Source organism: Triticum urartu, chromosome 5 (genome assembly GCF_003073215.2).
Source record: "Triticum urartu cultivar G1812 chromosome 5, Tu2.1, whole genome shotgun sequence".
NCBI lineage: Eukaryota > Viridiplantae > Streptophyta > Magnoliopsida > Poales > Poaceae > Triticum > Triticum urartu.
In genome coordinates, this window is record NC_053026.1 from 149,589,076 (window position 1) to 149,661,164 (window position 72,089).

Here is a 72,089-nt window from a genome sequence, read left to right on the forward strand (position 1 = left end):
TGCACTAAAATGTTGGTATGAGTAGGTTACATGCATTATACAGCAAGCGAAAAAATTTAATCAGACATAGCATGGATTCATACTCCTTCCTTCCATCTATATAGGGCGTAATGAGATTTTTAAGACCGCCTTTGACTATTGACAAGATTAATAGTACATGACATGCACAATGTGAAAATTATATCATTGAAAGAACCTTTCACAGACGAATTTAACGGTGTGCTTTGTGTAAGTCGCATGTCATATATCATTGCTCTAATATTTTGTCAAAGTTAGCATCAAAAAACGCATTAGGCCCTATATAGATGGAAGGAGGGAGTAGCTTTGAATAGCATTTGTATAGTAAAACGAGGCAAGACTCTCTCTTTGTGTGGTGTGAATAGTTTTATTTTTTTCATTTTCTTTTTGGTTGAGGGAAGTGCGAATTAATTTGGTACGTACAAGTACAATATTAATACACATTAGGCTTGTCCCTAAAATTCAACCCGCGTCTTGTTATATCCCGAAAATTCAGATATCGTGCTCCCAAAACTGGTGCCTTCACAACCCGCGCCTTGCTATCCCGAAATTACAACGCGCGCGAAAACTCCCTCAAGCTGCCAAATCCCGACACGCGAAATCCCCCTTCTAACCCTGAGCCGAAAGGGCCGCTAGTTCAAATCGGTGGGGGGGTACTTTTGTATCACACCCTACATTTTGGACAAGCGCGTTCCTAAGTCATGCTTCACCCCCTCCCATCGCCCCCTTTTCGCCATTCGAAATCCCAGGCCGCCATAACCTCTCCGCTCCAGCCACGAAACCCCACCCTCCTCCGTCCTCCACGTCACCGCTGCCCAGCCGGAGCCTCTTCCCCGACGATGTCGTCCAGTGCAACAGCTCGACGTCCCTCGTCCACCTCCCCTGATGAGGATCCATCGTCCATCTCGCCGTCCCGCGGTTCAGCCGCCCCGTCCTCCACCTCCAAGGTGCTGCTCCGATGATCGCCTCGTCTATTGCGGCTGCTCCATCCCCACAGTGCCGCCTTAACCTGCTCCACCGGAACCGCAGCATCCTCACCGACTCCTCGGACGAAGCCGAGGCCTACTCGGCGCCACCAAAGAGGTTGTACACTCATCGCATCGCACCTTCTCCTTAACTCGACCTCTCGGCGCCAACGGTGCTCCATCCTGCATCCCCATGGAGTAGCTACCTTGAAGCCAGCGCCGCGGGCGACATCTCCACGGCAGCTCTCCCCCAGTGCGAGGCCCCTTCAGCAGCGGCGTCCATACCAGCCGGATCTGCTACTGCTGCTCTGGCTCTCGCTCGATCGCTCGCTCGCCCAGCTGCTGCTGCTGCTCCCCCCCCTCGCTCGTGCTGCTGCTCTGCTCCGATGAAGCCACCCTTCAGTTGACTGAATCGACTTTTAGGTCAGTTGACTTTCACGGGTTGGGGGGGCTCGCCGGAGTTAAGGAAGAACAACCCGCAGCTGGGATGGGGGCTCACCGGCGAGGTACCCCACTATCTATCTTAGGGTTCAGGGTGGGGGCGGGGGGGCTAGAGGGCTGGCCGGTTCGGTGGTGGCGAGTTGTTTCGGGGCGGAGAGGCGGCGCTGGGGCCGGAAGTTTGGCCGGTGGTGGCTGGCGGCTCAGGGGGGTGCATGTTGAAGATGAACTGCAAGCCCTCCCTAAAGTACATGTCAAGTGCCTCTCTGCTACCATTGCGTTCAGTTTCGAGAGTAGCATTCAGATTCCACAGTAAATTTCAGTTTCGACAGTTAAGTTCAGAGTCAACAGTTTTTACCTCATCTGTTGTAGTCAGGTGGTTTTTGGTGATGTTAATTTTACATCCATTTTACATCATCTATTGGAGATGCTATTAGAATCCCATCTGAGATTGACGATGTCTGTCTTGTGCTGCTTCAGCCTTGACGTCTTACGGCTCACCGGAGCTGCTCCAATGACAGAACGATCCGTCACAACAGAGTAGTGCCCTGGACGCCGTCTACAGATTCCTCAGATCTTCCTCCACACCTCCGACAGCCACCTCTGCCTCAACTGCTTCAGCGACCAACCCAATGATGCTGAGGTCGACATGGCTACGGAAAAGAGGTTGTACACTTGTTGCATCACTTATTACTATACATTCACGTCGATCCATTAGGGTTATTTTGGTTCAACGGAAAAACATCGATCCACTGGTTGTTACCATCACTCTAAATTTCTGCATGCTCTCCTTACATAATCTCACCATATTTTTTCGTATGCATGTCAGATATTGTACACAGTCATGCTGAACATGTAGAGAAAAAGAGAAGAGTTTTGCGCGGCAATACAATGTCATGCAGACATCGCTCCATGGTGGGTTCAATGGCAAACCCTCCCCACCCCTCTCCAGATTGTAATCCAGAGGAAGATATCTGTTCTGAGGCAGATCCGGACGCCGCTGACCACTCCTATTTACCCCCTAAGGTGTTTGCTCTACCTTGGCATGATGATGTTAGTCATATCATGCATATGTTGCCTTGCAGTGCCTACTTTTGACATCATATATGTCATCTGCTTAGTTTAGACATGTTCTGTAATGCCACCTGTTTAGTTTCTATATCATATATGGGAATTATGCAGTCTCATGTCTTTTAGCCAGCCATAATGTATGTGAAATGTGCAATGCCATCCTGTTTAACCAGGCATCATATATTTGAATGATATCTTGCCCATCCTTTTCTTCATTACATTTCCATTTGTCGACAATGTTTGTCCATTAAACTACTCTTCCTGTGAATCAGCCATTTGGGTGGGAGATGGAAAAATCTGGAGTGAAAACAAGGCCTTCAGAGCAGACAGTGCTACCTGTCGAAGCAGATCTCTTGTTGGGTCCCGATAGCCCCTCAGAGATGGATTCAGAGACAGATGACCAGTCCTATTCCCACACTGAGGTGTATGCTCTAACTTGGCACGGTTATACTGGTCATATCATGCATACGGTGTCTTGCATTGCATAGTTTAGACATCATATACACAATATTCAACACCATGTTATTAGTTCAGACATCATATCGAATGCCCTTTGTTTAGCATATAAATCACATATGTGAATTAAATGATGTGATCCTGATTACTTAGATAACATGTAGGTGAATTATGTCATGCGATCCTATTTAGTTATTCATCATATCTTTGAATTATGTTATACTATGCTATCCAGTTTAGATAGACATCATATATGTGAAATTATGTCATGCTATCCATTTTAGTTAAACAATATACATGTCAACAATTTCATGCCCTCTTTTTTCCACACTATCTATTGCATCTGTCTCTCATACAATGTCTGTACATTCAACTATGTTTCCTGTTTATCAGCCATTTGAATTGGAGCGAGTGATGCCAGTATCTAGCGGACTAAAAACACGGTCTTCAAATAAAACAGTGCTACCTGTTGGTGGAGATAGCACCCCGGTTGTACATGCACAAGAACCAGCCGTACCACACATAACCCAAACTCTCGTAGATTGTACCCCTACTACGATGGACAGAGAACCAGCTTCACCCAATCTAACCCCAACCCTAGCCGATAGTAACCCAGTTCCTATTGACACAGCACCATCTCCACCACAGAGCTCCCAAACAAGAGCAGTTAGTAAGGCTGCTCCAGTGCCCAAAGGGCCAGTACTATCACGGCGAACCCCAACTCCACCAGTTAGTACGCTTATTCCTGTGGAGGAAGCACAACCAGCTAGTCATAGTTTAGCATCTATCGCATTTGATGTTGTTAAATCGTATGTGCGTATCTTTCCATGTTGGAAATATTATACTGAAGATGAAGGAAAATGCCAGTTGCAGGTGTTTGTCCAGGAGTTATGTGTAAGTAATGTTATTCATGGCAATACTTTGCTTCGTCCCATACATCCTACCTCCATGATGGTTATAATACGACAAATTTTCCCATTTTTCTCTATAGGGAAGGACCGATTTGGAAACTCAAGATGAGGTAACCTGTGCTAATACCTCTGCTATCTTCAAGAATGCTTCGTGGCAGTATCGGAATTACCTGAAGAAAACGTACTTCACCGGCAAAGAAACTCATCAAATTCCCTTACGTTCTCCTGAGACACATTTACTGGACGATGACTAGGAATGCCTTGTTCTGTACTGGTCCCGAACCAAGAATGTAATAAGGTCTATGAGCTCATTTTCTATTTTTAAGTATTATATTCTTGCGTCTTACTATACTCTGTTCATGTAGAACAAGTGACTAAACCTGAAGAACAACTGTTCTAATTTAAGATTCCATTGCTACCATAGGACGTAGATATATGTTTGTTTGATGCTTTTATTATGTACTAGTACTTGGCAATAGAAGACTTGGTAGTTTAATCCTGTCCACCTTACTAATGAACTGGTTCACCGAAATGAGCTTCATATACTAGTACATGCTAAACTTGTTATGTGTCTGCTTGTTTCTTCTTTTAGAATGCTGACAGAATATTGGGGAAGAGTGCCTTATTAAGCAACGGTAAAGGAAGTAATGCAGATAAGGTTCAAAATAGTGACACATCCTGTCTTGGTTTAGTGTTGGAGTTACTGGCCACTACCGCTTGCATAAGCTATTCAAATTCACTGTCTGAATCAGTTCGGTTTCTTGAGTCTCAACTACAAGCTGAAAGACATCGATCAGCTGTGCCGCGACAAGAAGCGGAAGGACTGCGGAAGTCCCTGGACCATTCAGATGCATACTTTCTGGTGCAATAGCAAGCGTTGGAGGATTTTAGCGCCAAATAGGACAAAGCTAATCAGCTTGCTAAGCTTATTGCCAGCATGGTGGATACCCAGGATAACGTTTCTTGATCTCTTCTGAAGTTGTTTCAGTTATGCTCTTGTTTTGCTGCCGCATTTATTTGCACTGGTTGCCAATTTTGACGGCCAGTGTATATGATATGCTGCTTTGTTCCCTATATTTGCACTGGTGGCAAACTTTGATGCCCAGTGGATGTAATATGTATAATAGCCATGATAGCCTAGTGTTAGTTGCTTGCTTATTTATTTCCTTGTTGTCTTGTTTATTTGTTTGCTTGTAGTCATTGCAGTTCTTTTTCCGCGGTTAACTAGTGGCTGCAATAACCTATTTTTTAAAACTAGGCCACAATAACCATGGGCTAATATTTACTGTAGTGACACTAGGCCTCCTACGGGCCGTAGAAACAGTGGGCCTTCTATGGGCCGTAGAAACAGTAGGCCTTCTACGGGCCGTAGAAACAATGGGCCTTCTACGGTCCGTATCATCAATGGGCCTTATACGGGCCGTATGATCGATTGGCGAAACATGGGCCAATAACATGCCCCATTATGCCCGTAAACAGGCTAGTGTTGGAATCGTCCGTTCATGGGCCGACCATAATGGGCCATCGTTAATAGGCCGTATGAGATGACGCTATGAAAATGGACCAACGTATTAACGGACCACAAACGGGCCGACTGTAACCACGGGCTGAATTTGGCCCACAAGCAGAAAAAGGACAGTAACGGGCCATAAGTAAACGAATGCTGGAAATGAGCCCAAGAATAAATGGGCTCTGAGAAGGCCGAAAGATAACATGGGTTGGAAACGGCCCAACGGAATAACGTGCCGTTAATGGATATAAAGTGATACACTATTCATTACGGGCCAGTTTCACCACGGGCCGTTAATGGGTGTAAAGTGATACACTGTTCATTACGGGCCAGTTTCACCATGGGCCGTTAATAGGCCAAGAGTTACATAGGGCCTCATATGGGCCGAAAGACGTCATGGGCCATACATGGGCCAGAAGTGAAAACGGGCTGGAATCATATTGGATGGCCTAGATGACGCTACTGGGCCTAATTCGAATAGGGCGTAACGGGCCTTGGGTTAGCGGGCTGTAAATGGGCTATATGCGAACAGGCCATTAACAGGCTTTCCATGGGCCGGCCCGCCACCTTTTGACCAAGTCAAACAGGCCGACCTTTTCACAGGAATGGGCCTCCGTTGGGCCGTGCCACGTGTCGACATATCATAGGTGCCTATCTGACCCACTAACGAGTTGACACGTGTTTCGTCCGGCCAATAAGAATTTTACACGTGAAAATTTCCCATTGGTCGGGGCTGTTAACGGGTTATCGGATCCAAAACCCGACCCGATAGCTTAATGGCGTTCCGTTACGGTGTATGCCACGTGTCAGTCACCCTTGACGAAAGCACTTCTGTGACGCGCGATTTATCATCATGGAAGTCGACACTTCCGTGATGATAATTTTGGTAATGTCATGGAACACTTCTACGACAGCACAGGTATGACTATCTTGATTCTGTCATAAATTTGTCATGGATGTACATGCATGACAAAAAAAGCGACCTACTATGACAAACACGTATCATCACGGAAGTGTATTTTTCTGTAGTGCTGGAGACCGAGGATGCCATACCAGTGAGAAACTCCTGGAACATCGAGCATCTTCGCAAGTTTTACCCATAAGGCACGGCTTGCCGGGCCTACCGGCGAGCCACCTTTTGTACGAGCTTCGCCAACAAGGCATGTGACCCTCCGTACAAAGCCAGGCGCAGACCCTGAGCTTAAATAAATGAAGCGCTTGCGCCCTAAGTTATAGCATGCATGCTAGGTTGAGTCTCGTCCTTGGTTAGGGTTGATAGTGCTTAGCGGCGGCTAACCCCTAGCTTAGAGGTCGAGTGCGCGTCTCTCTGTTCTTCTCTATCTTCTTTGGTTTGCGGGACACATGAGTATCCTTGTCGAGCTGCTTTGGAAGGAAGGGGACGGACCGGCGTCCGGACCCCGGCAAGCCAGTATTGCGGGGGGCTACAAGAGCAAAGATCCACCCGCGGCAAGCCAAGGTTGCCGGGGGCTGCAGATTCAGATAAGTTGTCTATCCCTTATCATGCGTTTCTTTATGGACTGAGGTATGTGAAACCTCGTTTTATCCTTAGGCTACCGTGCTCCCCTCATTCCGGACCCTAGGAATCGTTTCCTGGGACCATGTTTGGTCGTAGTCGCGGCAACAAGGAAATGAAACGAGGAGCCTAAGCCCACCTCATCCCTGCCTCCGCCAAGGGCGTGAGAAAGGTCGAGCGAAGTGGGGGGACGGCAAGGCATGTTGCCGGGCGAGCAAATGTTTATCTTAAAGGTAACAAGGATTTACTCCTTGTCGTGGGTTTTACGTGCAAACGAAAAACCCGGCAAACATTCCTTTTTTATTAAAAAACATCCCGTACAGGTACAGTTCATACGAAATGAAAAACATGAACAAGGGGATTACAAGTTCAAAAGTTAACAAAGGCCCGAAGGCTTACAAGACTACAAAGAGATAAGATGCCCGTAATACCTTTCTTGTCCCTCTCCTCAAGAAATGGAACAAGAAAATAGAAGGGAAAAAGGGGCGCCTAGGCGAGCTACGAGTGGCAGAAGACACCAAGAGAACATCTTGGTGGCCGTCCAAGGGCTGGATGGTGATGGCGGCGCCGGAGGCAGAGCTCGAAGACGAGGCGGCAGGACGTCGGTACGCGACGAAGGCGTCAGTGCCCGCGTACTCCGACTTGGCGGCCTTGCCGCCCGCCCTCTTCCTCTTCCGCAGGCTCCCAACGCCAGCCGCCCAAGGAGACGACCCCAAGAAGTTCAAGGAGCCGGCGACACGAATGATGGGGTCGCCAGTGCCGCTCGGAGCGGCACCCGACGCCTAATCGGACCCGTCATCCTGCCGCCCGCTAGCCTCGTCATCGCTGCCGTTGTCCTCCTCGCCACTCTCGCTCGAGGAGGAATCTTCGTCCTTAGAAGAGCTCTCCACGCAGCACCTTACGCGAGTCCCGAAGTGCCTAAAGATCTTAACAGAGAGGAGGCCACCCTCCATTAGTTTGAAATGGAGAGTGATCCCATCCGTCAAGCTGTGGAGGCGTGCGAAGGTCTTCCACCCTCGGTGGAGATACATGATGTGAGGGGCGGGGAACTCGACGCCGGCCCATGTGCCACTGTTCCCGTAGCCCCTCATATGCAACTGCATCACCTGCAGCGGATCCAGCTCCATCTCCCGCGCGAATGGAGTTGGGAGGCGAAGGCAACGACGCAGTGGCTGGCGCAGCCTGACAAAGAATTCGCAGGGGTTGTCCCCGACATGGCCCTCCATCAGAGGAGGAGCTGCTGGCGGAGGAGAGGCTGATCTGCCACCCTGTCCTCCTCTTCCCCGAGCACTGCGACCTCTGCCCCAGCCTCGCCAACGGCCTCGCCCCCTCTCCCTTCCCCTCGCGGCCGGCTCTGCCAACACGGGCTCGGGGGGAGGAGGGACGCATTGTCAAGCGGTGACCCTCGCCGCCACCGTCGAAGGACCGGGATTCCCTTTCTCCATGGTGAATGAAAGGAAGGAGGGGAAGCGGAGGGAGGAACAATATGGAGGAATGCGGGATGCCATCCCCACTTCCCCCTCTTTATAAAGGAACGGGGTTGGGGCTCGGCCGCCCCGCTCGGCCAATCAAGACAAGGGAGGCGCATAGAACCAAGATTGACCCGCTGCCCCAACCAGCGACGGCCCGGTTTCCCGCCTCCACTGTTTGCCACCCCGAGCGCATGAAAGACGCGTGGCATATGTGCAGAACCGAAGGGACGGGTGACGCAGCCACTTCACACCCCGTGATTGAGGGAGTGGACGCCTTGAAGACTCATTCAGTAAATGAGCCGCACCTCTACGCCTCCCTCCCTTTACGGGGAAGGCGTGAGCCGCCTCTTTACTGCGATGTGACGCATGCGTGTGAAAACCTCCCCACGCAAGCCGCCCACATCATGCACGCCCCTCCACCGGTCGTGGGAAGCATAGCGCGCGAAAAATCTTACCACAGTAAAAACTGCCCCGCCTGCCTGCGCACCGTCTTGGGCCTGACCCAACAACGTGTCACACTTATGTGTGGCCCAGGCCCGGGGGCTCCTGTCGGTGTACAAAACTAGGGGCACATTTTTGTACCCCTCTACCCGTGCACGGGCAGTCAGAGCCGCGCCTGTGACCACACCAAGCAGAGCAAGGGAGGTAAGCCAAGGCAAGACCAAAGCCCGAGATGAAGCAAAGCAACGAGAAGGACCAAGGCCACAAAGATCAGATGGGCAAAGCAGGTTTCCCTGGTAGGGACCCTTGCCAGGACAGCCTCAGCGGCCCCGGCAAGACTCTTGCCGGGGCATCTCGCCCACGCCAGCCAAGCGAGCCACCCTCGGGCCCACCAACACTCGACAAATGCATTGGACAGGGCTTGGGGGGCACCTCTGGGGTGGCATGCAGATCTTCGTGAAGACAAAGAATAGTCAAGATCAAATGAGGATAGGAAGGCAGCCATCCTCACCGAAGAAACCCACAAGACCCCCGGCAAGATCCTTGCCGGGGACGCCTGCGCGCCACGGCAAGACCCTTGTCGGGCCGCCCGACAAGGCCCTCGCCAAGCGCATCAGCAGGGCCACCGTCAGGCCCACACCAGCCTAGTCTGCGCCGCCGTTCGCATGCAGCTGCCGACCCAACCAGCTGGGCACGCACCTGCGTGGTGACATGCAGCCCTTCGTGGAGGCTCCACCACCGTGCCACCTCAACTGCCTGCCTACCTACATGGCACCGCATGCATCGCTGGCCAGGGCGTGTGTCGAAGCTTGGAGGAGCGGCGACGGACGGGACGGGCCTTGCCCCCGTCCCCGATAAAGTGGACGCACACCTAAGCCTCACATTTAATGCACTTTGTCCTGTAATACCAGGATAACCTAGCAACACGGTTGCCTTTCCACCGACTGTGTGCCACTGTGGCAACCCCTTTTTCTATAAAAGGAGGCCCAAGGCGACGAGGAGAGGGATTTGACTTTTTGGAGCTTGTTGCACCCCGTAGCTAGTTCAAGAACTCAGAATACATCCATGAAAGCAGGACTAGGGTTTTAAGCATCCTTGCGGCCTGAACCTGGGTAAACGAACCGCGTGCTCTCTATTAGACCTGCTCATCTCTCAACCCCGTGCCCCGCAACCGCAGTAGGGATTCTTGTGATCCCATAGGTGTCATTTCCCACCGACATCAATCATCTTGAAAGCTTCGATTTCTGTTGGGGTAAGAAGATTGTGATCCAGTTGAAGGGTGTCTTCTGTGGCCGGAACTTGGTCCTCCATGGCCTTCTTGATCCCTTCATCCTTGTTGATCTCCATAGGTTCTTCTCTCTTCAACTCTATCTTCATTAGCCAAGCATCGTTGCCCTCATGGTTGGAGGAGGAGGGAGACGACATAGTGCCTGGCCTTGACAACCCTGACAGAAAACAGCTCGAAACAAAGACAGGAGATTTTTGCGTGTTACGGAGTCAAAACCCCCAGGAGATTATATAATGAATTTTTACCGACCAAAATACGTGTCGTGTACGAAAACGGAGTCCGGAGAGCACACGAGGTTCACACAAGGTAGGGGGCACGCCCTCAACCCTCGTGGAGCCCTCGTGTCCTTCCCTGACTGCTGCTTATTTTTCTATTTTTCTAAATATTCCAAAATGGAGAAATATTGCCTTAAAAACTATTTTGGAGTCGGTTTACTTACGTAACACATACCTATTCCTTTTCGGAGTCTGAAACGTTACAGAAAGTGTTCTTTATGTATTCCTCCGGGGTTACGGTTTCGATAACATTGGTTTCAACATTTATGGGATTACATGAGATATTGTGTTTGATTCTTTGACCGTTCACCACCTTCGGATTTGTGCCTTCGAAGTTGTTGATTTTTATGGAACCGGAACGGTAGACCTCCTCGATAACGTAAGGGCCTTCCCATGTAGAGAGAAGTTTTCCTGCAAAAAATCTTAAACGAGAGTTGTATAGCAATACATAATCACCTACATTAAACTCACGCTTTTGTATCCTTTTGTCATGCCATCTTTTAACTTTTTCTTTAAACAACTTGGCATTCTCGTAGGCTTGGGTTCTCCATTCATCAAGTGAGCTAATATCAAATAGCCTCTTCTCACCGACAAGTTTAAAATTATAATTAAGTTCTTTAATATCCCAATAAGCCTTGTGTTCTAGTTCGAGAGGCAAGTGACATGCTTTTCCATAGACCATTTTATACGGAGACATACCCATAGGATTTTTATATGCAGTTCTATAGGCCCATAATGCATCATCAAGTTTCTTGGACCAATTCTTTCTAGACCTATTAACAGTCTTTTGCAAAATTAATTTGAGCTCTCTATTACACAATTCTATTTGATCACTAGACTTAGGGTGATAAGGAGATGCAATTCTATGATTAACATCATATTTAGCAAGCATTTTACGGAAGGCACCATGAATAAAATGTGAACCACCATCAGTCATTAAATATATAGGGACTCCAAGTCTTGGAAAAATAACTTCTTTAAGCATTTTAATAGAAATGTTATGATCAGCACTACTAGTTGGAATAGCTTCTACCCACTTAGTAACGTAATCAACAGCAACTAAAATATGTGTATAACCATTAGAGGAAGGAAAAGGTCCCATATAGTCAAAGCCCCAAACATCAAATGGTTCAATAACAAGTGAATAATTCATAGGCATTTCATGACGTCTACTAATATTACCAATTCTTTGACATTCATCACAAGACAAGACAAACTTACGGGCATCCTTGAAGAGAGTAGGCGAATAAAAACTAGATTGCAGTACCTTATGTGTAGTCCTATCTCTAGCATCGTGTCCTCCGTAAGCTTCGGAGTGACACTTGCGTAGGATCTGTTCATGTTCAAGCTTAGGTACACAACGTCTAATAACACCATCTACTCCTTCTTTATAAAGATGTGGGTCATCCCAAAAGTAATGCCTCAAATCATAGAAGAACTTTTTCTTTTGCTGGTATGTGAAACTAGGTGGTATAAACTTAGCAACAATGTAATTAGCATAATCAGCACACCATGGAGCAGTATGAGAAGCATTTATGACATTTAATTGCTCAGCAGGAAAGCTATCATCAATAGGTAGTGGATCATCAAGCACATTTTCTAACCTAGACAAGTTGTCTGCAACGGGGTTCTCATCTCCTTCTCTATCAACAATATGCAAATCAAATTCTTGTAGTAAGAGAACCCATCTAATAAGTCTAGGTTTAGCATCTTTCTTTTCCATACGATATTTAATAGCAGCATGATCGGTGTGGATAGTTACTTTAGAATCAACAATATAAGGTCTAAACTTATCACATGCAAATACAAATGCTAAGAATTCTTTTTCAGTAGTAGCATAGTTTCTTTGAGCATTGTCTAGAGTTTTACCAGCATATTGAATAACATTTAGTTTCTTATCAACTCTTTGTCCTAGAACAGCACCTACAGCATAATCACTAGCATCACACATAATCTCAAAGGGTAAACTCCAATCAGGTGGCTGAACAATAGATGCAGAGATCAATGCTTTCTTAAGTATTTCAATTGCTTCTACACAATCATCATCAAGGAAAAATGGTATATATATTTTTAATAAATTAGTTAAAGGATGGGAGATCTTTGAGAAGTCCTTAATGAACCTCCTATAAAAACCGGCATGACCAAGGAAACTTCTTATACCTTTGATGTCCTTGGGACATGGCATCTTTTCAATAGCATCAACCTTGGCTTTATCAACTTCAATACCTCCTTCAGAAACTTTATGCCCCAAGACAATACCTTCATTAACCATAAAGTGGCACTTTTCCCAATTCAAGACAAGATTAGTTTCTTCACATCTCTGCAAAATTCGATCAAGGTTGCTCAAGCAATCATCAAAAGAAGATCCATATACGGAAAAGTCGTCCATGAAAACCGAACAAAACTTTTCACAAAAGTCAGACAATATAGCCATCATGCATCTTTGAAAGGTAGCAGGTGCATTACATAAACCAAAAGGCATACGTCTATAAGCAAAAGTACCAAAAGGGCATGTAAAAGTAGTCTTTGATTGATCTTTAGCTGACACAGGTATTTGAGAGAAACCATAATAACCATCTAGAAAGCAAAAATGTGTATGTTTGGATAATCTTTCTAGAATTTGATCGATAAAAGGTAAGGGGTAATGATCTTTTTAGCAGCCTTATTTAATTTGCGGAAATCAATTACCATCCTATAACCTATAATAATTCTTTGAGGAATCAATTCATCTTTATCATTAGGAACAACAGTAATACCTCCCTTCTTAGGGACACAATGGACAGGGCTTACCCATTGACTATCAGCAACGGGGTAAATTATATCCGCCTCAAGGAGCTTTAGTATCTCCTTTCTTACTACTTCTTTCATTTTAGGATTCAGCCGGAGTTGATGATCACGAACTGGTTTAGCATCTTCTTCCAAATTAATTTTATGTTGACATAGAGTGGGACTAATGCCCTTAATATCATCAAGAGTATACCCAATAGCAGCGCGGTGCTTCTTCAGAGTTTTCAATAATCTCTCTTCTTCATGTTTTGAAAGGTTAGCACTAATAATAATAGGATATATCTTTTTCTCATCAATATAAGCATATTTAAGAGTATCAGGTAATGGTTTAAGATCAAACACTGGATCACCCTTGGGTGGAGGAGGATCCCCTAGGATTTCAACAGGTAAATTGTTTTTCAGCATAGGTTCCTGTTTAAAGAATACTTCATCTAATTCCCTTCTTTCATTCATAAGCATGTCGTTTTCATGGTCTAGCAAATATTGTTCTAAAGGATCACTAGGAGGTGCGGCAATAGAAGCAATACCAATAATTTCATCCTTACTAGGTAATTCTTCTTCGCGGTGTTGTCTACTAAATTTAGAAAAATTAAATTCATGAGTCATATCATCTAAACCGATAGTAACAACATCTCTTTTGCAATCTATGGTAGCATTAACAGTATTTAAGAAGGGTCTACCAAATATAATGGGACAAAAGCTATCTTGTGGGGAACCAAGAACAAGAAAATCAGAAGGATATTTAGTTTTCCCACACAAGACTTCAACATCTCTAACAATTCCCATTGGTGAAATAATATCTCTATTGGAAAGTTTAATTGTGACATCAATATCTTCCATCTTAGCAGGTGCAATATCATGCATAACTTCTTTGTATAAGGAATAAGGTATTGCACTAACACTGGCACCCATATCACATAAGCCATGATAACAATGATCTCCTATTTTAACAGAAATAATAGGCATGCCTACCATAGGTCTAGGTTTATCTTTATCATGGGGTTTAGCAATTCTAGCAGTTTCATTACAGAAATAAATAACATGCCCATCTATATTGTCAGACAAGAGATCTTTAACAATAGCAATATTAGGTTCAACTTTAACTTTCTCAGGAGGGGTATATGTTTTAATATTGCTTTTACGAACTGCAGTTGAAGCTTTAGCATGATCCTTTATCCTAACAGGGAAAGGTGGTTTCTCAACATAAGAAGTAGGAACAATAGGATCATTATAAGTGATAGTCTTTTCTTCAACTTTAATAGGTGCAGCTACTTTTACTTCTATGGGAGGATGATATTTAAACCACTTCTCCTTGGGGAGATCAACATAAGTAGCAAAAGATTCACAGAAAGAAGCTACTATCTCAGAGTCAAGTCCATATTTAGTGCTAAATTTACAAAAAATATCGGTATCCATAAAAGATTTAACACAATCAAAGCTAGGTGTCGTACCTGACTCCTTACCATTGTCGAGGTCCCAATCTTCAGAGTAGCGTTTAATTCTTTCTAATAAATCCTATTTGAATTCAATAGTCTTCATCATAAAAGAGCCAGCACAAGAAGTATCAAGCATGGTGCGATTGTTACCAGAAAGCCGAGCATAAATTTTTTGAATAATCATTTCTCTTGAGAGCTCATGATTGGGGCATGAATATAACATTGATTTAAGCCTCCCCCAAGCTTGAGAGATGCTCTCTCCTTCGCGAGGCAAAAAATTATATATATATATATATATATATATATATAATTGCGATCACGATGAACAAGATGCATAGGATAAAACTTCTGATGAAATTCCAATTTCAATCGTTTGTAATTCCAAGACCTCATATCATCACATAGCCTATACCATGTCAATGCATCTCCACTCAAAGATAAGGGGAAGACCTTCTTCTTAACAACATCTCCGGGTACACCTACAAGCTTAAATAATCCACAAACTTGATCCACATATATCAGATGTTCATCAGGATTTTTTGTTCCATCTCCTAGAAAAGGATTAGCTAGCAGTTTTTCTATCATACCCGAAGGAACTTAAAAGAAAGCATTTTCATTTTCATTATCATTTTCAGTAGGTTCAGTAGGTTGAGGAGCAACTCTTTGCTCTACTGGTCGGGGTGAAGATACGCCGAACAAGCCCCTCAAAGGATTACCTTCCATGGTAACAAGTGACAGTAAATTTCAGCACACTATATAAATTTTTCCTTACCAAATTCCACCTACCAAAGGCGCTTCACTCCCCGGCAATGGTGCCAGAAAAGAGTCTTGATGACCCACAAGTATAGGGGATCTATCGTAGTCCTTTCGATAAGTAAGATTGTCAAACCCAACGAGGAGCAGAAGGAAATGATAAGCGGTTTCCAGCAAGGTATTCTCTGCAAGTACTGAAATAAGTGGTAACAGATAGTTCTGTGATAAGATAATTTGTAACGAGAAACAAGTAACAAAAGTAAATAAGGTGCAGCAAGGTGGCCCAATCCTTTTTGTATCAAAGGACAAGCCTGGACAAACTCTTATAAGATGTAAAGCGCTCCCGAGGATACATGGGAATATCGTCAAGCTAGTTTTCATCACGTTCATATGATTCGCGTTCGGTGCTTTGGTAATTTGGTATGTGGGTGGACCGGTGCTTGGGTGCTGCCCTTACTTGGACAAGCATCCCACTTATGATTAACCTCTATTGCAAGCATCCGCAAATACAACAAAAGTATTAAGGTAAACCTAACCATAGCATGAAACATATGGATCAAAATCAGCCACTTACGAAGCAACACATAAACTAGGGTTTAAGCTTCCTTCACTCTAGCAACCCATCATCTACTTATTACTTCCCAATGCCTTCACCTAGGCCCAAATCATGGTGAAGTGTCATGTAGTCGACGTTCACACAACACCACTAGAGCAGAGACAACATACATCTCATCAAAATATCGAACGAATAGCAAATTCACATGACTACTAATAGCAAGACTTCTCCCATGTCCTCAGGAACAAAAGTAAATACTCACAAAGCATAAACATGTTCATAATCATAGGGGTATTAATATGCATATAGGATCTAAACATATGATCTTCCACCAATTAAACCAACTACCATCAACTATAAGGAGTAATTAACACTACTAGCAACCTACTAGCTCCAATCCCGGACTTGGAGACAAGAATTGGATACAAGAGATGTACTAGGGTTTTGAGGTGAGATGGTGCTGATGAAGATGTTGATGGAGATTGCCCTCTCCTGATGAGAGGAGCGTTGGTGATGACGATGGTGATGATTTCCCCCTCCGGGAGGGAAGTTTCCCCGGCAGAACAGCTCCGCCAGAGCCCTAGATTGGTTCCGCCAAGGTTCCGCCTTGTGGCGGCGGAGTTTTGTCCGAGAAGATGGCTTATGATTTTTTTCCCATCAAAAGACTCCATATAGCAAAATATGGCCACCGGAGGGCCACCAGGGGGCCCACGAGGTAGGGGGCGCGCCCAGGGGGTAGGGCGCGCCCCCACCCTCGTGGGCAGGGTGTGGCCCCCTGGTGAAGTTCTTGCGCTCAGTATTTTTTATATATTTGGAAAACATCATCCGTGAAGTTTCAAGACTTTTGGAGTTGTGCAGAATAGGTCTCTAATACTTGCTCCTTTTCCAGCCCAGAACGCCAGCTACCGGCATTCTCCCTCTTTATGTAAACCTAGTAAAATAAGAGAGAATAGGCATAAGTATTGTGACATAATGTGTAATAACAGCCCATGATGCAATAAATATTGATATAAAAGCATGATGCAAAATGGACGTATCATGCACCCTATGGATTACGGCATGTTAAATGGCCGGATACTTCTCGCACCATCTGTACAAGATACGCCTTGACGTATCTGTCGGCGTTCTGGGAACGGGGGTCCCCAGACTTGCCTGCCTGCGGCCTGCGGCGTGGCTCAAAGGGGGGCCCAGCACGGCCCATCTTCATCAACACAGACCCAAGACCCTCGCGAGGGGCCAAGCCTCGCGGGGCGGACGACACGGAGCTTCCTCAGTCACGGCCTCATCAGGCTGGCTCACGAGGAGGCGGAGAGATCAAGGTGGGATACCTCACGAGGTGCCCGTGACGCAAGCCATGACGACCAAGGGTGCCAGGCGGGCGCCAGCCCGCGCAGTGTCCTCCTTTCCTCTTTGGTGCAAAGGGAGCAAGCGCAGGCGAGAGCATCAAGCAAAGGCACCCGTTTCGGTGCAACGAGACCAAGACCAGTCCAACGGAAGGGAGGAAGTCATTGTGGAGCCCAAGCCAGCGTCACCACCAGAGCCTTTGGCAGGCGAGGACCAACTTTAGTCAGGATAAGTGTACCAGATGTTCCCCTTCAAAATGGCCAATTGTTGGCGCCCTTCCCGCTCAATATTTGGGAAGAGGCCCAGGGCCTTTGCCTATAAGTAGGACTAGCCACCCCCAGGGTAGAGGGACCGAAAGGAAAAGGGGGAAATCGGAGAGAGAATCGAGAAGAGAGAGAGAGAGAGAGAGAAGGGTGACTGAACTCCTCCTAGCAGTTCATCCCCCCAGCCAAGAGCAGACCCTCGCGAGGCTGTTCTTCCTTGTATTGCTCATCATCATCAGCCCAAGAGGCAATCCACCACACCACACACTGGAGTAGGGTATTACACCACAACAGTGGCCCGAACCAGTATAAACCCTGTGTCTCTTGTGCTATTCTTTCCATAGCTTAGATCTTAGAGAGGCGGAGGGGTGCACGTAGGTAGAAGGCGAAATCTCCGCGCGCACCCCAGTGTTCAAACCTCAAGGGTCTGCCGGAACCCGAAATCCGACATTTGGCGTGCCAGGTAGGGGTGCGCCGGAATTCTTCTTCCACCACCCCGTTCTCCTCCGACCATCGTGTCCATGTCTGACGCTCGTCAGGCCCGCGCCAAGCGCTGGGCCGCTCTCGCTTCCCGCATCGCCCAGACGGCTCCTGTCGGCGGGCGTCCTCGCCGTTCCCCATCACCTGCCGTCAATGTCGCCACCGGCCCGGCGGGCGACGAGCAGCAAGCGTCATCTCAGCATCCGTCTATGCGGCAAGACGTTCGCACTGCTACTCCCTCGCTCACCCCAGCTGGTTCTTCATCCCGCGCCCTCCGCGCACCCATGGAGGCTCGAGCTGCGCTCATCGCGGCAAACGAGCACCTGCGCTACTGTCCCATCCACGACGTCTACGAAGAATGGCTCGACCGCGTCGCCGAGCTCGTCCGCGCCGCAGGGGGCTCTCCTGCGCCGTTCGTTCCACTGCACCGCACCCCGCCCCGCGCGGGCGACAAAGCTCCGGCGGCGCCCAAGCCGCCTCCTCCTCAAGAAGGCGCCATGGCTCCAAGGTGCGTGGCCCCTGGGCGGAACCCGCTCCGTTAGGTGCTAGCGCGGCAAGAGCAGAGCTGCCAAGAAGTCCCTCGCCCGCAAGAAGCTGCCCGGGCACTCCCTGCTCCAGCACGTCGCGACCATGCTCCTGCTCCCGCACGTCAAGACCCCGCACTGCTCCCAGCTGCAGCGCGTGGGGACATACAAGACCAAGCTCTCCGTCACCCAAGGCCTCCCGTGGCCACAGCAGGCTGTCGTGCCTTCACCACCGAGCTACGCACCATCGCGTGGCCCGGAAAGTTCAAGCCAGACCTGCCTCCTTGTTACGAGGGCACGGCCGACCCTGCGGAGTTCCTCCAGCTCTATGAGCTGGGCATCGAAGCTGCCAACGGAGACGAGAAGGTCATGTCAAACTGGTTTCCCATGGTGCTCAAGGACGGGGCCCGCTGTAACACCCTCGATGCGACTATAGCTCCCACGTGTCGAGGCACGACTTAGAGACATAATCGCATTGAAGGCATATGTCGCAAGTTAGGCAATCTTCACAACATCCCATGTAATATGATAATAAAAGGGGAGATAACATAGTTGGCTTACACTCGCCAGGTCAATCAAGAACATAAATAACATTACATCATCCAAACACTCATGGCCCGACTATGGCGCCAAAATAAAAGAGAACCCAACATGCGACACGGTCCCAATCACCCCCAACTGGGCACCACTACTGATCATCGGGAAAGGAAACATAGTATCGTTGAGAGTCTTCGTCGAACTCCCACTTGAGCTCATACGCGTCTCCTGGAGAGGAATCATCAGGCCCTGCATCTGGTGTAATAATAATCTGTGAGCCACAGGGACTCAGCAATCTCGCACCCTCGCGATCAAGACTATTTAAGCTTATAGGTATGGTAAGGTAAAATATGAGTGGAGCTGCAGCAAGCGACTAGCAAGTATGGTGGCTAACTTATTCGCAAAGGAGAGCGAGAAGAGGAGGCAAAGCGCGAGCGAGAAGCTATAGAACAACCTGCGCAAACATTACTCCAACACCGTGTCCACTTCCCGGACTCCGCCGAGAAGAGGCCATGACGGTAACACACTCAGTTGATTCATTTTAATTAAATTAAGGTTCAAGTCGTCTACAACTGGACATTAACAAATTCCCATCTGCCCATAACCGCGGGCACGGCTTTCAAAAGTTCAATCCCTGCAGGGGAGTCCCAACTTAGCCCATGAGAAGCTCTCATGGTCAACGAAGGAATAGACCTCCTCCCAAGACGTTCCGATCAGACTCGGTATCTCGGTAATTCAAGACACTTCAACAGGTTAAAACAAGACCATCAACACCGCTCGAATATGTCGACAAATCCCGATAGGAGCTGCACATATCTCTTTCTCAGGGCACACTCAGATTGTCTTAGGTACGGGTAGGCCAGCCCAGAGTTGCCCCTGGTGGCCACCGGCAGCTGACAGGTGGACCAACACTCAGAGGAGCACTGGCCCGGGGGGGTTAAAATAAGATGACCCTTGAGTCTGCAGAACCCAAGGGAAAGAAAAGGCTAGGTGGCAAATGGTAAAACCAAGGTTGGACATTGCTGGAAAAGCTTTAATCAAGGCGAACTATCAAGGGGTTCCCATTATAACCCAACCGCGTAAGGAACGCAAAATCCGGGAACATAACACTCATATGACGGAAACTAGGGCGGCAAGAGTGGAACAAAACACTAGGCGAGAGGCCGAGCCTTCCACCCTTTACCAAGTATATAGATGCATTAAGATAACATGGCAATATAATGATATCCCAACAAGTAAATAAATGTTCCAACAAGGAACGGCCTCCAATCTTCACCTGCAACTAGCAACGCTATAAGAGGGGCTGAGCAAAGCGGTAACATAGCCAATCAACGGTTTGCTAGGACAATGGTGGGTTAGAGGTTTGACATGGCAATTTGGGAGGCTGGCAAGCAAGTGGTAGGCATCGTAGCAATGGCATAGCAAAAGAGCGAGCAAACTAGCATAGCAAAGATAGTAGTGATTTCGAGGGTATGATCATCTTGCCTGCACAGTTGTCAGAGTTGACTGGATCCTCAAAAGCAAACTCAACGGGCTCCTCGTTAGCGAACTCGTCTCTCGGCTCTAACCAAACAAGACAAACAAGCAACAAGGATACAATCAACCACGTGCAAGAATCAAACAAGACGATGCAACGATGATATGCTATGCGGGACGCGATGCGGGATGCAAAATGCAAGATATGAGAGGAAATGCATGAGCCTGGACTCAACATGGAATTCCAAGGTTGCCACTGGAAAGATGAGATGAAATCGCTTGAAAACGATATAAAGAACGCCAGAATCGGAGTTACGGTGTGGAAATGGCAAGCGATTCAAAAATGACACCGGTCTGCGATTTATAGCAAGTAGGCATCTAAATGCAATGAGATGAACATGCTACAGCACCCAAACATGAAAAAACAATACATGGCAGGGATGCATACAAGATTCTTAACAAAAGTCTAGCACTGAGCTACGGCCAATTCATCCATTAACAGGTTCGAACAAGCATGGCAAAAACGCAAATGGCAAACAGATCTCAGACTTAGTGAAATTAACACTTGTCTGAAATTTCAGATCATATAGCCCTCTTCGGAGCAACAAAACAACATGGTACAGGACCTGAACATGACAAAGAAATACATGGCATGGAGCTACTCAACAAGATTAACAAAAGTCCCTTAGTGACCTTGAGCCAAAAGGGATCACAAAATATATACTAACAAGCACACGAACATAGCAAAAAAACATAATCAGTTTTCTCACGAAGGCATGTTTACGAGCTCGATGCACTCACTACGGTGCAAGTAATGGCAAGACAAGCATACATCCCTTAAGAAGGCACAAAATAAAAGCTAGACATGGCAAGAACAATGGCATAGCATGCACTGATCAACTACAATAACATCGGCAAAATCGCAAACAAGTTGACGATCTGCCCAGATTCACAACGAAGCAAAAGTAGAGCTCGATTGACTCAAGCTAGGGTGCTCCATAATTGCAAACAAAGACATGGATGGATAGAGAACTACAATATTAAAAAAACTCCCTTACTGATCATCCTCAAAAGGGGTACGGATCACTAGGAAACAACAAGAACATATGGCATCGTGAACTAAACAATCCCAGGACAGAATTACCGGGTGCCTCACTTTGCAAGCTTGCACAAGTCACCACACACATCACAAAAATGCATGGGTTGCACCTCTGGAAAGATAACAAAATCCTTAACAAAACATCTATAGGACTCATGGGCATATCATGCACACAATAATCATGGCAAAAATGACAAAAGTCTAAGATGAACTAGCAGATCTGACAAATAACTCACGAAGCCTCCTTCTAACAGCATTTCGGGCATCAAGATGAACTCAAATGAAAATGATGCAATGGAATGAAATGATGTACTCTCTGAGATGAACATTTTGATATGCTATATGCATCAATCGGAGCTACGAATGCAAAGTTACGGGGCCTCGAACAGGAGCATATGAAGTAAACATTCTGAGGACAGAGAAAAAAACAACAACCAGATCTAGGGTTTTGGGGCACGCGGCCCGAGGCGTGGCCGGGCACTGTAGCTGTTCGTCGGGGAAGAAGAAACGCAGCGTCCGGCGGGAGGAGGTGGTGGCCGGCGGCCGGATCTGGCCGGGCCGGGGTCGCCGGACGGCGAGGCGGCCGCGGGCGGCTGGCGGCTCCCCGGGGCGGCTCGGGCGTGCAGCGGTGGGGGCGCGCCGGTGGGGCGGAGCAGGCGGCAGTGCGGGGTGGAGCAGGCGGCGGCGCGGGGCGGCGCAGGCGGCGAGGCGGCTCCGGGCCGGGGAGGGCCGGCAGCGGGCTTGCGGGCCGGCGGCGGGGAGATGCGGCCGGGCCAGTCGGAGGCGGACACGTGGCGGCGGCGCGGACGGCCGGACAATGTCTGTCGGTGCAAATTTTTGTCCGGCGGGCGCGGATCTGGGATTTTAGGGTTAGGGGGGAGAGGATCCGCGAATTTGGAATGGGGTGTATATATAGGCATAGAGGGAGCTGGGAGAGTCCAAATGAGGTGCGGTTTTCGGCCACGCGATCGTGATCGAACGCTCTAGGACATGAAGCAGAGTTTGGTGGGTTTTGGGCCAAATTGGAGGGGTGTTGGGCTGCAACACACAGAGGCCTTTTCGGTCCCTCGGTTAACCGTTGGAGTATCAAACAAAGTCCAAATGATACGAAACTTGACAGGCGGTCTACCGGTAGTAAACCAAGGCCGCTTGGCAAGTCTCGGTCCAATCCGGAAATGTTTAATCCCCACACACGAAAGAAAGATAGAAATGACCACCGGATGAGAACGAAGCGCCGGAATGCAAAACGGACAACGGGGAAAATGCTCGAATGGATGAGACAAACACGTATGCAAATGCAACGCACATGATGACATGATATGAGATCCATGACAACGACCACAACACATGGAGACAAAGACCCGAACCCGAGAAAATAAATATAACTTAATGCCGGAAACGGCAAGAGTTGGAGTACAAAAAGGGAAAGTTACATCCGGGGTGTTACAACACTCCACCACTACGAAAGGATCTCGTCCCGAGATCTAGGACTGAAAGAACACCGGGTAATCAGAAGGAGGTGATCCTCACGTTCCCAGGTAGCTTCACGGTCGGAATGGTGTGACCACTTGACTTTGAGAAATTTGATTGACTTGTTGCGAGTCTTGCGTTCAGTCTCTTCAAGAATAGCAACTGGGTGCTCACGATAAGAGAGATCCTCTTGGAGCTCAATGTCCTCGAAGTTGATGGTGCAGTCAGGAGTCTTGAAGCACTTTCGAAGCTGAGAGACATGGAACACGTCATGAACATTTGCAAAGTTTGAAGGAAGCTTGAGTTGATAGGCGAGGTCGCCTCTCTTGCTGACAACCTTGAAAGGTCCCACGTATCTGGGGGAAAGCTTCCCTTTGATACCGAAGCGACGAGTACATTTCATAGGAGAGACACGGAGGTAAACATGATCTCCGATCTCGAAAGCCAAATCACGGTGCTTACTATCATAGTAGCTCTTCTGACGGGATTGGGCTGCTTTGAGGTTATCACGAATGACTTTGCACATTTCTTCTGCTTCTGTGATTAAGTCATTACCCAAAAGCTGACGTTCACCGGTTTCGGACCAGTTGAGAGGGGTACGGCACTTCCTGCCATACAGAATTTCAAAAGGGACCTTGCCCGAACTTGCTTGAAAACTGTTGTTGTAGGAGAATTCAGCATAAGGAACACAATCCTCCCACTTCATGCCGAAGGAGATCACACAAGCCCTGAGCATATCTTCAAGAATCTAGTTGACACGCTCGACTTGACCGCTTGTTTGAGGATGGAAAGCTGTGCTGAAGCGGACGTTCGTGCCCATGGTCTTCTGAAAAGAATCCCAAAACTTCAAGGTAAAGATGCTGCCACGGTCTGAAGAGATCACTTGAGGAATACCGTGCAGAGAGACAATACGAGAGGTATAGAGTTCCGCCAATTGAGCTGCAGTGATCGAATCTTTGATAGGCAGAAAGTGAGCCACTTTGGTGAGTTTGTCGATGACAACGAATATAGCATCATTGCCACGCTTGGACTTTGGAAACCCAGTCACGAAGTCCATTTCAATGTGGTCAAACTTCCATTCTGGAATGGCAAGAGGTTGGAGGAGACCTGCTGGCCTTTGGTGTTCTGCCTTCACTCTTCTGCAGACATCACATTCATTCACGAATTGAGCGATCTCGCGCTTCATTCGAGTCCACCAATAAGCTTGCTTAAGGTCCTGATACATCTTCGTGCTCCCAGGGTGGATGGAGAGGAGAGAATTGTGAGCCTCGTTCATGATCACTTTACGGAGGTCACCTTTGGGTACAACAATACGATCCTCGAAGAAGAGAGTGTCCTTGTCATCAAGGCGGTAGCACTTGTACTTGGACTGACTCTTGGCAATCCCAATCTTCACCTTTTTCACCATAACATCAAGAAGCTGGGCTTGGCGAATTTGGTCTTCTAAGGTAGGAGAGACTTGAAGGTTGGCGAGGAAACCTTGAGGAACAACTTGCAGATTAAGTTTGCGGAAAGCTTCACAAAGCTCGGGTTGATAAGGCTTGAGAATAAGACTGTTGCAGTAAGCTTTTCTGCTCAATGCGTCAGCAATCACATTGGCCTTGCCTGGAGTATACTCAATACTCGGATTATACTCTTGAATCATTTCGACCCATCGAGTTTGCCTGAGGTTGAGATTAGGCTGAGTGAAGATGTACTTGAGACTCTTGTGATCAGTGAAAATGTCCACTTTTCTTCCCAATAGAAGATGTCTCCAAGTCAAAAGAGCATGCACAACTGCCGCCAACTCGAGATCATGAGTGGGGTAGTTCTTCTCATTAGGCTTCAACTGGCGAGACGTATAAGCAACAACTTTCTTCTCTTACATCAATACCGCGCCAAGACCTTGGAAAGAGGCATCACAAAAGACCTCGTACGGCTTGGATTCATCAGGCGGAGTTAGAACTGGAGCAGTGATCAACTTCTCTTTCAAAGTGTTGAAAGCAATATCACACTCTAGGGACCAAACGTACTTGACGTGCTTCTGAAGAAGATTAGAGAGAGGCTTCGCGATCTTAGAAAAGTTTTCAACGAATCTTCGGCAATAGCTTGCGAGACCGAGAAAACTGCGGAGTTGCTTCATGTTCTGAGGAGGTTCCCAATTCACAATTGCAGACACCTTCTCAGGATTCACAGCAGTGCCCTTGGCAGAGATGATATGACCAAGATAAAGAACCTCATCAAGCCAAAATTCACACTTGGAGAACTTGGCGTAGAACTGATGTTCTCTGAGCTTATCAAGAACCAAACGCAAGTGCTTGGCATGATCTTCCTTGTTCTTCGAGAAAACCAGAATGTCGTCGAGATAGACCAAAACGAAGTCATTGGTGTAGGCATTGAAGATGAAGTTCATCATGCGAGAGAACGTCGGACGAGCGTTGGCGAGGCCAAAAGACATGACAGTGTATTCATAAGAACCAAAGCTTGTTCTGAATGCTGTCTTGGGAATATCTTCTTCACGAATGCGAATCTGGTGATAACCCATACGGAGATCAAGCTTGGAGAATACTTGGGCACCTTTGAGTTGTTCGAACAGCTCATTGATGTTGGGAAGTGGGTATTTGTTCTTGATGGTCTTCTTGTTCACTGGACGGTAATCAACACAAAGTCAGTCCGTTCCATCCTTCTTCTTCACAAAAAGAACACCACAACCCCACGGAGAAGAACTAGGCCGGATGAGACCCATTTTCTCTTGCATGTCGAGTTGCTTCTTCAGCTCTTTCAACTCTTCAGGTCCGAGCTTGTAAGGACGTTTGCACACAGGTTCCGTGACAGGCTCAAGTTCAATAACGAATTCAACTGGCCGGTGCGGAGGCTTTCCTGGGAGCTCTTCTGGAAAGACGTCTTGATATTCACAAACGACTGGAATTTGAGAGATGGCATCCAATTCACCCTTCTCATTGAGAGAAAACAGACGGATAGTATCATCACGAGCGGCAATGACAATTACATCCTCAGACGAATGAGTCAATTGAATCTGCCTGGCTGCACAATCAAGCTGAGCCTTGTGCTTAGAAAGTCAATCCATCCCGAGAATAAGATCAATATCCGAGTCACCGAGAACTGTTGGAGAAGATAGAAACTTGTAGTCACCCAAAGTGATAGAAACATATGGAACAATGGAGTTAGCATGCATGCGCTTACCGGGAGAGACAACTGCTAAAGGACTAGGAAAAATTTGCAAAGGCAAACCATGCTTAGATGAAAACGGTCTCGAGATGAAACAATGCGATGCACCCGTGTCAAAAAGAACTTTTGCAGGAATATCATTAACAGGAAGGTTACCCATGATCACATCTGACGAGTCCTCTGCCTGAGCTGCATTCATCAAATTGACCTTGGCATGCTTGGGATTATGCTTGACCACAGCTGTACTTGCCGATCTGACAGGAGGAGGAGGAGGAAGACGCCTCTGGTTGAGACACTTGTTGGCATAGTGACCCTTCTGTTGGCACCTGTTGCACGTGACCTCTGAAAGCGGACGGTGATACGGAGCACTCGATCTTGGAGCTTGAGACGAAGTCTTGTTCTGAAAGCCAGGGTTGGGTGGGTGGGAAGAACCACTGCCACCTTTGCTCTTCTGCTGATACGGCTGACGGAACGGAGGAGGAGGAAGCCAAAAATTCTGCTGCTTGGCCACTTGAGTAGAGGAAGAAGGAGTAACATCTCTATCTCGCTTCTTGGAAGCATCACACCTCAACTGAGCAGCCTCTGGCTTCAGTGCCATGTTGTAGAACTCATCGTATCTCAAGGGCTCGAAGAGGACAAGAGCTAGCTGAATTTCTTCTCTGAGACCACCCCTGAACTGATATATCATGCTCTTCTCATCAGGCACGTCCTACTTGGCAAAGCGGGCGAGCTTCTGGAACAACTTGTTGTAGTCATAGACAGACAAAGAGCCTTGCTTCAGATTGCAGAATTCCTCACGCTTGCTTTCAACCATGCTCTGCGGAATATGATGAGCTCGGAAATCTCGACGGAAATCATCCCAAGTGATAACACGTCCACCTCTGGAATCCTTGTACTGCTGGAACCATTCTGCAGCTTGATCTTTGAGTTGGAAGGAAGCGAACTTAACAAAGTCCTCAGGCCTGACGTTACTGCACTCGAAATGCTTACACAGATCCACAAGCCAATCGTCAGCATCGGTTGCCTCAACACAATTGCTGAAAGTCTTTGTCCCATTTGCAAGGAACTGGTTGAGTGTAGCAAAGTAACTCTGATTGTTGCCTTGATTCCCTTGACTGCCTTGATTGCGCTCTTGAAGAATTTGCATGATCAGCTGTGTATTTGCATTGGTTGCGTCCATCACAGCTTGCCATGCCTCTGGACGAGGTGGAGGTGGTGGCAGATCAGGATTCGGAGTTGTGCGCGTTGGAGGAGCCATCCTGAAGAGGTTGACCACCATTAGCACATTGACAGATAAATATTGAAGCTGAATCCAAGGGAATGAAATTTGCAACATATAGTCTTGACATCCGAACAAAATGAACGAATGCATTCCTCTTGAAATGGTCACATATCCATAAATTGAGAAGCCACGTAGAATTAAGGTAGAGAAATAAATCAACAAGGTACGGATCAAGAACGAATAATCGGTAAGAAATCGCAATCTCAAACCAATATCCGTGGAAGAAAAACTAGAGCTACTAGAATTCCCACCTATGAAACTTCTGAACCTTTCCGGTTATGCAATCAGGTGTTGGGGATATAGGGGAAGCATAATATCTCACCCAAACTAGCAAATCCTACATCCAGCTGTATCCATCCTTCAACACATAACCAAGAAACCTTCGGAAACCATCTACCTCAACCTTCGAAAAGCATTCGTTATACAAGTTATGGCGATACTCCCGAACTCCCGCCCCAGTACTGGGTGGCGTCGAGGTTATCTCACCAACGAACTGCATAAAAGAGATTTTCGATGTCGGCGTACTAAACTCAGGTATTCCAGAATTGCAACGATAAAATTATGATGACAACACCTCAGAGCTCAACTCCCCGGGACACTTCCACTAAACCCCTGACAGGAGGCACCAAGACAATGTTCTCATCATAAAACCATCGGAACAATTCCAAGATACCCGCATGATCCTAAATTTTTTTTGTGAAATTTGAGAAGAGAAGAGTCAAAACTCTACGTCAGGATGCCTTCCCGAGCGATGAGGAGACTGGGAAGTAAAAGAATTCCTAATCTCTCCGATATATAATTCCTAAATACTCAAAACATTTTTCTAGACACAACTCGGCCGCTAAGAACGATCAAGCAATGGGGCTCCTGAAACCGGTGAACGTTGTCGCATGTTGGGTTTTCTTTTATTTTGGCGCCATAGTCGGGCCATGAGTGTTTGGATGATGTAATGTTATTTATGCACTTGATTGACGTGGCGAGTGTAAGCCAACTATGTTATCTCCCCCTTTTATTATCATATTACATGGGATGTTGTGAAGATTGCCTAACTTGCGACATATGCCTTCAATGCGATTATGTCTCTAAGTCGTGCCTCGACACGTGGGAGCTATAGTCGCATTGAGGGTGTTACACCCGCACCTGGCTCCTGAACCTGGCTCCAGGAATGATCTCCTCCTGGGACGAGATGCGCACCCACTTCATCGCCAACTTCCAAGGTACTCGCGACCGGCCACCCGCCGTGAGCGACATGCGCCGCATCAAGCAACAACCCGGAGAGACCCTGCAGAAGTACATCCAGCGCTTCAACAATGCACGCCTCAAGATTCCGAAGGTGACCGAGGAGGCCATCATCTCAGCCTTCTCGGACGGTGCGCGCGATGTCAAGATGAAGGAGGAGCTGGCGATGCATGAAGACCTATGCACTTCCTTGGAGGTCTTCAACTTGGCAATCAAGTGCGCTAGGGCCGAGGAAGGGCGTCTCTCCCTCCTCAAGCTGCCTGCCGCAGACCCAGAAGAGAAGAAGCCCAAGGCCAAGGATGTGAAGCGCAAGGGGGCTGCCATGCTCGCGGCAGAACCGGACACCAAGCAGGGCAAAGATCAGCCCGAATCTTCCAAGGGCAGTCGGTACTGTGTGTACCACGACCTCCACACCCACAACACCAATGAATGTCAAGAGCTCCAAGCCGTGCGAGAAGGAAGGATCGGCCGTCGCCCCGACCGCGGTGACCGGGGCTACGGTCGAGGAGGAGGAAGGAACGTAGGGCGCTGGGAAGACCGCTGCCCGCGCCAGGGGTGGCGCGATCGACCTCGCGAGGATCGCTGACAAGACCCGCCTCGCGGGGGAGACTGGAGGGATCAGCCTCGCGAGGATCGCCCGCAAGGCAACGCAGGCCTCCCTCCGCTGCCGCTGCAGCCAAGGAGAAACGAGGACCGCCATCAGGACGAGGGGGCTGGGGGCTTCCAGGAGCCGCGCGCGATCGCCTGCATCCTGGGCGGGGCTCAAGCCCCAGCCTCTCAACGCATCTTCAAGCAGTTCGCCCGTGAAGTGAATGCAGTCCTCCCCAAGCTCGAAGCCACACGCCCTCTCAGGTGGTCGGCGTGCGCCATCACGTTCAGCTCAGCAGATCAGCTCAATTGTGCGGCCACAGCCGGAGTCCTCCCGATGCTTTGTTCCCCAATCATCAGCAACGTGGTGGTCACCAGGACCCTCATCGATGGCGGGGCAGGGCTCAACGTCCTGTCCGTGGAAACATTCAACAATCCCCAAGTGCCCTACAGCCAGCTTCAGCCAACCAAGCCTTTCTCCGGAGTCACCGACGGCTCCACGGTCCCGATTGGGCAGGTCCGCCTCCCTGTCACCTTCGGGGCACGCGACAACTACCGCACCGAGCTCATCGACTTCGACGTCGCTCACATTCACCTGCCGTACAACGCCATCCTTGGGTACCCAGCGCTGGCCAAGTTCATGGCCGTAACTCACCACGGCTACAATGTCCTCAAGATGCCAGGAAGTGGCGGAGTCATCACGGTGACCTATGAAGAGAAGGACGCGGTGTGTTCCCTGGAATGAGCCTTTCAGGCTGCATCACTGGAAGACCCGGATCGCGGAAGCAGGAGGCTTCCCGAGACCACCCCCAAGAAGAAGAAGACATCGTCCGACCCGTCCCCTCAGGAGGCAGGCCCCTCAGGGCCCGCGCCTGCCCAGGGGGAACCTCCTTCCATCACATAGGAAAGCACACCCGGCGCCCTCCTCAGGCAGGGCTCGGGGGCTCTCCCTGGAGGGCCACCAACCTGGCTAAGGTCACGAGGGAGGCGCTTGGGCACCACATGGAGGCGTGTTTCGAAGCACGTTTCCCTCAAGAAGGAGTAAGGCAAGGAGAGCTAGACCCTCAAGAGTTCGTCAGCAAGGCCATTCAGGAGCTACAGGAGTCAAGAGTCATGAAAGGCGGCTGCCGCCTACCAGCTGTGGCTCCCCATCCAGGCGAGGATGGTGGGCTGCGCGTCTACATCGACATACCAGGGCTCAGTCGAGTCGCCTCTCTGGAGCGCCTCTGGCCCTCGCGAGTGGGGCGCTGCGAAGGTCCGCCCCACAGCTACGTTCGCATATCTTACGGCTTGCCGAACGCGGTTTCCACGTACCAGCGCCTCATGAGGGGTATCATGGAGGCTCAAGAGGCCAGGCGTTCCGCAGCCTTGGCGGAGATGGAGATGGTCCGCGAGGAGCCACCAGCGCCTCCGGAGCCTCCCGAGGCCCCTGGGCCTGGGGGCTCGTGAGGATCGGCTTCCGCAGCCCACCGAGTCTCCTACACCAACAATCCTTCGTCCTCAACATCATCAGGTGACATCTTTCAAGTTTCAATTCCAGCTGGGAGCGCCCCCAGGGCTGCATTATTCCCAGGCCGCGTGGGTCCATCCCTACGGCATGTATCCCTTTTATTTCATGTTGTTAGCTTACTTTGTTGGGGGCGCCCCTCGGGCTGCATCATCCCCAAGTCGCTCGGGCCAGACCCAGTGGCATGTATCCCTTTTGCGTTTATTTCCGGCTATGCGTTCGACCCACCATGCTTGATTATTTGATGCCAGTCCACGGCACCTCTTCTTCTCCATGCCGACCACTTGCACGTTAAAGGGGGGATACCTGAGCATCGTGACTCAGGGCTCTTACTGGCTCTCCAGCCCTCACCCTCTGGCCTTGTCCACGGCATCGCGACCTGGCATACCAGCGACGGCTGAGACCAGCTCGAGGGCTGGGACCCGAGGATGTCGAGTGCCGGCATCTAACCAAATTTTCAGGTACACATCACAAGATAAGGCCCAGTGCCAGGCGCAACCCGCCTAGAGGTAGGGCTCCGTGAGTCCCGCGCTGGCTCATGGGTGCCAGATACACCTCGCCAGGCCCTATCGTGCTAGCCACGTGTCAGGGCGGTGCTATACACGCCCCGGGGGCTCCTCCAGGAGGGGAGCCCCCTCCCACGTACCAGTGGAAGAACCATGCTCCGCGCTGGCTGACGACACTGCCGAGGAGCGGCTATGCCCGTACACATACGGAAGCGCTATGCTCCGCGCTATAAACAACTGAGGGTGGCCCCCGGGCCGCATCAACCTCAGGGAGCCCAGAGCTTGGTGTCTAGCCTCATCGCAACGCCTCCCCTCGGGAGTGCCGCGCGAGGGGGCTGGGCACGGGGGCTGCGCCTGGGTGACGCCCAGACGCACGCCACCCAGCCAGGCCCCTCGGGCCTGGTTCGTCGCGCGTCTCTCCCTGAGCAGAGCCAAAGTACGAAGGCCGTTTGAGCGTCAAGGGGGACTCCTGAGCATCGCCACTAAGGAGCCTAACTGGTCACGTAGCCCCTCACTCCTTAGTTCCGAAAGGCTAACGCTGGGTGAGGTATGCGCGTGGACGGGCTCTACAGACGTAGAACGGTAGAGCCACCCACATCTCACCTCCCTACTTGTTGTTCGTGCGCCAAGGGGGACTCCTGAGCATCGCGACTCAGGAGCCTAACTTGTCACGTAGCCCCTCACTCCTTGGTCCCGTCCTAGTTTCCGGTTGGGGCTAACGCTGGGTGAGGTGTGCGCGGGGCCGGGCTCTGCCGGCGTAGAACATAAGCAAGTAGGAAGGAAAAGCGTAAATTTCAAGGAATTCAAAAGCAAATATTACAGTCCACACTGTTATCTCAATGCCAAACGCAAGTTTAAACGCCTCCCCGAGGCATGATACATGTGCAGGAATTAAAGGCAGGACAGGAGCCACAACGGAGTCACTTGTCGGCGGTGGAGCAGCGCGGAGTGGGTTCGCCTCATGGAGCAGCGGGGTCGGCAGCGCCTTGCTTCGGCTTGGTGCTGAAGGCCCGGAACTTCCCCAGCAGAGCCTCCGCGCGACCCTTCACGGCCTCGGCAGCGGCAGCAGCACGCTCGCCGCTTACTGGCTCCAGCAGGCTGTCGAGGTCGACGTCGGGATCGCGAAGGTAGATATGGGTGAGGACCCGCGTCAGCGCTGTAGAAGATAGGACACGCGCCTCGGCCTCGGCCGTGGGGCCAAGGCCAAGGGCGACATCTTCAAGAGCGCGAACCAGGAAGGGAAACAGCTTGGCGGGGCCGTCCTCGGCACCAGCCAGCGGGCTCTCCAGGCCACTGTCGTAAAGCGTCCTCAGCGAGGAGCGAGCCTTCGCCTCCATCTCTGCGAAGGCCATGCGGTCCTCGGCAAGAACCTGGGCCTTGTCGTCCAACTCGACCTTCCTCGCCCCCAACTCCTGCTCCAGCACGCCTAGGCGGTCACGGCGCCTCCTGAGCTTGACCTCCTCTCCTTGACGGTCGCCTCGCGAGCCTTCACGCCTTCTTCCTGCTCTTGGCGAAGGCGGGCCTCTTTCGCGAGCTGGTCCCGCAGGCCTTGCAGCTCGTCCTCCAGCGCCTTGCAGCGACCACGGACGTCGACCACCTCCCCCAGGGCTGCGTCACGAGCGGCCTTCGCCTCAAGGACGGCCTGCCTCTCCTCATCGCAAGCCGTCGAGGCCTGGACCAGCGCCGCGCGAATCGAAGCGTCGGAGCGAGCCCATCCTGAAGCCAGCTCCAAGCGCCCGGCCACCAAGCGAGGGTCGGCGCCAAGAAGATCCTGCCGCTGCTAGTCCAGCTCAGCAGCAGCACGATCCAGAACGGCAGGAGGAGTCGGATAGACAGCAATCGGTGGAGTAGGAGGAGAAGGCGGCAGCGCGACCACAGCATCCTGAGGCAGAGCCTGCTACGCCCCAACGGCTGTAGTGGCGGCACCAGGCAAAGGCACCTCGAGAGTCACTTGGGCCATGGGGGCTGAGCTCGCCCCAACCGGCTCAGCCAGGCCTCGCGAGGACGACCGGTCAGGAGAAGCCCGTGCGCCGCGGTCACCTTCCTTCGCGGGCAGAGGCGCTGCCACGGATGGAACCTCAGGAGCTCCCTTCGGCTTCTTTGCTGCGGTCGCCAGCCTGCCCAAGAGATGTGGACGTCAAGCCTCAGCAGCAGAACAAGAAAAAAAGACAAGAATCAAGCACTTACGGGTTGTCACCAGTGAGCTCAGGCAGCCTCCGGCCAAATTTAAAGCCTGAAAGCCAGCTGGAAGGGTCAACCTTGGGAAGCTCGGGAGCGGAAGGCGCGCCTGTGGTCCGCCTCGGGGCCGAGGCAGACCCGCAGGAGATCAGCCCGGTCCTGTCCTTCTTCGGGATCGGGGGCAAGCTCCCGCCGCCCTGCTCGTCATCATCCTCGTCATCATCGCTCGGGAAGAGGCGGAGAGCGCGGGACCCGCGCCGAGGGAGGGGAGCCCTCGACTCTCCGTCAGTCGCCTCGGACTCAGGCCCTTTTTCCCGCTCCCCTCCTTCCTCCTCTTCGCTGGAGTCGTCGGAGGACACGTCCACCGATTCCCTAGGAGTTTCCATGGGCACGGGCCCGTCCCCGTTGAAGACGGGCATGGACTCCACTACCTGCTCCCTGTCGTTGCGGAGGAACAAGGGCGTAGGAGCGCCCTCCAACCTCGCCACATCGCCCCCGACCAGAGATTGGAGGACCGCAGCCAGATCTTCGTCGGCCAAGGCCGCGGGGCTCGGATGGGGCCTCCACATCGGAAGTGAGTACTGCCGAAGCGGAGCCAGCTGGTGCTCCAAGAATTCCCTTAGCAGCGACGCGCCGGTCAGCTTCGCCGCCGCCATGTTGGCCGGCCTCAGATCCGCGTTCGTCTTCTCCAACACCAGCTTCGCGCGGGGGTCCGCGAGCTCCGCTCGACCCCAATCGCTGGAGCTCATGGATTGCTCCGTGGGCAAGATCAGCCAAGGGTGGATGCGCCCAGCATCTGCCAAGACCCACTTGCTCCTGAAGCCCTCAATCCTTTTCCCGGGGTTCGAAATGGCAATGGCGCCACCGTACGAGATGAAGCTCGCGCACGCGGAAGCAGGACCGCGAGAGGTCCGGAGGTAGAAGTAGTGGCGCAGCAAGGCCATTGAGGGCTGCACCCCTACGTGAGCCTCGCGGTAATAGGCGAAGATTGCCGGGAGAAGGATGGAGTTGGGGTGGAGATGCAGAGCATGTAGCTTATAATGGCGGAGGACAGAGAAGAAGAACTCAGAGAAGGGAGGCACCAGGCCAGCAGCAATGGCGCTTACAAAGAACGGATAGAAGGTGCTCCCTTGGCCCTCAGGGATGGCGGACCCGGCCTTGAACACCTTCTCCCCGTCGATGCCCTGCACTGCCGCCATACGGTGCAACCGGACGAGGCTCGCCTCCCACACGTTCGGCGAGTCCAGGGCAGACGAGTACCAAGCTCCGGCCAGGGACTGACGAGGCGCCATGGCTTCCTAGGTCACGCGGTCGGAGTAGATCTGGAAATTTTGGAGGAAGGAAGGAGAGGCGCAAGAAAGGGGATCTGAGCAGCAACGGGAGAAAGCAAAAAGCAAAGCCTAGGCAGATGCCGCTCCTTTATCAACTCATGCGGTTGCTGAGGCGCTCACGTCCAATCAACCGCCACACGGCGCCCAAGGCCGCAGGCTGTTAGGGCCTGCGGCGCTTCGCCCTTGCCCTTTCGCCTCCCTGCACGGCCAAGTTCAGGCGCGCCTTGGGCCCGGGGGCTACTGTCGGCGTTCTAGGAACGGGGGTCCCCAGACTTGCCTGCATGCGGCCTGCGGCGTGGCTCAAAGGGGGGCCCAGCACGGCCCATCTTCATCAACACAGACCCAAGACCCTCGCGAGGGGCCAAGCCTCACGGGGTGGACGACACGGGGCTTCCTCAGGCACGGCCTCATCAGGCTGGCTCGTGAGGAGGCGGAGAGATCAAGGCGGTATACCTCACGAGGTGCCCGTGACGCAAGCCATGACGACCAAGGGTGCCAGGCGGGCGCCAGCCCGCGCAGTCTCCTCCTTTCCTCTTTGGTGCAAAGGGAGCAAGCGTAGGCGAGAGCATCAAGCAAAGGAACCCGTTTCGGTGCAACGAGACCAAGACCAGTCCAACGGCAGGGAGGAAGTCATTGTGGAGCCCAAGCCAGCGTCACCACCAGAGCCTTTGGCAGGCGAGGACCAACTTTAGTCAGGATAAGTGTACCAGATGTTCCCCTTCAAAATGGCCAATTGTTGGCGCCCTTCCCGCTCAATATTTGGGAAGAGGCCCAGGGCCTTTGCCTATAAATAGGACTAGCCACCCCTAGGGTAGAGGGACCGAAAGGAAAAGGGGGAAATCGAAGAGAGAATCAAGAAGAGAGAGAGAGAGAGAGAGAAGGGTGACTGAACTCCTCCTAGCAGTTCATCCCCCCAGCCAAGAGCAGACCCTCGTGAGGCTGTTCTTCCTTGTATTGCTCATCATCATCAGCCCAAGAGGCAATCCACCACACCACACACTGGAGTAGGGTATTACTCCACAACGATGGCCCAAACCAGTATAAACCCTGTATCTCTTGTGCTGTTCTTTCCATAGCTTAGATCTTAGCGAGGCGGAGGGGTGCAGGTAGGTAGAAGGCAAAATCTCTGCGTGCACCCCAGTGTTTGAACCTCAAGGGTCTGCCGGAACCCGAAATCCGACAGTATCCATCCAGTTATAATAAAAATGGTTTGTGGCCCAGTTCATGTGGTTTTCGCTTCTCACCTCGTTTTATTTCGATCTGCCTATTTGCTGCATCGACACTCTTTTATGTTTCATATTCACCAGGGGCTACCTATCGCCCCACAACACGGCAGCACAGTCCGAACACTTCTTATATATAAGTTCGGCACCCCGAATTTAGCATTATATGCATTGGCTCCGAATCATGTCTTTGGTCAATAGTTGGGTTGCCCGGCTCCTGTGCTTGCTACCCAACGTTCCGCTCCATCGGCTAGGGTAGTAAAGGGAGAACTACTGCGATTGTGCCCTGGCTTTGACCAGACGAGCACCTCATAGATAAAGCCGAAAACTAACTGCCATGATGCGGCGAGAGCCGGTCAGCTACTCGAGGGTTACAAATCGTTGGAGATTTTTTCCGTGTTACGCAAGAGATCAGCACTTCCCGATCAGATGCTGACAGCACTCTGGCTTAAACCAGGAGCTGCGCCCACGCTTTCTTATAAAACTCCTATGGTTAAGTGAGGGCTTTAAAGCCATAAAGTCTGATTGCCTTGTTTGTTGCGCTAAACAACTCCTTCAAAGGACCATGTAATTGGATCAAGCTTTTTAGATTCCATCCCGAACACCTCCGTACTATCTACAAGAGGGCAGAAGCCGACGACTGGCCAACCCTCAGATTACACACAACACGGCCGCACAGGCGGAAACAATTCAAAGCATAATAAAATTACTTCACAAAAATTGTCTTTGTTCACATGAGTACATTTATTCAAATACAATGTCCCGCGAGCATTGCGCTGCCACAAGTCGAGACCCTTCTACGACATCCACGAAATATCGCTCGGATGTGCGGTCCTCCTTGCCCTCCGGCGGCCCGCTGGCAACTTCAACAGCGTTCATCTTCGCCCACCACATCTTGCAGCGAGCGAAAGCCATATGGGCACCTTCATTACAGACGGAGCGCTTGATAACGTCCAACCGAGGACAGGCGTTCACCATCCGCCTCACGAGTCAGAAGTAGCTACTAGGCATAGCTTCGGCTGGCCACAGCCGGATTATCAAATCCTTAATGGCTAGTTCGGCCACCCTAGGCAGCTCCACGAGTTGTTTCAGCTGATCGGTGAAGGATACTGGATGCTCTGGAGCCACATACTGCGACCAGAAGAGCCTCTCCGAAGAGCCCCCTCCTTCGGCTCGATAGAACTGCATGGCGTCTGATACACTGCGTGGAAAATCCGCAAAAGCACCTGGGGAACTCCGAACCCGGGTTAGTAAAAGGTACTACTTCTCCGCATACTGGCTTTGCATCTTAAATGCCTTACTCGCCGTGATCTTCTTGGCCTCCTGGATCTCCTGGAGGGTGGCCTGGGCCTCATTTCGTGTGGTCTCCGTGCTCTGATGAGCCTTGGCGAGTTCGGTCCCTCGAACCGACGCATCATGCTCCAAGGCCTTGCATTTTTTCACCGCATCTTGGAGCTCCTGGTGGACTTCTTTGACCCCGGGCATTTAGCTTCTTACGGGCGGCCTACTGCTGGACAGCCTGCTCCTCGGCCTCGCCCAGGGCCGTCCTCAGGGCCTCGACCTCGGTCGCGGCTTCTGCACATATCACAATAGCCCTGTCAATATACATCGCTTATCATTTCCCAAACGTATAGCAAGTCATTGCTCACCTTGCTTCTCCTGGAGCCAAACCTTAACCTCGCCGAGCTCGTTCTTGGTCCGCTCCAGCCTCTGCTTCAGCTCGGAGACCTCGGCAGCATGCGAGTCACGGCCAACAGGGACGCCTGCTTATCAATACATATTCAGTCAACCTCTTATAATTAAGGATTGATCCCCTGTCCGGTCCTCCTCACCGAATATCGGACAGCGTCCCAGGGGCTATGGACTATACGGGGTTTTTCTCTTTGTTACCTCAAAACCTGTTAATAGGCTGCTGCAGGCTTCATTCAGTCCACTCTTGGCGCACTGAACCTTCTCAATCACCGCACCCATAAGGATACGGTGCTCGTCGACGACGGAGGCGCTTTGTAGCGCCCCCATCAGGTCATCTGGTGCTCTTGGATGGACAGGAGCCACCGGTGGTGGCGACGCATCCCCTCCTTCAAAGGGGGCTGCTCGCCCGACTCCGGAGCCATATTGGTCTCCGGAATCGTATTAGGCTGAGGGCCGAACTAGATACGGCCCTCTTTGCCAGTCTCCATGGGGATTGACAACCCCGTGTGTCCGGCAGTGGAGGTATCGCCTTGTGGCGCCTCTTGGACAACGTCCTGGGCTCCTCTCCTCGGAGCAGTCCTCCGGGATAACACTTCGGTGTCGCCCTGGCCCCAGGGGAGTAAGCAGGCGGTGGCGACATGCTCGCCATCTCCGACGGAGCCAACAAACCTCCAGATGAGGATCGCTGGATAAGGTCGTGGGCCGGACCGCAATAGTGTGGATTAACCATGTTAGAATAATAAAAAGAAAGGCTGATATGCGCATGAATAATCCATGTCACCTACGATGCGGCCTGGGGCCTAGTATGGGGGTGACGTACCGGACTACTGTCAGCGTCCCATGCGGTGTTGACCGCTGGGGCGCCTTTCCCCTTTTTGGGCGCTTTCACCTCCAGATGTGCCAGAGCCACCTTCTTCTTCTTCCTCTCCTCGGGAGGAGGTTTGTTTCCCTCCTCCTCCTCCTCCTCCTCATCTTCCTTGCCATTTTCCTCAGGGACAGAGGAATGGGCCTCGTCGTCTTCAGATGTTGCGTCCGAAGTGCCCTTGCGACGGGGGCCACTCTTGGCCCCCTTCGCCATCTTCTTGGCCTTCTACTCCGGCGCCGTATATGGCGCCGGCACCAGCATCCTCGCCAGGCGCGGGATGACTGGTTCTTCGGGCAGCGGAGCTGGACACTAGATCCGCTTCGCCCTGTCCACCCAGTCCTAAGGAAGCAATACTAAAATCTCAGACATCATCCTCGAAACATTTAAGTTGGGAGTACATCAAAAGTAACATACCTCGCTAGCGGGGCGGTTACAATTGTGACCACGGTCTGAGTCCGTGGCCGGTGGCTTCTCGTTGCCCTTAAAGAGTAACTTCCAGGCCCCTTCGTGAGAAGTATCGAAGAGCCTTTTCAGGGTCTGGTGCTTCTTCGAATTGAATTCCCATAAAGAGCGGCTGCGGTGCTGGCACGGAAGAATCCGGCAGATTAGCATCACCTGGATAACGTCAACGAGCTTGATGTCCTTGGTCACCATGCTTTGAATGCGCGTCTGCAGCGTTATCAGCTCATCAGGTGCACACCAGTCCAGACTCTTCTCGACCCAGGAGGTGAGTCGCCTGGGAGCACTGGAGCGGAATTCAGCAGCTGTTGCCCAGGTGGTGCCGCGAGGTTCTGTAATATAGAACCACTACTTCCGCCACTCCTTTACTGTCTCCACAAAGGTGCCTTTGGTCCATGAGACATTGGATAGCTTGCTCACCATGGCCCCTCCACACTCCGCGTGCTGTCCCTCCACCACCTTCGGCTTCACGTTGAAGATTTTGAGCCATAGCCCGAAGTGGGGATGGATGCGGAGGAAAGCCTCGCACACGATAATAAACGCCGAGATGTTGAGGAAAGAATTCGGGGATAGATCATGGAAATCTATCCCATAGTAGTACATCAGCCCGCGGACGAAAGCGTGGAGTGGAAACCCTAGCCCGCAGAAGAAATGGGGGATGAATACTACCCTCTCTGTGGGCTCCGGCATCGGGACGACTTGTCCCTCGGCTGGCAGGTGATGGGCGATCTCTTTCGCCAAATATCCAGCCGCCCGGAGCTTAGTAATGTCCTCCTCCTTGATGGAGGAGACCATCCACTTGCCCTGACCACCAGATCCGGACATGGTTGCTTGAGTGGAAAGGAGATAGGAACTCAGGCGCTGGAGCTTGAGATCAGAAAGGCGGAGACGGAGAGAGAGCGTGAGGAGAGGAAGGGTGAATCCTTATCCCCTTATGAAGGCAGCAAATATTAAAACGCCTCCTCACTAGGGCTGTATAAACGGCGCTGTTGAGTTACCCATGCCCGCATTGATGAGAATCCCGCAATAAGCGGACATGATCTCTGTTTTGACAAGACGTGCCAATAGCAACCACGTCTCGAAGCGTGGAATGGCAGAAGAAAAATGGTTCAAAATTATAACCGGACCGACGCTATGACGTGTTGGAAAAAAGCTGTCAACAGATTAGATTCATGCAAATATTATATTCTCTCTGCGGTTATGTATGGTGTGTGTAACAGGTCAGGATACGATCATTGCATCTGAAGACTATCTGGGAGTTCGGAGAAAAGGGGAACCCGCCTTACAATTCCGAAGACAATCAGCACGCAGGGCTCCTCGTCATTGAAAGCCAGGTTCGGGGGCTACTGAGGGAGTCCTGGACTAAGGGGTCCTCGGGCGTCCGGCCTGTTATCTATGGGCCGGACTGATGGGTTGTGAGGACATGAAGGCCAAAGCCTGCACCGTGTCCGGATTGGACTCTACTTGGCGTGGAAGGCAAGCTTGGCAACCGAAGATTCCTTCTTATGTAACCGACTCCATGTAAACCCTAGAACCCCTCGATGTCTATACAAACCGAAGGGGATAGTCCGGAAAGGACACCACATATACTCATTACCATACCCACGTAGGCTGGACTTCTACGGTCTAGCCATTACGATCTCGTGGTAGATCAACTCTTGTAACACTCATATTCATCAATATCAATCAAGCAGGACATAGGGTTTTACCTTCATAGAGAGGGCCTGAACCTGGGTAAACATTGTGTCCCCCGTCTCCTGTTACCATCAATCCTAGACGCACAGTACGGGACCCCGTACCCGAGATCCACCGGTTTTGACACCGACACCCCCCTAGATGCATCTAGAGGGGGGGCGGCCAGGAGGGGGAGACTTCCCCTCAAGCAGATGGGAGGTGCCCCTCCCCCTAGGTTTTCCAACCCTAGGCGCCTTGGGCCCTTGGGGGGGCACCAGTCCACTAGGGGGCTGGTTCCCTCCCATATTCAGCCCACTAAGTCCTCTGGGGCAGGTGGACCCCGGACACCATCCGGTGGTCCCGGTACAATACTGATAACCCCCGAAACCATTCCGTCGACTGAAACTGGACTTCCCATATACAAATCTTCACCTCTGGACCATTCCAGAACTCCTCGTGAATCCGGGATCTCATCCGAGACTCCGAACAACCTTCGGTAAGCACATACAATTTCCCATAACAACTCTAGCGTCACTGAACCTTAAGTGTTTGGACCCTACGTGTTCGGGAAACATGCAGACATGACCGAGACATCTCTCCGGCCAATAACCAATAGCGGGATCTAGATACCCATGTTGGCTCCCACATGTTCCAGGATGATCTCATCGGATGAACCATGATGTCGAGGATTCAATCAATCACGTATACAATTCCCTTTGTCCATCGGTATGTTACTTGCCCGAGATTCGATCGTCGATATCCTCATACCTTGTTCAATTTCGTTACTGGCAAGTCTCCTTACTCGTTCCATAACGCTTGATCCCGTGGCTAACTCCTTAATAACATTGAGCTCATTATGATGATGCATTACCAAGTGGGCCCAGAGATACCTCTCTGTCATATGGACTGACAAATCCCAGTCTTGATTCATGCCAACCCAACAGATACTTTCGGAGATACCTGTAGTGCACCTTTATAGCCACCCAGTTACGTTGTGACGTTTGATACACCCAAAGAATTCCTATGGTATCTAGGAGTTGCACAATCTCATGGTCTATGGAAATGATACTTGACATTAGAAAAGCTCTAGCAAACGAACTACACGATCTTTTGATATGCTTAGGATTGGGTCTTGTCCATCACATCATTATCCTGATGATGTGATCCCGTTATCAAGGGCATCCAATATCCATGGTGGGGAAACCACGACCATCTACTAATCAACGAGCTAGTCAACTATAGGCTCACTAGGCACATGTTGTGGTCTATGTATTCACACATGTATTACGGTTTGTGACTTGGAGTCATCCATATCTGCGTCAAAGCTAGCATCGACGTAACCCTTTATGACGTGCTCTTCGGCACCTCCATAAAGGAGAAACATATACTTAGTCCTTTTCAGGTACTTTAGGATATTCTTGATCGCTGTCCAGTGTTCCATTCCGGGATCACTTTGGTACCTCCCTACCAAACTTACGGCAAGGTTCACATTAGGTCTGGTACACAGCATGGCATACATAATAGAGCCTATGGCCAAGGCATAAGGGATCACACTCATATTTTCTCTTTCTTCTGCCGAGGTTGGGTGTTGAGCTGCGCTCAGTGTCGCACCTTGCAATACAGGCAAGAACCCCTTCTTGGACTGATCCATATTGAACTTCTTCAATATCTTGTCAAGGTATGTGCTTTGTGAAAGACAATGACGCGTCTCGATCTATCTCTATAGATCTTGATGCCTATTATGTAAGCGGCTTCTCCAAGGTCCTTCATTGAAAAACACTTATTCAAGCAGGCCTTTATGCTTCCCAAAAGTTCTATATCATTTCCCATCAATAGTATGTCCTCCACAAATAATATGAGAAATGCTACAGAGCTCCCACTCACTTTCTTGTAAATAAAGGCTTTTCCATAAGTCTGTATAAACCCAAACGCTTCGATCATTTCATCAAAGAAAATGTTCCAACTCTGAGATGCTTGCACCGGCCCATAGATGGAGTGCTGGAGCTTTCATACTTTGTTAGCATTCTTAGGATCGACAAAACCTTCCGGCTGCATCATATACAATTCTTTCCTTGAGGAAACCATTAAGGAAAGCCGTTTTGACATTCATTTGCCAGATATCATAATCATAGAATGCGGCAATTGCTAACATGATTTGGACGAACTTGAGCTTTGCTACGGGTGATAAGGTCTCATCATAGTCAACCCCTTGAACTTGTTGATAACCCTTAGCGACAAGATGAGCCTTATAGATGGTCACATTACCATCCGCGCTAGTCTTCCTCTTAAAGATCCAATTATTCTCTATGGCTTGCCGATCATCGGGCAAGTCCGTCAAAATCCATACTTTGTTTTCATACATGGAACCTATCTCGGATTTCATGGCTTCAAGCCATTTGTTGGTGAAGGGGGGAGCGCCAACTTTGAATATGCAAATGACAGTGAGGACGACAATGAGGACTCTGATAGCAGCAAGGAAGTCGACTCGCCACCCCGCTCTGAGTGACGCTCCAAGCAGACAGAAGATCACGCGGGAGGTCAGGGAAAGGCAGTTGCATTGAGTGCGAAGATTCAGAAGCGCACTTGAATGTCCACGCGAGAGCAACTTATTTATATTTACTTTAGTTTGCTCTTTTATTTATCTTTTATGCCTATCTCTATCAGATCTCACTCTAGTTTGTGACCATGAAGGGATTGACAACCCCTTTTTCACGTTATGTGTAAGTGTTTGCTAGTTTGTGCAGGTGCATATATTGGAGACTTGCTTGTGCCTCCTACTAGATTGATACCTTGGTTCTTAACTGGGGGAAATACATATCTTTACTTTGCTGCATCACCCTTTCCTCTTCAAGGGAAAATTCAATGCAAGCTCAAGAATTAGCGGAGAGTAGCACAGTAGCAAAGGGATAGATTAAAAAAATGGATACAACTATTAACTAGAAAAGGCTTAACAGCAACCTGAGTCATGTATTGAAAGTTTGTTGCTGGTATTGATGAAATTGATCTGGACAGTTAGTACTTGAAAATCACACAGTGTGCAGTACTGAAATAAACAAGGCACGAACATGCTTAATACATCAACCGTACAAAACATAGCCATTGCCAGTGGTATTGGTAAGATTGAGCTGGTTAGATCATACATGGTATGTCCAGGTGGGTAGTCGCTCGGGAACTTCATCTGGACCAGAGCCTGCACCAAGTCGGCAGCAGTGGAGGCGAGGTGTTCCTCCGGATCAACAGGCACATCGGCCATCGTGCCATCGACCACCATCAGCTCCTCGACCTCCACGTGATATGTGGTTGGGCTTGCGTGGCGATGCTCTAGAGGTAGGGGCGGTGCAGATTTGGAGGCATCAGGATGTTTCATAGGAGCCATTCATGGAATCAGGGTGGGGCCATGATAGAGATTGGTGGGTTACCTTACTAGATCGACGATGCTCGGGCAGAACGTAGATGTGGTTGAATCTGTGGTTGCGGCGGCGGTTTGAGTTGCCGGGAGGGGGAGGGGGAGATACTGTAGAAATTTGATGGGTGGGGATTTGGTGGGAGGAATAAATTCTGAAATCGCGCACATAATGAAAATTTCGCTATGAAACTTGAAACTTGGGTGGGGGAAACACACAACACAGACGAAGCGCGTAAAATACTTGTGTGCAAGAAAATAGAAAATTGGAAGATCCCGTCTCCAAAAAAATGTACACGTGTAGTTGATTTTTTTTCCTTTAATGGTACGCGTGCTTTATTAGGAAACATCGCACATGTAACCGACTTATGGATCATTAATGCAAAAAAATGCACACGGGTACGCCATAGAAACCGTGTGTTTTGTGATCGTCTAATAATTCTTATATCTATCAGCATCTCCAGCCGCACCTAATTTAGAAATCTTTTTCATTGTAGCAGGATTATTCAATGTACATGAGCGAGGCAAAGGTGACACTCAATGAACATTCATCTATTTATGAAATGCAATAAAGTGTCAACCTACCTCGCTCGCATAGGCAAATTTGATCCTATGCAACAAGAGAGAAGATTGCTACCATCATCTGCCATGGCTATTTAAGCCGGTGTGCGGCCAACTCGTGTGGCAAGGTGGGACTAAAAACTAGCTACAGCCAGCTCTAGTCTTCGGTGGCTTCCAGTGGCTGTGGGTGGACATGTCGGGAGTATTTAGGGCTGGGGTGCAGCTACAAAACTTTAGTGAACACATGCTAATCAATGCTCAAAGCCCTCTGTTGGAGTAAATGACCATGGGTAGCCTAGCCAGCTCCCCCTGGCACTTCAGAAAAATTACAGGCCGCTCGGGCCTTCAAGCGTCCAAGACATGGGGCCGCTTTCCCCCAGCCGGCTACCTCTCAAGCCGGCTGCGCGAAGGCGGTCCAGCCCTGAAATCCTTGAGAAACAAGACCATGAGAAGGCCGACTTCCAGAAGCCGGCCATGAAAGGGCCGACTCCCAGGAGCCGGCCCCTCAGCAGGCGGCTATGATCTTGCCCTCAGAGTCTGCACCCACATAATGGCGACGCGACGGGGCGTGGCTACAGTAAAGCCTGCCACCCCTCGAATCTCGGCGCACGCGTGGCCACAGCGCACTGTACGGGGTGGCCATCACCCGTCCGGCGCGGCACTGTTGCCACGTTGATCATGATGTCACCCACGGCGAGCGGTCAGTACGACCCTTGGGTGGTGGGCCCCCTCGGTAAGGGAGATCCCAAATACGGCCAGGCTTCCCACAGTCGGCCAAGGGTATGGACAGCTTCCAGTAGCCGGCCAGCTCTCCCCCTCCAAGGAGGTGCTTCATTAAGGAGACAAGAGAAGGTAAGGCTACAGTGATGAGCCACCTCGCGGCGGCACTGTAGCCATGCTTACCACGACAAAGCCATCGTCACCAGGGGAAGGCAACAGTAACCAGCCCCCGACAGGACACCCGAGCGGAGGGGCCAGCCTGTCGACCAAAAGGTCGGCAGCCGGCGGGCCCACCAGTCGGCGGGACCCCACCAGTCGGTGGAGAAGCTGGTGGGCGCAGACACAGATGGCTAGGGCCCACGCCCAGCCGGATTACCATTGTACCCCTAGGGGGTAGGCCTATATAAACCCCCAGGGTTCCCATGCAGGAGAGAGCTCTCTGGGAAAGTTTTTAGACACCACAGGGAGAGTAGGAGCGGGCTGACCATGCCCTCCTTCATCCTTTCACCGAACAGCTCAAGGAGCATTATGTAGCAACCCATCGAGCTAGTGATCATGCGGAGACCCCGCAGAGCAGCATTAGGGGTGTTATCTCCACGGAGAGCCCTGAAGCTGGGTAAGATTCGCCGGCGTGCATGTCCTTGCCTTATCCCGTTTCCAGGCACCGGCGATGTTTTATTGGCTCCCACAATGATAAGCCATCCATTGGCATATGTCGCACCAATCACCCGACATTTGGCGCCCACCTTGGGGCCAGGTGCACCGTCATCCGGAGACCTGCTCTGGACGGGAACCCTCTTCCTTCCCAACGTGCGTAGCCAGCCAGGCTCGCCCGATGGCGCTTGCCCCAACGCGCTGCAAGACGTCGCCGCTGCCTCGCCGATCTTCTTGGCGAGGCTCGCATCTCCGACAAGCCCACATCCAACGCAGGCACAGACTACCCCGAGAGCCACCTCGTCAGCCTCCTCGACCAACTCCACGTCTCTGGCGAGCTTGCCGTGGACTTGGGGTCGGTTGGCTCCACCGACTCGATGCTTGTCGACTCCGACACGGCATCCCTTGACGCCTTCCCCACCAACGTGGTGGTCATCAACGACCCTCTTCCTCGAGCCGACAGCAGCGGCAGTGCCATCACCGAGGTACTGGTCATCAGCCACGGCGCCCCCTCAGGCAAATACGCCCACGATGCTCTATAGACGGCGCTGCACGACTTGTCCGTCCCCGTCCCGGCCGGCGCGGATGCCAAGACATTGGAGGCACGCCGCCTCGCCCTCGTTGCGGAGGGCCAGAAGCTCACCACCATGAGACGCCTCACTGAGGCTCACCAGTGCGAGGTCAACCGTGCCGCCTTCGGCACGCTGCCTCCCGACGGGCCGAGCCGCGTCGGCATCGTCAAGAAACACGGCCCAGACCGCCCAGTCTATGCCATGCCTCTCAAGAACTTGCGTGCTGCCCAGGCGGCCGAAGACGAGTTGAATGGGCTAGGGCCTGATGAGCTCCCCTACATGACCAGACGCATCCAACAACTTATCGACGTGGCCACAGAACGGCATGAAGCCGGCATCCGCGCCGAGAGTCCTCCCCCGCGCCGAGAGCACGGCACGACGTCCCGAACACCGACCGCAGGGAACACCCGCGCAAGAAAAGAAAAGGAGCCGACTGCCAGCCGCAGCCGGACTCGAATCTCCATCAAGCGTGATGCAAAGGGCCGCCCTCAAGCCGTGGAGTGGCGGGGCGACCCCCCTCCTCCTCCGCCTCGTGGAGAGAGATACCCTACCCCGCCGCCTGTCACGCATCCGACTCTCAGCGGCCGGCTGGGTCACTGCGAAGGAGTCGGCGGGAACGATGCCCGCCATCGGATCGACCGCCTTGCGCGATCCCTGGCCCTCGAAGAAGAAGATGATGTCGGCCCGGCTTGCTTCGGCCCCCGCATCCGCGATGAGCCCTTCCCCAAAGGGTTCTCACTCCCAAGAGACACGCCCAAGTACAACGGCTCCGTGAAGCCGTAAGATTGGTTGATCGACTACTCCACCGCGGTTAGCATCGCAAACGGTAACAGGCGTGTTGCCGTAAAATATGTGCCCCTCATGCTCCAAGGCACGGCGCGCACCTGGCTCAATAGCCTCAAGCCTTACAGTGTCAACAGCAGGCTAGACATCACTGAAGCTTTCATACGCAACTTCACCAGCACCTACAAGCGGGCTCCCAAGCCCCGACAGCTCTCCTTGTGCGTCCAAGGGCCCAACGAATCGACTCGTGACTACCTCACGCGTTGGGCCGAGCTCCGCAATTCCTGCGAGGGAGTGCACGAGGTTCAAGCTATAGAGTACTTCACCGCCGGGTGCCGAGAGGGCACCCTCCTCAAGCACCGACTCCTCTGCGACGAGCCGACCACGCTCGCCGAGCTGCTGGTCATAGCCGACAAATACGCCACGGCCGATTCCTCAATGAAGACCGAGCTCCGAGTAGACGCCTCTTGGAAGGTGCTTGCTCCAAGTCCCAAGACGCCGGCTGGAAAATCCAGCCAACGCCCGCACCAGAACGACCACAAGCGCAAGGCACCCCTGTCGCCTTCCACCAGTCGGTAGGTGGCCACAGTCGAAGACGAACAACCTGAGGGGCGGCCCGCACCCAAGAAGCAGAAGGGCGGTAGGCCGGCTTGGCAGCCGGCTTTCTCCTACGAGCAAGCACTTGATGCCCCTTGCAAGTTTCACAGCGGCGCAAAGCCTTCGAACCACACGACCAGAAATGTGCCATTGGCTCACACGGATCTCCAAGGGTGAGGGGATGGCGCCACCTCCGCCTGCTGGTCAGCTGCTTCCGGCAGTTCAAGATGAGTACCCTGACGAGCATGCCGCCTACGTCGTATTTACAAGCCAGCTAGAAGATCGGCGTAGCCGGCGCCGACAACACCAAGAAGTCAACGCAGTCGCCTCCAACAACCCAGAGTTCATGCACTGGTCGAAAAGGCCTATTAGCTGGAGCCGGACAGATCACCCAGAGGTGATGCCATCTCCCGGCTCTTATGCATTGGTTCTGGACGCCACCCTCGCTACAGAAAGTCGAGCCACCCATTTCTCTCGTGTGCTGATAGATGGTGGGAGCAGCATCAATATCCTGTACCGTGACACCATGGAGAAGCTGAGTGTAAGACAAAGCAGATCATGCCCAGTCGGACTGTGTTCCATGGCGTCGTACCCGGCTTGTCCTGCTCCCCAATCGGCAAGATCAAGATAGATGTCCTCTTAGGGGACAAGGATCATTCCGCCGAGAGGCGGTGTGGTTTGAAGTGGTGGATCTAGAGAGCCCTTACCACGCGTTGCTTGGCCGACCTGCCCTGGCCAAGTTCATGGATGTACCCCATTATGCCTACCTCAAGATGAAGATACCAAGTTCCAAGGGCATCATCACCATAGCAGGAGACTACAAGAAATCCTCCGAATGTGCGGCTGCCAGCGGCCGGCTGGCCGAGTCCCTTGTAATTGCTGAAGAGAAGAAGATACTGGACCGAGTCGTATTAAGTATGAGACAAGGGGTGCCCCGAGAAGTGCTCGGGGACTACCCTCTTTTATCTATGAAAGATGAGTATCACGCATACGATTATGTTACTACACTTGCTTCCTTCGTCCGGCACCGGGTTCGACCAGTCGGCCCGGGGACTCGCCGCCTCAAGTTATATCTGAAGTTCCACCTGTAGTTAGACAAGTAGTGTGCCGGCACCCAAGCCCCCTCTTGCCAAAAAGTCACAGCTCGAAGAACCGACTATCCGACTGGCAAGAGCCATGGGCAGGAAAGGATGCCCACACGAAAAACGGCTAAGGACCAACGAACTTATATAACGCGAGCCGGCCTCCCACCCGCCAGCCGGCTACCAGAGCAGCTGGCTGGCCGGCTTCCCGTTCACCTTGCTGCAATCTGAGAAAGCTCGAGTACTTGCCTTCCCAAAACAACCAAGTCCTTTTCCGCCCACAGACTGCAGAGCAGCTGTCCAGCTGGGAAGGCGGCGGCCAAGGGAAGGCGGCAAAGGAAAAAGCCAAAGGATAAAAGGCAAACATAAACGGAAGCCAAACACATGCATAATATTTACACAAAAGACCTTTGAAAGGCAAGCATTCAACATAGTCTGAATACACCCCCAGTGGGTGGAACTGCGCAAATTTAAAGATTGTTCAAAAAAGTAAAAAGCAGGAAAGCAAAGACGGCGGATCAAGCCAAGGGTACAACGGGCGAGTTGGGCAGGTTGGCGGAGTCGGCAGTGCCGGCTGGAGGAGTGACCGGCTGGCGAGTCTCGGCATCGTTGCTGGAGGCACAATCAGGCTGAGGCGGGCTGGTCGCTTCACCATCCAGCGCAGCGTCTTCGTCATCCTCTCCCTCCTCCCCTTCGCCCTCATCACTGGAGGCAATCTCCTCCGCCGAGTCCTCACCTTCGGTCGGGTTCAGCCCGAACCACTCCTCCGGCTGAGCGACGCCGGCGTCATCCACCTCAGGAGCAAAGGCGCTGGTGTCAGTGTACTCGGCGATCACCGAGGCGCGCTGGATGATAGCCGGCCGCACCGCCTCCAGCTCCTCGTCAGCCTCCTGCCGCCAGGTGCTCAGCTGGTCTAAGTTCAGCCCTGGGTACCAGGCTCGGACGAACTCCAGAGCCCGCCCAGCGCCGGACCGGGCCGCTGACGCCTTCCAAGCCTTGAAGCGGCCGACTACGACCTGTAGCCAGTCGGCGGTCCGACTTGAGGTGCGCGGGATCACCTTGCTGGGCCAAAGGGAGGCCAACACTTGCGCCCCGGTGCGCTGAAGACGGCGGAGCATGCGATGGGCCGGCTATAGGCGGGCTTGAAGCCCTAGAAGCTGCTCCTCAAGCGACCGGCTGGCACCCGACGCGATCTCGGCCCCCGCCTGCCGTCGCGCGTCGCGGTAGGCCTCGATGGCTTGGGTGGCGGCGGCTGAGTAGCCGGGAAAGTAATCTGCACAAAGAGGAAGGCAGTGGCACAAAGTCAAAAAATGAATCAGATAGTAGAAGGCAGGCAAGGAAGCAAAGAAGAAGGCGGCCTACCGTCAATCAGGTCTTCCACCCGGCTGTAGCCTTGGCTCAGCGCCTGCCTCATCTCGGCCCAGTTTGCCGCCTCGGTCTCGTATTCGGCTTTGAGGGCGGCCTCGCTGTCCTGTGCCACCTTCAGGGCCGCCTTGTGGCTCTCCTCCTGGTCGGCCAGCCTCTTGGCCAGGCGGTCACGCTCTTGAACCAGGGCGGCGCACTCGTCTTCCTTGGCGCGAAGGGCGGCCTGGGCTCCGCTCATTTGGCTCCTCAAGTCAGCATTTGCCCCTGCGAATATGAAGAAAGAAGTCGTCAGGAAAAGATCCGACCCGACTACTCGGTAGTCGGCCCGAATATCGGGGACTACACCCAGTGGGTGCGCTGACGCGCCCCCACTTAAAAGAAAAACGAAGCACTTACTCCGGCTCTCGGTCAGATCAGTGGCCTTCTGATGCAACTCCTGGGCCTGGGAGTTGAAAGCGGCCGCGCGGAGGTTGTGGTACTCCTGCAGATAAGACAAGGGACGCGAGTGAGAACAAGACGGCAATTAAGCTTTCCAAGAAGTTCCAAGCCGCCTGCTCAGCAGCCGGCTCGGAACTCGGGGACTACACCCTATGGGTGCGCTGACGCGCCCCCACGGAAGAAATCAAAGCAATCGACAAGGAGTAGGAGGACTCACCCGAATAACCGACCACGTCGTGAGAAACTCCTGGGTGTACTTCTTTAGCGCGGTCGCTTGGGCCTGAAGTCGGTTACGGACATCCTGCGCCGCCACATTCATCACGGCTGTTCTGCCGCCCGGTGTCCACCCGGATGAGCTGTCGCTGGCCGCTTCTAGGTCCTGGGCCGACGAGCCGGCATCCACAGTCTTCTGCGTGTCCGGCGCTGAAGTCGCCTTCCCCGCGCACCGGCGAAGCAGTGACGAGATCACAAGATCCCCTCCCACGGTCGGCTCGCCTCCAGCAGGCTGCACGGGCAGCACTTTGGGCCGGCTTCCTCGGTCCGCTCCAGTCGGCGGCGATGGCACCACCTCCCTCTCCATCTCCGGCTGGCCGCGACCGGCTTCCTCAGGCGGGGGCACAGGGGTGTCAGGAGCCGCGGCACGGAGGGGAATGACGAACTGCGGAGGCTGGTTCTGCAGGGCCTCCGCTTCCCTCTCCGCGTCTGCGGCCTCCGCCTGGGCCTTGGCGGCCGCGACGGCTCGCGCCTCCGCCGACTTCTGCTCCGCCTCTTGAGCCGCCCTCCGCTCCTCCGCCTCCCGCTCCTCCCGCACTTCCCGCGCGTTCCGCTCTGTTGCCTCTAGGAGGTCGGTGCGGGGATCTACCCGACGTGAGCTTGAAGACCCTCCTACGGCTCCGACTATGGAGGCGGCCGGGACTCGCCCAAGGGAAAGAGGGGCCCTATTTGATAAATTGAGAAAAATGGTTTTGAAAAACATCAACCGAAGAAGAAGAAAAAAGAAAGGCATCAGAACAGCGACACTTACACCGAGACCGCCTGCGGCTGCTTCACCACCTTGCGAAAGCGGGCTGCCTTCGCAGCCGCCTCATCCCGCTTGGTCGCCGCCGTGGTACTCTTGGGCTTCTTCGGCTGACTGCCGAAGTGGATCGACACGGCCCGGCGCTTATGCGCGCCGCCATGGGCAGTCGGCCCGGCGGATGGGCCGGCACCATGGTGATCGGGCGCCGGTCGGCGGCGCGCGATGACTTCGGCCTCGTCGTCATCTGGCCAGTCCTCGAAGCCGACCCCGAGCCTGGACCCGCCTACGTCGCCGCCTTCCCCTGCGACGTCGTCTTCCATGGCGGCCGCCCCCAGGTCTGGGTCGTCTACATCGTCCATCGTACGGTCGGGGAGGAACTGGCGTTCCATCCCCGTGGCCCCGGCTGCTGGCGGAAGCATGGGGTTCTGCCAAAGAAAGGCTGGCAGGTCAAGAGTCGGCCACCATGAACTCGGCAACAAGCAAAGAGAAAGAGAAGAGAAACTCACCACCGGCGGAGGATTGGCGCGAGAGTACGGCACCTTGCCGTACTGCCACTCCTCGGTGAGCTTGCAGTTGGAAATGTAGTTCACCATATAAGACACCTCAGCGTGAGGCATCTCCTTGGTACTCAGCCGGCACGGGTCGAAGCAGCCGCTCATCTGGCAGATCATATGAGGTCGGCCATGGAGTGGGAGCATTCGGCGCTCCACGAAGGCAGCCACCAGGTAGGCCCCGGACAGACCCTCCGCCTGTATCATCACCCGGAGCCGGGCGATGGAGTCGGACCCGCCTGGAGACAATGACCTGGACCAGAAGGACCATGAGGGCTGCCTCCCAGCCGGCGGGCCAGCTACGTAAGCCGGCAGATTGACGAAGTCGCCTTGCAGAGCGATATTCTTCACATAGAAGTAGGACTTCTGCCTAAGCTTCACTGACTTGATCACCGGGATGGGCGGAAACGGGTTGTTGTCGCTCGTCCTCCGCATGGCGATGAAGGCGCCACATGGGGAGGGCACGCCCGTGACGACAGTGCCGAGCTTGCACTGGAAGAACTCTCCCCATAGTTCAAGGGTGGGGAGGACACCAAGAAAACCCTCGCACAGGGTGACGAAGGCCGATAGCAGCATCACCGCGTTGGGAGTGAGGTGATGCGGCTGGAGATGATAGAATTCAAGGAACGAGCGGAGGAACCCGCTTGTCGGCAGGCCGAAACCGCGCAGGCAGTGCGAGCGGAAGATTACCCGCTCGTCCTCTTCCGGCGCCGGCGAGATCTCCCTCTCCGGCCCAAGGCGGACCCGCACGAGATCCGCGCCCGGCAGCAGCCGCGTCCGACGGAGGAAGTCGACATGGTCGTCGTGGACGTTGGAGCCGTCCCAGGAGCTCGACAATGCCATGGCGACGGTGCGGCGGCAAGAGAGGTGCGGCGAAAGGAGAACGCACGACCCAGCTGTGGCGAAGCGACGGCAAGCCAAGAAGATGGGCAGGAAGGCCGAGCGGCGACAGGTAGCTGTCGCGACGAGAGGAGGAAGAAGAAGGAGGGGGAAGAGCGAGGAGGAGCGCGGGAGCGTTTGGCGCTCCCGTCCTCTCCCCTACTTATAGCCTCGTGTGGCGAAGCCGAGGAGGTAGGACGTGGGGGGACGTGTGATTAACTGCACCCACTCCCCCATGGCCCGCGATTATTGCGCCATCACGGCGTGAGGAAACCGCCGCTGGGGCGCGCGCGATCCGTCCGGGCCACAGAAGATCCGCGCGTGGGCTGAGGCCCTGTTGTGGCGGGCCTCAGACTGCGCCGGCGTCCCGTCGCGCGCGTGGGCTGGTAGGCCCCTCCAGCCGGAGGATGCCACGTGGCACGCAGACGTCGAATGGTCAGCTGACAGCCGGACTTGTGCGCCAACCGGCACCCGCCTTCAAGCTTCGAGATCTCTAGGAGACGGCGCGCCTAGCCGAAGCCGGCTCCTAGTTCCCGGCTCCTCAAGTTAGGAAGCTGACTGAGCTCCTCGTCTTTTTTCTGCCTTGGAGCCCACCCAGCTTCGGGGACTACTATCAGAGTAAATGACCACGGGTAGCCTAGCCGGCTCCCCCTGGCACTTCAGAAAAATTACAGGCCGCTCAGGCCTTAGAGCATCCAAGACATGGGGCCGCTTTCCCCCAGCCGGCTACCTCTCAAGCCGGCTGCACGAAGGCGGTCCAGCCTTGCAATCCTTGAGAAACAAGACCATGAGAAGACCGACTTCCAGAAGCCGACCATGAAAGGGCCGACTCCTAGGAGCCGGCCCCTCAGTAGGCGGCTATGATCTTGCCCTCAGAGTCTGCACCCACATAACGGTGACGCGACGGGGCGTGGCTACAGTAAAGTCTGCCACCCCCGAATCCCGGCGCACGCATGGCCGCAGCGCACTGTACGGGGTGGCCATCACCCGTCCGGCGCGGCACTGTTGCCACGTTGATCATGACGTCACCCACGGCAAGCGGTCAGTATGACCCGTGGGTGGTGGGCCCCCTCGGTCAGGGAGATCCCAAAGATGGCCAGGCTTCCCACAGTCGGCCAAGGGTATGGCCGGCTTCCAATAGCTGGCCAGCTCTCCCCCTCCAAGGAGGTGCTTCATTAAGGAGACAAGAGAAGGTAAGGCTACAGTGATGAGCTGCCTCACGGCGGCACTGTAGCCATGCTTACCACGACAAAGCCATCGTCACCAGGGGCAAGGCAACAGTAACCAGCCCCCGACATGACACCCGAGCGGAGGGGTCGGCCTGTCGACCAAAAGGTCGGCAGCCGGCGGGCCCACCAGTCGGCGGGCCCCCACTAGTCGGTGGGCCCCCACCAGTCGGCGGAGAAGCCGGCGGGCACAGACACAGACGCTAGGGCCCATGCCCAGCCGGATTACCATTGTACCCCGGGGGGTAGGCCTATATAAACCGCCCAGGGTTCCCATGTAGGAGAGAGATCTCTTGGGATAGTTTTTAGACACCACAGGGAGAGTAGGAGCGGGCTGGCCTTGCCCTCCTTCATCCTTTCACCGAACAGCTCAAGGAGCATTCTGTAGCAACCCATTGAGCTAGTGATCATGCGGAGACCCCATAGAGCAGCATTAGGGGTGTTATCTCCACGAAGAGCCCTGAAGCTGGGTAAGATTCACCGGCGTGCATGTCTTCGCCTTATCCCATTTCCAGGCACCGGCGATGTTTTATTGGCTCCCACAATGATAAGCCATCCATTGGCATATGTCGCACCAACCACCCGACACCCTCAAAGGATGCGCTTACCGACATTGTAAGTTAATAATAGATAGTACCAACTTAAAGTACTACTGGTAATTTGCTCTAAAACTAGTACGTATGTAGTACTGGTAGATGCTCATAATTAATTCTAAAAACTTACTGGCGATACATGCACTAACTACTTCTCACATGCTGGCATCGGGGCATGCTAGCCAGACACCGTCATTCTCCTTCCTGGCCTTGTCGGCGGCAGCCCACCGTGCTTTAATCTCTGCCGAACTCTCCTTAACACGGCGTGCGGCCTCTTTTTTCTTGCGGCGGCGGGACTCTATTTTCTTGACTGCTTTCTGCCTTTTCCGCTCCTTCTATGCGGCTTTGGCCGCCACTAGATCCACTGCCCATTCGGCCATGGCAGCATCAAAGTCCGCCCACATACTTGTGCGGCCGTGGGCAGCGATGAACTTGGCGCGGCGAGATGCCATCACTTCCTTACCATGTGTGCGATCGCGGGCGGCGAGGAACTTGGCGTGGCGGGATGCCATCGCGTCCTTACCGGTTACTGTGTGACGCGGTGCCATGAACGACGCTTGGAGAGAGCTCTGGGACGGAGTGGCCGGACAGCCATACAGTGCAGTGGTTTTTAAGAGCTCAATGACAAATGATGAAGGAAATTTGGCTTCCCTTAAAATCTTGCTCATTCATTATCGCACATGGTTCATCTCCGTTGCCTCTGAAAACAGTGTGCAATGAGCCTATTGTGTGTTCCGTTATGATTGGCCGGAACCCCAGCCACGCGGATCGCGCGTGTGCACCATAGGATGCATTGCGATCGAGCAACAATCCACATCCCTCTCATCACACCCGTGCAGTTGTAGCTGGATTGGATTTATATCCGCTAAATGCCTAGAAAATGCACATAATCCCCTAAATATGGTAAATGAGCATGAAAAGTGCCAAATTTGAACACGGTGATTTGCAGGGTGTATGTTCATCATAGAAAAAAATTCAAGGACAAAGAATGAAGGAAATTTGGATTCCCCTTCAATCTTTGTGATTTCTCTCTCGAAACCATGAAACTCCTCGGTGATGGTTCAATTTATGAAGGGCGTGCATGTCGTCATAAGCCAAACCTTCTCAATTTTTTACCAGGGCACCGTGAGGCCGTACCATGCCACCATGCCAGCTATCAAGTTTTTCAAGGATGTATTTCATTTCTCTATAGTTGTAAAACCAATAAACGACGCATTTGTGGTAGACTATTGCCACACATGTCCTTGAAATATCCGCACATTCCTTGCAAAAGGCATGAGAATGTACTAAATAGCACAAGCATGGTTTTCCAGACCGTTATCGTGCACCTTTTCATGCACCGATTGTTTGAATTTGAATTATGTGCATTAATGCCTAGAAAAGACACACAATCACCTAAATATGGTAAATGAGCCCGGAAAATGCCAAATTTGAACACATTGCATTGGAGGGGTGATAACCCACAAGTATGGGGGATCGCAACAGTTTTTGAGGGTAGAGTATTCAACCCAAATTTATAGATTCGACACAAGGGGAGCTAAAGAACATTTGAAGGTATTAGCAGCTGAGTTGTCAATTCAACCACACCTAGAGATTAATTATCTGCAGCAAAGTGATCAGTAGCAAAGTAGTATGATAGTTTCGATAATAGCAGTAGCAGCAACTGTAGCGGTAACAGTGATAGCAGTAATTTTGTAGCATGTGTAATAGTGATAATAGGAGTAGTAACTTAGCAAGAACAATATAAGATAAATTCATAGGCATTGGATCGGTGACTTGTTGGATGATATTCATCATGAGACAATTATAACCTAGGGCGATACGACATTAGCTCCAGTTCGTCAATATAATGTAGGCATGTATTTCGTAAATAGTCATATGTGCTTATGGAAAGAACTTGCATGACATCTTTTGTCCTACCCTCCCGTGGCAGCAGGGTCCATATTGGAAACTAAGGGATATTAAGGCCTCCTTTTAATAGAGAACCGGAACAAAGCATTAACACATAGTGAATACATGAACTCCTCAAACTACGGTCATCACCGGGAGTGGTCCCGACTATTATCACTCTGGGGTTGCCGGATCATAACACGTAGTAGGTGACTATAACTTGCAAGATTGGATCTAGAACATGGATATAATGGTGATAACATAAACGGTTCAGATCTGAAATCATGGCACCCGGGCCCAAAGTGACAAGCATTAAGCATGTTAAAGTCATAGCAACATCAATATAAGAATATAGTGGATACCACGGATCAAGCCCTAACAAAACTAACTCGATTACATGATGAATCTCATCCAACTCCTCACCGACCAGCGAGCCTACGAAGGAATTACTCACTCCCGGTGGGGAGCTTCATGGAATTGGCGATGGAGAAGGGTTGGTGGTGATGAAGAACGAAGGCCCCCCTCTCCGGAGCCCCAAACGGACTCCAGATCTGGCCTCCCGATGAAGAACAGGAGGTGATGGCGGCTCCATCTCGTGGACCACGATAATTCTTTCTCTCTGATTTTTTTGGAAATATTGGATTTTATACTGTCGGTTTCAGGGTCTGCGGGGCCACCAGGTGGGGACAACCCACCTGGGCGCTCCAGGAGAGGGGGGCACGCCCTGGTGGATTGTGCCCACCCAGGTGCCCCTCTCCGATAGGTCTTGGCTCCATAAATTCTTATTTATTATATAAAAATTCCTCGCAAAGTTTCGTTCCATTCTGAGAACTTTTATTTCTGCACAAAAACAACACCATGGTAGTTCTGCTGAAAACAGCGTCAGTCCAGGGTTAGTTTCATTCAAATCATGCAAATTAGAGTCCAAAACAAGAGGAAAATCATTTGGAAAAGTAGATACGTTGGAGATGTATCAACTCCCCCAAGTTTAAACATTTGCTTGTCTTGAAGCAATTCAGTTGGTAAACTGAAAGTGAAAAAGAAAAACTTTTACGAACTCTTTTGCTCTTGTTTGCATAAATAACTTAAACAACACCCAGGTTTCAGCCAACATTATAACTAACCATGCCAACAATAAATCTTACAGATTATATTAACTCATATCAATGACATAATCAGCTAGCGAGCAATAATAAGATATCTCAAACGGCAACACGTTGTCAAAACAACCATGATATAATATGACAATAGTGGTATCTCACTAGCCCTTTCTGAGACCGCAAAACATAAATGTAGAGCACCTCCAAAGTCCAAGCAACGACTAAACATTGTAATTCATGGTAGAAAAGATCTAGTCATGATGCACCCAACATTAGCTACACACAATGCATAAGTCATGACAGCTGTGCTCTCAGGTTCTAGCGCTTGTTTTAGAAGGTCATGACACAACATAAAAGTAAATAGATAGTCCCTTCACAGAGGGAAGCAGTGATTTGTGGAGGTCCAGAGCTCATGTTTTTAAAACAGAGATAAATGATATTTTGAGACATGCGCCCTTCTAATTTATTTTAGGACTATCAGTTATTAATATCTCCCATGCTAAACAACCTAGTGGAGGTTCCCAAGCGATAAAAAGTAAAGGTTTTGACTCCATTGGGAGTTTTTGTTTGATTGTTTGAGAGATTAACTCTTTTTGTTTTTGTAGTTTGGGATTGGGCATCCCTATTACCGCCCTTTTCTTGTGCGATGGCGGGTCAATAAACACTCGACCTGAGAATAACCCGCTTAGAATGGAAGATACCAACCACCTCCTGTCGTTCCATGAACGATCCAGGCACACAAAAGGATTTTTTTCAGAAGTTTTTAGAGGTGGCACTTACAAATTTACTTAGGATAGCAGGGTAATACCGCATATAGGTAGGTATGGTGGAGTCTTCTAGAATAAGTTTGGGTTCTTAGGATAGCAGGGTAATACCGCATATAGGTAGGTATGGTGGAGTCTTCTAGAATAAATTTGGGTTCAAGGTTTTTGATGTACAAGCAGAACTCCCACTTAGTTCAGGCGAAGGCTAGCAATTAGATTGAGAAGCGGCCAGCTAGACAGCAACAACGATCATGAACATGCATTATGCATAAGTAACAATGGACACTATGTTGGGGATATACCCCGCGGTGTGACCCGGCCGGAAATATGACCCAGCCGGACTTGGCGGCTTACTTGAGACCTGGTTGATGTGTAACACCCCCGATGTAACTTTCTCTATTTGTACTCCAACTCTTGCCGTTTCCGGCGTTAAGTTATATTTATTTCTCGGGTTCGGGTCTTTGTCTCCGTGTGTTGTTTTCGTTTTCATGCATCTCATATCATGTCATCATGTGCATTGCATTTGCATACATGTTCATCTCATGCATTCGAGCATTTTCCCCGTTGTCCGTTTTGCATTCCGGCGCTTCGTTCTCCTCCGGTGGTCATTTCTAGCTTTCTTTCGTGTTTGGGGATTAAACATTTCCGGATTGGACCGAGACTTGCCAAGCGGCCTTGGTTTACTACCGGTAGACCGCCTGTCAAGTTTCGTATCATTTGGACTTTGTTTGATACTCCAACGGTTAACCGAGGGACCGAAAAGGCCTCTGTGTGTTGCAGCCCAACACCCCTCCAATTTGGCCCAAAACCCACCAAACTCTGCTTCATGTCCTAGAGCGTTCGATCACGATCGCGTGGCCGAAAACCGCACCTCATTTGGACTCTCCTAGCTCCACTTATGCCTATATATAGCCCCCCTCCATTTTCGGATCTTCTTCCCCGTCCAACCCTAGCAAAAAAAACAGATCCTCGCCGACGGACATGTTCGGAGCCTAGCCGGACACGTCCGCCGACGCCCGCAGCCACCCGGCGCCTGACACGTGGCAGCCGGCCACACCAACCGCCGCAGCCGCCAGCCGGCCCGGGAGGCCCGAAGCCGGCCCCCGAGCCCGTCTCTTCGCGCGCCGCCGCCCGCGCCTTTCTCCTCCGACGCTGATCCGCCGCGCCGCCGCTCCCCTCGCCGGCCGACACCGCCGCCACCTCGCCCGACCTCGGCCTCCGCTCCGGGCGCCCCTCGCCGCCGCGGGCCAGCGCCGCCCCGCTGCCCCGCGCGCCGCCTTTCCGGTGAGTCGAACCACCGCCCCAGCCTCTCCCCGCTGCTCCGGCCGCCGTCCCCGCCATTTCCGGCAAGTCTCCGGCGAGCTGCTACAGTGTTCTCCGGCGGCCTCGTAACCCGTGCGGATCTCAGATCTGAAAATAAACCCTAGGGTTGACTTTCCCTCTCTCCCTTTAAATTTTATGCAATCTTTGACCAGTGATATCTCCGCATCCGTAACTCCGATTTGGGCATATAATATATCAAAATGTTCGTCTCGACGAGTACATCATTTCATTCCATTACACCATTTTCATTTGAGCTCATCTTGATGCCCGAAATGCTGTTAGAAGAGGGCTTCGTGTGTTAATTGTCAGATCTGCTAGTTCATCTTAGACTTTTGTCATTTTTGCCATGATTATTGTGTGCATGATATGCGTGTGAGTCCTTCATATGTTTTGTTAAGAATTTTGTCTTCTTTCCAGAGGTGCAACCCATGCATTTTTAGGATGTGTGTGGTGACTTGTGCAAGCTTGCAAAGTGAGGCACCCGGTAAATCTGTTTTCAGAGACTTAGTTGTTTTCACTAAGTCTGGGATTATTTAGTTCATGATGCCATATGTTCAGCTTGTTTCCTAGTGATCCGTGTCTCTTTTGAGGATGATCAGTAAAGGAGTTTTGTTAATAATGTTATGCTCTATCCATCCATGTCTTTGTTTGCAATTATGGAGCAATATAGCTTGAGTCAATTGAGCTCTACTTTTGCTTCGTGGTGAATCTGGGCAGATCGTCAACTCATTTGCGATTTTGCCGGCGTTGTTATAGTTGATCCGTGCATGCTATGCCATTGTTCTTGCCATGTATAGCTAGAATTTTATGCCTTCTTAACGTATGTATGCTTGCCTTTCCATGACTTGCACCATAGTGAGTGCATCGAGCTCGTTTACATGCCTTCGTGAGTTATATTTCAGCATGTCTCAGTTTTCACTAAGTCTAAAAACTGATTGTGTTATTGCTATGTTCGTGTGCCCGTTAGTATATTTTGTGATCCCTTTTGGCCTCAGGTCACTTTGGGTCTTTTGTTAAGCTTGTTGAGTAGCTCCATTCCATGTTCTTACTTTTCTTAATCAGGTCATGTATCATGTTGTTTTGCTGCTCCGAAGAGAGCTTCGTGATCTGAAATTTCAGGCAAGTGTTAATTTCACTAAGTCTGGAATCTGTTTTGCATTTGCGTTTTTGCCATGCTTGTTTGAACCTATTAATGGATGAATTGGCCATGGCTTAGTGCTAGTCTTTTGTTAAGCATCTTGTGTGCATCCCTGCCATGTATTTTGTTGTCATGTTTGGTGGCTGTAGCATGTTCATTTCGTTGCATTTAGATGCCTACTTGCTGTAAATCGCAGACCGGTGTCAATTTTGAAACGCTTGCCATTTCCAAACCGTAACTCCGATTCCGATGATCTTTATATCGTTTTCAAGCGATTTCATCCCCTCTTTTCAGTGGCACCCTTGGAATTCCAGGTTGAGGCCAGGTTCATGCATTTCCTGTCATATCTTGCATTTTGCATCCCGCATCGCATCCCGCATAGCATATCATCATTTCATCCTATTGCTTGGTCTTGCACGTGGTTGATTGTATCCTTGTTACTTGTTTGTCTTGTTGGGTAGAGCCGGGAGACGAGTTCGCTACCGAGGAGCCCGTTGAGTTTGCTTGTGAGGATCCAGTCAACTCTGACAACTGTGTAGGCAAGATGATCATACCCTCGAAATCACTACTATCTTTGCTATGCTAGTTTGCTCGCTCTTGCTATGCCAATGCTACGATGCCTACCATTTGCTTGTCAGCCTCCCAATTGCCATGTCAAACCTCTAACCCACCATGTCCTAGCAAAGCGTTGATTGGCTATGTTACCGCTTTGCTCATCCCCTCTTATAGCGTTGCTAGTTGCAGGTGAAGATTGGAGGCCGTTCCTTGTTGGAACATCATTTATTTACTTGTTGGGATATCATTATATTGCCATGTTATCTTAATGCATCTATATACTTGGTAAAGGGTGGAAGGCTTGGCCTCTCGCCTAGTGTTTTGTTTCACTCTTGCCGCCCTAGTTTCCGTCATATCGGTGTTATGTTCCCGGATTTTGCGTTCCTTACGCGGTTGGGTTATAATGGGAACCCCTTGATATTTCGCCTTGATTAAAGCTTGTCCAGCAATGCCCAACCTTGGTTTTACCATTTTCCACGTAGTATTTTCTTTCCCTTGGGTTCTGCAGACTCAAGGGTCATCTTATTTTAGCCCCCCCACGGGCCAGTGCTCCCTCTGAGTGTTGGTCCGAACTGAGCTGCCTGCGGGGCCACCTCGGGGAAACTTGAGGGTTGGTTTTACTCGTAGCTAGTCTCATCTGAGTGTGCCCTGAGAAAGAGATATGTGCAGCTCCTATCGGGATTTGTCGGCACATTCGGGCGGTGTTGCTGGTCTTGTTTTAACCTGTCGATTTGTCTTGCTGTACCGGGTTACCGAGTCTGATCGGTGTGTCTCGGGTGGAGGTCTATTCCTTCGTTGACCGTGAGAGCTTGTCATGGGCTAAGTTGGGACTCCCCTACAGGGATTGAACTTTCGAAAGCCGTGCCCGCGTTTATGGGCGGATGGGAATTTGTTAATGTCCGGTTGTAGATGACTTGAACCTTAATTAATTAAAATGAATCAACTGAGTGTGTTACCGTGATGGCCTCTTCTCGGCGGAGTCCGGGAAGTGGACTCGGTGTTGGAGTTATGTTTGCGCAGGTTGTTCTCTAGTTCTTCGCTTGCGCCTTGCCTCCTCTCCTCGCTCTCTTTTGCGTATAAGTTAGCCACCACATATGCTAGTCGCTTGCTGCAGCTCCACATATATTTGCCTTATCCTTCCTATAAGCTTAAATAGTCTTGATCGCGAGGGTGCGAGATTGCTGAGTCCCTGTGGCTCACAGATACTATAACTCCAGATGCAGGTCCAGGTGATTCCGCTCCAGGTGACGAGTACGAGCTCAAATGGGAGTTCGACGAGGACTCTCAGCATTATTATGTTTCCTTTCCCGATGATCAGTAGTGGTGCCTAGTTGGGGTTCGATTCAGGGCCTTGTCGCATGTTGGGTTCTTTTCCATTTTGGCGCCGTAGTCGGGCCATGAGTGATTGTATGATGGATGTTGTTTATGTACTTTGATGTGACGTGGCGAGTGTAAGCCAACTATGTATCTCCCCCTTTTATTATATTATACATGGGATGTGGTAATGATTGCCTGACTTGCGACATTGCTTTCAATGCAGTTATGTCTCTAAGTCGTGCCTCGACACGTGGGAGCTATAGCCGCATCGAGGACGTAACATGACGCTTGACGATTCACTGGCGACCCGCCCTGACCATACGGTTTACAAGGAACCCGCCTGAACATTGTGATTCACTGGTAACCCAGCGGGCGGGACAGATGGATGACAAGGCCCAAGGCCCATAAGGCCGGTTTATGTTAATGGTGGGCCGGTTTAAGAGGAAAGGCATGAGGAGTATTTTCCTTACAAGGAGTCAAGACCCGGACTTGTATCTGGTTTGTATTAGAAGGTAGACTAGTCCTAATCCTAATAGGACTCTACATGTAACCTGCCCCTCTAACTTATATAAGGAGGGGCAGGGCACCCCAAGAGGGGGGAGAGAAAAGAATCTTAGGGCTAGACATAACTAGGAGAGCCGGTTTACGACGTCTCCCTCATGAGCATAATGAGACCTAGCAACAAACATCATATAGGGTTGTTACCAGATGATGTTTCCCGGGACCCAAAGCTCTCTAAACCCTTGTCTTGAGTTGCGTCTCTCGATTCCGATCAATCCCTCTCAAGCTACCACATAGATGCGTTGGCCTCACGACTAAGTCCTCGCACTAGGACATCTGCCGTGACAAACCCACGACAGTTAGCGCTCATCGTGAGGCTTGCGCACGGTGGTGTTGAGTTTTTGAAGGGATCTATCTCAAGATTTCAAGAAGCTCGCAATTTTCTAGATGAAGAAGAACGAGTTTTGGAAAGATCTACATCTTCTTCATGGGAATCTGCCGGAACAACATATATGAGATTTAAGGTTCAAGGAAAAATTAGGGTTACAATTTGTCCGTCGCTATCACCGGACGATCTGCTGAGTCAAAACGGCAAACAGGAGTTTAATCCTTGCATCACTGTGCAATGGGGTGGACGCGATCAGCTTTCATAGCGGTTGTTGTGCACGACATCTAGCAATCCATCAAACCATCAAATCACCAAGTTGCTCAGACCGTCAACTTACATTGAAATCTGATTGGGCATACTACTCGGATCGTCTACTCGTAGCTGCTGTTGTTACTTCCTTCAATATACAATGATTGGAAGCCAAATCGATGTTGGATGCCCTGCTTGGAAAAGGCCGAGACCGATAGGAATTCTGTACGTGCGTAAGTCGCCGAGATTGCTGCTCTACCGTCATGTATACTTTCCTGCCATCAATAATTGATCAAGGCCAAAGTACCACGTTTGTGTTGTTGCTTTCCATGTCATCACAAAAAGAAATCAACAGCGAAAGAAAAGAGCCATGGCTGGCAGCATCTCCTGCGTGCAAAGACGGGAGTACATATACTGTTGAAAAAAAGGGATGGTCAAACCAGCAATGACCCGGTGGGAGAGTTGGTCGTGGGCACGGACTCGCACTGTCTCCAAGCCACCGGAACCAGCTTCGGATCGCCGCAGGCCACTTCAGCCACTGCTGATGCGCTGTTGCCTCTGGACCTCCGTCAACCGCCCGTCTTGCACTACCACACCTCAACCCGCCATTGCGGCGTGAGCCGCCTCTGCCATGGCCCGCACACCTGCAAAGCCGCCGGCGGCACCGCCATGGGTGCCAAGGTGCTGCTCTGAATCACCTGGAGCCGCCCCCGCGGGCCCGCCTACCTTCGCCTCTACCACAACACCGCTCAGGACGCTCGCATTTGACCCGCCAAGCAACAGTCGTTGCCTTCACCACTGACCTCGGGCGCCATGTCCTCACCTCTATGCGAGCCGTCGCGCTGGGCCACCCCTGCTGCAAGTCGGCCCTGCCTCACCGACCTCCGCCTGCGCCGCCGGCGAGTCACCTTGAGCTGCCACTATGGCTAGGGACCCGCTTCGTGTCGCCACTGCCCACCTCGAGCAGATCTCGTCGATGTGGTTTCGTGGCCGGCCTCCGCTGTCGGTTCCTGCGCCGCAAGTCGTTGTTCGGCCTTCGAGCTACTACCTCCAGCGGCCGTCTTCGACCCGGCCTACCTACAGTGCTGCGAGCCGCTTTGAACCGCAATGGCCTCGTTTTTTCTTTGCCGGCTCGCCCTCATGGCTTCGTTTCGTTGTTTTCCTCCATTGATTTGCTTGCTCTTAACAATAGAGATGAACTGAGTTTCTTTAGGGAAACACCAACGGTGTGGCCGTGGATGGCATTTGATTTTCTTGCAGTGGAGCACCGCAGCTAACAGAAGAACCAGCAAAGGTCACAACAGTCACAAGTGCTAGTTGAAAGAACTGCTACTGCTACTTGCACGGTTTAAAAAAGAGGGCAAAAGACAAAGGAAGAACCACGTGGGTGCTAGTGCTACATTAGATGTGCATCTGTCCGACTATTTTTCATTCGAGCACGTCCAGCATTAATCACACCAGCATCCGTAATCATCCGACAAAAAATTCCAGGTGGTACCCATCTCAATCTGTTTTATTAGCACATATTGTTTTCGTCAAAAAACGATTACTTTGGTTCATGATATTTTTTTCGCAGGACCATCATTCATTACAAAGGTGTTGCAAAAAGGGCGTGAGCAAATATTATTTTTGCACTAGCGCTCATTCTGCGCAAGGTTGCCACCCCCAGTACATCAACACACGCAATTGACTTATTGTCCACGCCCATGGCCGACTCTCTCGTCCGCACCGGCTTACAACGCCGCAGCCGACTCATCTGTCTGTTCCCGCGGCTGACTCGCCCGTGATTGATTTCAGCGTCACCGTGATGATCATCAACTCCGCGGCGGATAATTTCTGACCTAACATATCAGGTGAAATCCATCTAGATCTATTTTTGATACATTTTGTTTTTGTCAAAAAACAATTACGTTGGTTTGTATCTTTTTTATATACAGGACAATTATTTCAAAGTGGCGTTATATCGCGGATGATTGTCCTTGCCGTGCCGCTCAATAGAAGCCCCTAAATTGCCGCTCTTACGGACCAATCTATATCAGCACATCAGGGTTACACCCGTTCATGCAAGATGTTCGATGGACGTATACAAACCACCGCCATGTGGTCCAGTCTATATTATCAGCCGCTTTCCGCACCTGTCTGCATGAGCTGTTTATTGAGTATAAGCCCAGTCACTGCTCGGGCAACCCGGTTTTCTTTCAAATAAAATGGAGGCAAATTATCATATACTATCTACCGCCGTCTGCACTGGGTGGCCGAATGGGCAGGCGCACAAGTCGCCACCACTACAGTTTGGTTAACTTCAAATAGCCAGTTGGAAGGAACCATTGACCGAGTTGCTGACATGGCTCATACGGGATCATTTATAACCCGCCGCAGTCACCTCAACCTTCTGTGGATTCACATCGTGCTATCAACACCAATGATATACAACTTATGCCGGTTTATATCACGGTCAAATATGGAGAATCTCAAGCCAACTCCTTGAGTCGCCTTAAGACTCGGGGGCTACAATGATATGACTCAGCAAATATTGCCGGTTTTCAGTGAATTCAAGAATCTCAGGACGATGGAGGGAAAGATAACCCGGACCCGGAGGCTACTACCATGTTGATGAAAATTTAAAAGGGCATCAGAAATATTCCGGCTCACAATGATGCTTCCGGTTTACAATCCGGTTCAAGGGAAATCCAGTCTCCAACAAAGCTCTAAAGCTCTCAAATCCGGTTTAAGAATTTCCAGTTCAAAAAGAATTAATTTCTCGCAAGTTAGAGTTTGAAGGCCATCAAAAAATTTCCGGCTAAAAATGAAGATTCCGGTTTAAGGGAAAGATGTCTCCCACAAAGCTTTGAAGCACTTAATATCCGGTTTAACATCCGGTTCAAGAAGAAATATCTCTCGTGAAGTTCGAGTTATCAGAAAAGTTAAAAGGGGCCGAAGAGAATGTTGCAAAAGCACAACTCAAACATAGGCACCCATTGAGCACAGCTCAAAATATTGCTCGGGGGCTCTTTGCTTGTACAAGAACAAAGAGTCTATAACCTTGTAATAGGCTATAAAAGCCAGGCTTGGAAGCCAGGTGTACTCACCTAAAACCCCGGGTTATCCTTCCTTCTTAAGTAAGCCACTCCGCCCAGGTAATCCTGGTAAGACCCGTCGAACGTTTAACAAGTCAATCTTATAAAGACCCTGAACTTGTCATAGTTAAAATGACGATTGGTTAATGTGAGGTCCATCTTACAAGGCTTTGTAAAATGGTTTAACTCAGTGGCCTGCCAGCCCATGAAAAGCCTCGCCTTTTTGCATGTTTTCTTCTGAAATCTTTCTTTTGGCGGTTTATTTTGATGAGGTTTAAGTTAATCCGGTGTTTAGTGACCCGGTCTGGCCTTTTAGTTGCCAAGTACAAAATTACAAAGATGACCGGTGTCTATTGACCCGACTTGTCTTTGAACTATAAGTTGTCAGCGCACGATCAGTTATAATCCGGTGTTTATTGACCCGGTCTAGCTTTCGACTATAAGTCGCCAGTATATGATGATAAATTATTTGGTGTTTATTAACCCGGACTGGCTTTGGACTATAAGTCGCCAGTATGATGATAAATTATCTGGTGTTTATTAACCCAGCCTGGCTTTGGACTATAAGTCGCCAGTATGATGATAAATTATCGGGTGTTTTAACCCGGCCTGGCTTGGGACTATAAGTCACCAGTATATATTTGGATTGTGCCATTGGAATCATGCGCTCATAAATCATTGGATTATATTATTCAAATCTTCAAATAGCCAACATGGCTGGATTTTTATTATGGTTATCAATAACCAGTATTATGATTGAGGTTTTCAAAGTCTCTTTAGCTCAATGGCTATTATTTTAGCAATGGATATGATTTATTCTACAATGAAAGGAATAGTCCCGAGTCGCTGCAGGCTTACGACCCGGCACTTGGGGGCTACATTATTCAAGTTGAGATTACATCAAATATATAAGTCCCATGTCACTGCCAGCATGCACCATGTCACTTGGGGGCTAATGCAAAGTCATTTTTACTAGCCTTATTGAAGACCCGACTCATCACATCATAATGAGCTGGCCCTTGGGGGCTACCAATTGCTCCTGTCAACAATTCAAGGTACACAAGTCTTAATCCATTATATTGAAGGGTCCACTACTCAGTTGGTAAAGCACAAAGCTCTTAACCTTGTGGACGTGGGTTCAAGCCCCATGATGGGGGTTACTCATATGATGTTCTTTTCCAAGAAGTATATATAAAGTCCCATCTCAATATTATCTTACTGAACCGGCCCTTGGGGGCTACTCGTTGCTGTTCAAATCTACATGATCATATTTATAAAGTCCCTGCTCATTATTGCATAATGACCCGGCCCTTGGGGGCTACACTGGTTGAAGTTTTCATGAGCATAAGGCAATTATAAGTCCCAGGCTGGTGCAAGCATGACAACCTGACACTTGGGGGCTACATATATGGAATATTCAGTTTTTACTAGTGACTGAGATGAACAACACGATTTTCTTCAAAGTGGTTATTTATATTGAAGTAAGTCTTAAGTCGTCACTTTGCTCTGCTCAAGACTTGGGGGCTACAGGTAACACGGATATAAGGGACAAATATTTTCAAATCTCAGTTTTGAGCAAACCAGATTGACCCAGCGTCACCAATCATTATGACCCAGTGTCTGCAACAATCATGACCCGGCGTAATCAATAATCATGAACCGGCGTTGGCAACAAGCATGAACCGGCATTGACAACAATCATGACTCGAAATTATCAGTTTTTATAACCCCGGCGATTTTGGAAATCATAAATTTGCAAGATCTACATATTCAAGCCGGCTGAAAATCAGAGGAGTATTTTCCTACCTCTTGAGCACTGTGTTGGTTTTCCCTTGAAGAGGAAAGGGTGATGCGGCAAAGTAGCGTAAGTATTTCCCTCAGTTTTTGAGAACCAAGGTATCAATCCAGTAGGAGATCACGCTCAAGTCCCACACACCTACACAAACAAATAAGAACATTGCAACCAACGTGATAAAGGGGTTGTCAAGCCCTTCTCAGTCACTTACGAGAGTGAGATCTGATAGATATGATAAGATAATATTTTTGATATTTTTATGATAAAGAGAAATAAAGATGCAAAGTAAAATAAAAGGCAAAAGAAATGACTAAGTATTGGAAGATTAATATGATAGAAGATAGACCCGGGGGCCATAGGTTTCACTAGTGGCTTCTCTCAAGAGCATAAGTATTACAGTGGGTAAATGAATTTCTGTCGAGCAATTGATAGAATTGAGCATAGTTATGAGAATATCTAGGTATGATCATGTATATAGGCATCACGTCCGAGACAAGTAGACCGAAATGATTCTGCATCTACTACTATTACTCCACACATCGACCGCTATCTAGCATGCATCTAGAGTATTAAGTTCATAAGAACAGAGTAATGCTTTAAGGAAGAAGACATGATGTAGAGGGATAAACTCATGCAATATGATATAAATCCCATCCTTTTATCCTCGATGGCAACAATACAATATGTATCGGTTCCCTTTCGGTCACTGGGATCGAACACCGCAAGATTGAACCCAAAGCGAAGCACTTCTCCCATTGCAAGGAAGATCAATCTAGTAGGCCAAACCAAACTAATAATTCAAGGAGACTTGCAAAGATAAATCAATCATACATAAAAGAATTCAGAGGAGAATCAAATATTGTTCATAGATAATCTGTATCATAAATCCAGAATTCATCGGATCTCGACAAACACACCACAAAATAAGATTACATCGAATAGATCTCCAAGAGAATCGAGGAGAACTTTGTATTGAGATCCAAAGAGAGAGAAGAAGCCATCTAGCTAATAACTATGGACCCATAGGTCTGAAGTAAACTACTCAGACATCACCGGAGAGGCCATGGAGTTGATGTAGAGGCCCTCCGTGATCAATGCCCCCTCCGGCGGAGCTCTGGAAAAGCCCCCGAGATGGGATCTCTCGAGTACAGAAGGTTGCAGTGGTGGAATTAGGTTTTCGTGGTGCTCCTAGATGTTTGGGGGTACGTGGATATATATAGGAGGAAGAAGTACGTCGGTGGAGCAACGGAGGGCCCACAAGGGTGGAGGGCGCGCCCAGGGGGGTAGGTGCGCCCCCCTGCCTCGTGCCTTCCTCCATTGTTTCTTGACGGCCACTCCAAGTCTCCTGGATCATGTTCGTTGAGAAAATCACGTTCCCGAAGGTTGCATTCCGTTTGGACTCCGTTTGATATTACTTCTCTTCAAAACCCTAAAATAGGCCAAAAAACACCAATTTGGGCTGAGCCACCGGTTAGTAGGTTAGTCCCAAAAATGATATGAAAGTGTAAAATAAAGCCCATTAACATCCAAAATAGATAATATAATAGCATGGAGCAATCAAAAATTATAGATATGTTGGAGACGTATCAAGCATCCCCAAGCTTAATTCCTGCTCGTCCTCGAGTAGTTAAATGATAAAAAGAAGAATCTTTTATGTGGAATGCTTTCTAACATATTTCTTAATGTAATTTTTCTTTATTGTGGCATGAATGTTCAGATCCATAAGATTCAAGATAAAAGTTTAATATTGACATAAAAATAATAATACTTCCAGCATACTAACTAAGCAATCATGTCTTCTCAAAATAACATGGCCAAAGAAAGTTATCCCTACAAAATCATATAGTCTGGCTATGCTCTATCTTCACCACACAAAATATTTAAATCATGCACAACCCCGATGACAAGCCAAGCAATTGTTTCATACTTTTGATGTTCTCAAACCTTTTCAATCTGCACGCAATATATGAGCGTGAGCCATGGATATAGCACTATGGTGGAATAGAATGGTGGTTGTGGAGAAGACAAAAAAGGAGAAGATAGTCTCACATCAACTAGGTGTATCAACGGGCTATGGAGATGCCCATCAATAGATATCAATGTGAGTGAGTAGGGATTGCCATGCAACGGATGCACTAGAGCTATAAGTATATGAAAGCTCAACAAAAGTAACTAAGTGGGTGTGCATCCAACTTGCTTGCTCACGAAGACCTAGGGCATTATGAGGAGGCCCATCATTGGAATATACAAGCCAAGTTCTATAATGAAAAATTCCCACTCGTATATGAAAGTGATATCATAGGAGACTCTCTACATGAAGAACATGGTGCTACTTTGAAGCACAAGTGTGGAAAAAGGATAGTGACATTGTCCCTTCTCTCTTTTTCTCTCATTTTTTTTATTTTTTGGCCTTCCCCATTTTTTATGGTGTTTCTCTTTTTTTCATTTTTTTCATTCGGAGTCTCATCCCGACTTGTGGGGGAATCATAGTCTCCATCATCCTTTCCTCACTTGGGACAATGCTCTAATAATGATGATCATCACACTTTATTTACTTACAAATCAAGAATTACAACTCAATACTTAGAAAAAAATATGACTCTATGTGAATGCCTCCAGCGGTGTACCGGGATGTGCAATGATGCATGAGTGACATGTATGAAGAATTATGAACGGTGGCTTTGCCACAAATACGATGTCAACTCCAAGATCATGCAAGCAATATGACAATGAT